This window comes from Geotrypetes seraphini, chromosome 14, assembly GCF_902459505.1.
Source record: "Geotrypetes seraphini chromosome 14, aGeoSer1.1, whole genome shotgun sequence".
NCBI classification, from domain to species: Eukaryota; Metazoa; Chordata; class Amphibia; order Gymnophiona; family Dermophiidae; genus Geotrypetes; species Geotrypetes seraphini.
This window is the reverse complement of record NC_047097.1, coordinates 61,806,323-61,878,239: the sequence shown is the minus strand read 5'-3', so window position 1 is coordinate 61,878,239 and position 71,917 is coordinate 61,806,323. Positions and strand designations below refer to the sequence as shown.

Genomic DNA, 71,917 nt, shown 5'->3' with positions numbered 1-71,917 from the left:
GTATGAGAACTGTAATAGGACATTCCCTCCTATCCCGTGATTTTCTAATTTCCACAGGATTCTTTCATGAGGTACTTCTCAAACGTCTTTTGAAAATCCACCTAAAGTAAAGAGATTTTTATTAAGCTGCGTTGGGGTTTTTTTTATCGTTGGCCGCTGCGATAAAAGATCAGACACTCATAGAATTCCTTTGAGCATCAGAGCTTTTACTGCTGCTGCCAGAAGTATAAAACCCTAACACAGCTTGATAAAAGGGGGCCTAAGTCTCCTCTGAGAAGTACTTGGTGCCTGTTACTGAGAGGAGGGTTTATTTTTGCACTTTTGGTGTCCTACGTTATATTTTCTCCTTTACTCTTTTTGCCGCCACTTTTTGTGTTACTTTGGCAACAGACCTAGAAATTTTCACATCAACACAATGTCCTCAAAATGAACCAATGTGTATATAATTTTGTTATCTGCTGTGAATTTTTTGGTTACAGAGGGCTATAAATACTCCAAACTTCAGAAATAAACTGAATCTGAGAGAGAGTGCTGAAGGGAAATTTTAATTGACTTCTTTAAAGAAACTCAGGCCTTATGGCCTCTGCACTTCCTTGTCTCGACTGTCTCTCTCTCTTCACACTTCCCCTCAGCTGGGTGCTCTGCAGTGTCTCCAGTGGCTTCAAAAGCCCACAAATAATCTACGAAAGAGATCAGGAGGAAACAGGAGAGAGTGTGACAAGTGCTAACAGAAGCGCCGTTTATGCGCAGGCAGGGAGAGGAGCCACATCCTGTTCAAAGCAAGGAAAGAGGCCGAGAAATTTCAGGAAAGGATAGGAGAAGGACATCCATTTGAGTTTCACAGAGGAAAGGACGGCTTAAAAAAACCCCAAAAACCCAAACAAACACTCATGCAGTCGCAGAAGCTCCAGGACTTCGTCTCTGGATCATTCTCATGCCAACCCATGACAAGACTTCACTGCCTACAGAAAATCCGTGGTTTTCCAGAACCAGTACAGCTGCTAGAGCTCTGCAGAACACAGAAATAGATGACAGCAGTGGGTCTGCCATGTTAGTCCACTTGAATGCACAGACAAAAAGGTTAATCAATAAAAACAAACACTATAACGCCATTTTAGAGGTACAGTGGAACCTTGGTTTGCGAGCATAATTCATTCCAGAAGCATGCTCGTATATCAAAGCGAGTTTCCCCATAGAAAGTAAGGGAAACTCACTTGATTCGTCCCACTTCCCAATAAGAACACCCCCCCCCTCCTTGGGGCGCTTCCACCCCAACCCCTGGGAACCGGCTTCGCCCACCCCTCCCCCGAGAACCGGCATCGCCTCCCTGCCCGCCTGTGTGGCACAGTGGTTGGATCTACAGCCTCAACACCCTGGGGTTGTGGGTTCAAACCCCACACTTCTCCGGCTGTACATCCAACCACTGCGCCACATGCTCCAGCATCTCCTAATGCATCATTTGGGACATTCCCATTTCAACTGTTGTGGTAAAGGAGAGAAACACAAGTGTCTGTGCTGAGTGATTATTCTGGACATCCTAGGAGGGATAGAGGACCCTCAGAGTGTGGTGCAGTGGTTAAAGGCTACAGCCTCAGCACCCTTAGGTTTTGGGTTCAGGCCCACACTGCTCCTCATAACCCTGGGCAAGTCATTTAACCCATCTCCCATTGCCCCAGGTACATTAGATAGATTGTGAGTCCTCCAGGACAGACAGGGAAAACTGCTTGAGTACCATGCCATTGTGACATCACCAATGAGGCTGGCTCTTAGGCACTGGTGGAATGAGGCATTATGACATCACAATAGGAGAGGCCACTGAAAAGTTCTCAGCCCAAACAAGCAGAGAATGGGGAGAGTGTGGCACAGTGGTTAGCACTTTAAAATATGAGTATAGCTCGAAGCTCGATGAAAGATACCATATTCCTGCGATAACTGATTTTAAAAATCTGATTAATCAGTGCAGGCGTCAGAGAGCTTAAGAGCCCATATATTTACTTATATTGATGACATTTAGGTAAAAAAAAAGTCCTGTTGGTACGCTTGGCTTTTGAGGACATGTCCGAGGGTCCAGACGGATTTTCAAAACCCGGCACTTTGTCTAGGTTTTGAAAAGCCTCCTCATATCGCGTCAGGCAGAAAGGAAGTCCGCACATGCCACGCGATGTGCGGGTGCGCATGATATAATCACGTGGCATCCACATATACGCGGACTTCCTCCCTGCCCTACAGCAGTAGGCAGTGGGGGCAGGGCTAGTGCGGGACTGGGGGGGCGGGTCTATGGGGGTCCAGATTTTCCGATTGGAAAATCTGTCAACACTTCAATTCGGGATCAGGGTCAGTTAAACTCACTACACTACTCAATATCAAAACCCCATATGGAAACAGATACCCCCTCTGCAACACTAAAAGGCCTTACTCACACAAAAATCTCCAATCACACAACATATACAGATGTTAAATAGGATCGAGCCCTGCGGCACTCCGATACGACGGAGGTGATCAGCGGAGTGCCGCAGGGCTCGGTCTTGGGTCCGATCCTATTTAACATCTTCGTAAGAGACTTGGCTGAGGGGCTTCGAGGTAAAATTACATTATTCGCCGATGACGCCAAACTATGCAACATGGTAGGCAACCGCACAACAGATGAAAGCACAGTGCCTGACATAAGCTCAATGCCCGACAGTATGACGCAGGACCTACTCCTGCTGGAGCATTGGTCAAAGACTTGGCAACTAAGTTTCAATGCCAAAAAATGCAAGGTCATGCACTTTGGCGGCAAAAATCCATGCAGGACTTACACCCTAAATGGTGAGATCCTAGCAAGGACTGTAGCAGAACGTGACTTGGGGGTGATCATTAGCGAAGACATGAAGACTGCTAATCAAGTGGAGAAAGCTTCATCCAGGGCTAGACAAATCATGGGCTGTATCTGTAGAAGTTTCATCAGCCGTAAGCCCGAGGTCATAAAGCCGTTGTACAGATCCATAGTGAGACCCCATCTGGAATACTGTGTACAACTCTGGAGGCCGCATTATCAAAAAGATGTGCAGAGAGTTGAGTCGGTTCAGCGAATGGCCACCAGGATGGTCTCAGGACTCAAGGATCTCCCATATGAGGAACGACTGGGTAAGTTGCAGCTGTACTCACTCGAGGAACGCAGAGAGAGGGGAGACATGATCGAGACGTTCAAATATGTCACAGGCCGTATCGAGGTGGAAGAGGATCTCTTTTTCCTTAAAGGACCCACGGCAACAAGAGGGCGTCCGTTACCCACGGCAACAAGAGGGCATCCGTTACCCACGGCAACAAGAGGGCATCCGTTGAAAATCAGGGGTGGGAAATTTCATGGCGACACCAGAAAATATTTCTTCACCGAAAGGGTGGTTGATCGCTGGAATAATCTTCCACAACAGGTCATTGAGGCCAGCAGCGTGCCAGATTTTAAGAAAAGATGGGATTGGCATGTGGGATCTCTTCATGGAGGTAGTTAGGGGGTGGCCCATTAGTGTGGGCAGACTGGATGGGCCGTGGCCCTTTTCTGCCATCACGTTCTATGTTTCTATGTTTCTATAACCGCAGGAAAGAAAAAGAAGGAGAAAAAGCCTCAGTTCTGCTTCATCTGGCAAAAAAAACTCCACTTCTTCAGAAAAAACACTCCTGCACACCCAACAAAATGTAGAAAAAAGCACTATGATAGCCTGCAGAGTGATATCAAACAGCACGCCAAGCCTCAGAGCCCAAAATTGTGATCAAGTGAACAAATGAGCACTACAGCATTACAGTCCAGGATCTTGCATAAAAGACAGATAGAGAAACAACTTAGCTGCTATTGGCTTCCAGGATGTTCTCAGTCCAAAGCTTCGCCTCCTGGGCCTTGCAGCCACAAAACCCAATGGGGAACCCTCCGTTTCGCTTCATTCGCTGCGTCAGGGGTATCAGTTTCCAGACCAGCCATGCTCCTCAGGCTCTCGTTCCACTTCACAAGTCACTACTGGCGCACTACTGGCAACCCTATTTGAACCTAATGTGTCTTTTCACCAGTTTTTCATCCATACCAAATTTGGTCCCTTTTAATTACATTTGAGAGAGTTATTTTGTGCCCAGAAAGACAGATGGACAGACTTTTCGACCTTGTTTATTTCCAACATATCGCTAAGAGATAAAGAACAAAAGTTGGCATACAGCATGGATGCCAATTAAAAAAAAAACACCATCTGGGAAGCTCAAACTAGATGCATCCCGTGTATTAGGAAAGATAGAAAGAAGATCAAAAGATAGCTGGCATTATTAAATGGTGAGATGAAACGTGTATTCAGGCTTAAAGGAATGTCTTTTTTTAAAAAATATCTTTATTCATTTTGAAGCCAAAAATAAGTGCAACATATTATACAATCATATTACACTATAATAGCACCTAAATTCAATCAAAATTGTAATTTATGTCAAAATACATATATCACTCCCCCTATCTTCATGTTCAAAAATTGCACTGAAATAATCAGTTCCAGTCACCAATTTCTTCAGATCTAGAAAAGCCCTTAATTGCTTCGGTAAACAGAATATATACTTCACACCAAGATATTTAATCAAACATTTACAAGAGTAAGCCAGAAGAAATGCGCAGATGTCCTCCCAACCAATGAGAACAGGCTGAGGGGGCGGGTCTATAGAAACATAGAAAGATGACGGCAGATAAGGGCTATAGCCCATCGTCTACCCACTCTATTGACCCACCCCTTTAAGTCTACTGACCCCCTTAATCATACAGCCACTCTACTGACCTGCTCCTTCAAGTCTATACCCTAGCGACCCTATTCCTTGACTTGACCCTTGTAGGGAACCCACATAGGTATCCCATTTATTCTTAAAGTCTGGGATGCTGCTGGCCTCAATCACCTGCACTGGAAGCTTGTTCCAATGCTCAATCACTCTTTCCGTGAAGAAGTACTTCCTGGCGTCTCCACGAAACTTCCCTCCCCTGAATTTGAGCGGATGTCCCCTTGTGGTCGAGGGTCCTTTGAGAAGAAAGATATCATCTTCCACCTCGACACATCCCGTGATGTACTTAAATGTCTCAATCATGTCTCCCCTTTCCCTACGCTCTTCGAGAGTGTAGAGTTGCAGTTTGTTCAGTCTTTCTTCGTATGTGAGACCCTTGAGCCCAGAGACCATCCTGGTGGTATCCGCTGAACCGATTTAATTCTGAGCACATCTATGGTTACAGATTTTACGCAAGTAAAATCTGGTAACCCTAAACCAAGCTATCCCCACAGTCCTGAGCTGGGGCCCTCATTTCTACCCCTTATAGATCCCAGGACAATTGACGCCTGGATGTTTTGCCCTCAAGGACCCTCACTTCCCTGTGATGGGACATATGCCCCATCAGAGGCCGTTCCATGCATCCCCATCCTTTTTGTGGAGAAGTATTTCCTCAGTCTCTCCCCTCACTCCAGAGCTTCCTTTCAAATGAAAGAGACTCATCTCCTGCATATTTAGACCACAGGGGTATTTAAACATCTCTATCATATCTCCCTTTTCCTGCCTTTGAAGAAATTAACTGATGAGGAGAAAGGTGAGTGCATCTGAATTTCCAAAAGGTGATCGACAAGCTCTGTCGTGAAAGACTCATTAGGAAATTAATAAGTCATGAGATAAGAGGCAAGCTTCTACTGCGGATCAGTAGGAGGCTATGAAAGCAGACAGCAGAACTAAATGATCTTTTTTTTCAGCGGAGATAAGTAAACAGCGAAGCGCTTTTTAACATATTTATAAATGAACTGGAAAGAAGCGGTGAGTGAAGTGATCACATTTACTAATGATGCAGATTTATTTAAAGCAGATAAAATCATGGGCTGATTGTGAGTCTTTGCAGGATGACCTGGTGAAACTTGGAGTCTTGGCATCCAAATGGCAGTTGACATGTATAGGGAAAACCAATCCCAACTAATTCTTTTTTTATTATTATTAATGAATTTATTCAGGTACATCAAGCATTTTCCCTGTCCCTGTCTGACCTGGTGGCCTCATAATCTAGCTAATGTACCTGGGGCAATGGGGGGATTAAGTGACTTGCCCAGGGTCACAAGGAGCAACTTGGGTTTGAACCCACAAGCTCAGAATACTGAGGCTGTAGCTTTAACCACTGCCCCACTCTAGCAATCAAAATGTAGTAAAAGTGAGTCAAGTACAGGACAATCAAGCCATTGTGACATCACTGATGAGGTTGGCTCTTAGGCATTGGTGGAATGAGGCATTTTGATGTGTTGAGAGTGGTTGATCCTTGGAACGAGCTCCCGATGCAGGTGATCGAGGCAAACAGCGTGCAAGAATTTAAGAACAAATGGGATGCCCATATGGGATCCCTTAGAGGGTTAAGCCAAGGGAACCTGTCACCAGGAGTGAGATCCCTAGGACAGTAGACTTGGGGGTGGGTCAGTAGAGTGGGCAGACCTGATGGGCTATGGCCCTTATCTGCCGTCATCTTCTATGTTTCTATGTTTCTACAGTACCAGCTCTGGTTATCAGAGGCTGAAACTCTTCACACTATTTATTTACTCAATTTTCTATACTGTTTTCCCAGATGGGCTCAGAACGGTTATTCCCGATGCTCTGGGAAAACAAAGAAGACATTGTAGGTCCTCAAGTTGTTTAAGATTGGGAAATCAATCCTACCTTGGTTGCCTTTCTGGTTGGGGTGGGGGGAGCAGACCACTCAAAAATCTCCCAAAAGATCCTAGAAAGTTGGGCTGTCTGCCTATCCCCTATCCTCTATCCTCCTCCTCCAAGTCTCCAGTTTTCTCCTCCCTTACCCTCTGATTCTTACTCTTCCTTTCTACCCAATGTTTGGTCCTCTTCCCCCCCCTCCCAGCACATTCTTCCCCAGATCCACTAATCCTCTAGGTCCTCTACTCTTCACACTTCCAGGCCTTGGCTTCCCTTTTCCCTTTGTCCCACCTGCTCTGTGACATTGCACCCATATGCCGCCCTGACCCAGTACCCCTGGGCCCTGACTTCCTGGTACTGCTGGTTTCTGGCTGTGGAAACATTTCCTCTCCTGCAGATTCCAAGGAACAAACTCCAGTAAAGCTCAGGAATGTGACCCCCATTCCTGCTGGGTTTAGGAAGCGCCGATGTCTCTAATCCTCGCTAAGAGCTTTAGGTTTGTAATTCCCAGCTGCAGGGAGCCAGGCATTCCTCCAAATAACCAAGAGAAAGGCAAACAGCAGTGAGTCGCCCGTTTCGGAAGAGCTCAGACCATTCCTTGCAGCCTCATTCAGAGTCCAGGCTAAGCCAAGGGCATTAAAATTGGGATATCCTCTCCTTCAGCTTCTGGGCCTGCGACCTAGGGATGGACTGTTTGAGATGAAGTGCCGTTCACTTCTTAAAGAGCGCATGCTTTTTCCCAATGGTTTGCGCATCCAAAACACAGTGTGAATTGGGTCAACCTGAATGGTTAGTTGGAGGATTGTGTACCATCATTATACAGATCCCAGATTCTTACTATATATGGCATCAAAATTTGCATGTGCATCGAAGTTACGCACAGTGGTGTAGCGAGGGTAGGAAGCCCTGGCTGGTGGCACCCCCCATAACCCCCCCCCCCCACACCCTTCTCTCTCGCTCATTCCGCACCAACCCCACCTGCACCCGCCTCTCCACCTCCCTCATGCCACATTTGTGCTCTCCCTTCCCATCCCCATACCTCTTTAAGTCTTCGCAGCCTCTCCGGCCTGCTGCTCGCCCTCTGATGTCACTTCCTGGCCCCGTGACCTGGAAGGAGGGAGCCAGGCCAGCGCGAGCAACAGGCTAGAGTAGTTTCTTGCATTGGCGAAGATTTTAAAGAGGTACCGGGGAGTGGGGAAGGGAGCCCATGCCAAAATGCCAGGAGTTGGGCCCTGGCATTGACGCCAAGTTTCAGCAACCCAAATTTAGGCACAGGAATGGACTTTACGCACTTTCTGTACTCAGGCATCATTTACTGAATCCGGTCCAGACTGTGCACTCTTTGGCAAAGAGTGTGCTCTCTTCATGGCATTCATAGTGGAATGAACTCCCCTCCCCCCCAAAATGATATGGACGTTGTTTTATTCCCTACTTTGAACACCACCTCCACAACAATACCAGCCTTGTCCAAAGCAGGGAATGGAAACCCTGATTAGGAACGGAAATTTCACTCTTATTACCATACCAAACATTGTATCTTCAAGGGCCTAGTAATAACATACAAAACTCTACACAACATATCAACCAAACTTCCTCCATACGTCCCAAACAGACCACTCTGCTCCCAGGAGGAAACACATCTGCAAATACTTCCTGGTCGCGCCCTCCAGCTCCAGATTGGCAGACATCGTTACTAACGGTTTTCTTTATTTTCTGTAAGTACTTGACGTTTTGTTTTCGTGCTACATGCATATATACCCATATCGTAGTAAAAAATTGTATCTCAAACCCTCTTCTCTATCCATTGTGCCTCTTTGTAAATTTTGGATCAAAAATTTTACGATAAAACAGCTCTTTGCTTTAAAAAGGTTGCAGACCCCTATTATAGGGTTACACAAAAGGATAATTGGCTTGAGCCTAAATAGGCAAGTGTTTGTTTTAAAATGGAATTTATTTTAACAAAGTATACAAGTGTGCAAAAAAAATAATACCGAAAACAAACTGCATTTACAAGTTTAGCAAACACGGAATCCCTTGAGCCTTAAGGGGTTTTAATATTGGATACAAAGAAAATACAAACATGAGAAAACCAAGCTCAAATCAAAGAAATCCACTCCAGGGAAAACCAGAACCCTGGGGTGTGAGCCAGGATCAAGACAAAGAGACCCCACCAGCAGGAAAGAACCTGGCTCAAATTGGAACGTCAGGCTGATCATGTCAGAGACCTTAACACAAGGGGGACCTGACTCTTCAGAGAGAGAAACTGTCAGATCAGATCCCCCTAAACCCAAGCCCCCCTCCCAGAGAGAAGCATATTAGATCCCCCTAAACCCAAGCACCCCTCCCCCCCACCCCGAAAGAGAAGTAGAATCAAATCAGAGAGAATCTGTCATATCAGATCCCCCTAAACCCAAGCCCCCTCCCCCCCCAGAGAGAAGCATATGAAAGCAATGGAAGTAAAACCTGGATGTCTCAATCCGTCCTCCTTTTTCTGGAGCCAAATGTTAACCCTATCTAAAGCTCTCCTTGCTAATCTGTCATTGATTGTTCAACATGTGTGCTGTGATGGTTATAACTTTTTTTTTAAAAACCCAAACCTTTATCTGATGTCATTCCTAATCCTACTAAATTCCTGCATTGTTCCACATTTTTTCAGTGTTTCCCAAGTCATTCCTGGAGTACCCCTCTGCCAGTCTGGTTTTCAGGATATCTGCAATGAATCTATGCATGCAGAGATTTGTGAACCGTGGAGGCAGTGTATGCAAATCAACCTCATGAATATTCATTGTGAATAACGTGAAAACCTGTTGTGAATAGCTTGAAAACCTGACTGGCAAGAGAGTAATCCAGGACCAACTGGGGATATAATAGACCAGAGGTTTTCAATCCAGTTCTCAGGGCACATCTAGCCAGTCAGGTTTTAAGGACATCTACGATGAAAATGTATGAGATCATTTGCATACAATGGAGGTAGTACAGGCAAATCGCTCTAATGCATTTTCATGCTGGATGCTCTGAGATCCAGACCAGCTGAATGTGTTCCAAGGACTGAGTTCAGAGCCCTGTATTACAGAGAGAGAGAGAGAGACATATTGAGGCATCATGTGACCTGATCCTTGGGTTCTGTTTGTTGATATGTCCTCTAGAGACCAGTGGTTCCCAACCCTGTCCTGGAGGACCACCAGCCCAATCGGGTTTTCAGGCTAGCCCTAATGAATATGCATGGAGCAGATTTGCATGCCTGTCACTTCCATTATATGCAAATCTCTCTCATGCATATTCATTAGGGCTAGCCTGAAAACCCGATTGGGCTGGTGGTCCTCCAGGACAGGGTTGGGAACCACTGCTCTAGACTCAAGCTCATGTCCAAATAGAGCAGTGGTTCCCAAACCTGTCCTGGAGGACCCCCAGGCCAGTCGGGTTTTCAGGTTAGCTCTAATGAATATGCATGGAGCAGATTTGCATGCCTGGCACCTCCATTATATGCACATCTCTCTCATGCATATTCATTAGGACTATCCTGAAAACCCGACTGGCCTGGGGGTCCTCCAGGACAGGTTTGGGAATCATTGAAATAGAGGAAGTCAAACTACAGATCCCATAATGCACTGGGACATAAGTTAAACACATAGGACTGGTCAAAAATCTACTTCCAAGAACGGGGTCATTGTGAAACTCTACATCAGGGCTGCCCAAGTCCGGTCCTCGAGATCTACTGGCAGGCCAGGTTTTCAGGATATCCACAATGAATATGCATGAGAGAGATTTGCCTGCACTGACTTCATGGTATGCAAATCTCTCTCATGCATGTTCATTGTGGATATCCTGAAAACCTGGCCTGCCAGTAGATCTCGAGGACCGGACTTGGGCAGCCCTGCTCTACATAGTATATATATAGCATGGTAACTGTATGCCAAAAAAAAAAAAGAAGAGGAATTTTAACCACTACCATTATGCCCCCTTCCTCTAGGTAAACAATAATAAGATACACAATTTTTATTCCCCTCTCCATGCCCTCAAAATTTAAAAGGTAAGAGATAATATATATATTAACCCCCTTTTATCAAGCTGTGCTAGTTTTTTTAATGTGAGCTGGCGAGGTAAATGAGAATTCTATGAGCGTTGGAGCATTTACTGCACCGGCTTGATAAAAGGGGGGTAAGTCAGAAATAAAAGCAAAGAGATTGGAGGAAAACCCCCCAAAAGGATAAGTAATTAGCAGAGCTGTTAAGCTGCTGAGTTCTGAGAGGGACATTTTGTCTGATCAGATTGAGACATCCGGGTTTTACTTCTATTGAAAGCAAGGGAAGTGAAACCCGGATGTCTCAATCCGTCCTCCCTTTTCTGGAGCCATAAGGTCAACTCGCAGTAGTGTGATATTTGTTCTCCCTGAATCTACCCACTGAAATGAGTGCTGCAGAGTTGTTAAGACTGAGGACCCTCTACGCATATTTAGGATTACGTTGTTATGCCTAAAACAATTTTGGGGATGATTGAAGTTTTCCGTCGCCTCGTATTTTGAAAGATTTTCCTACATTATCTCTCCAAAATTAATCAGGAATGCCAAAACTCCAGCACCAGTTCTGTTTTCTAGTAGAGATCCAAGGTCTAGGGCAGTGAGTCGGTTCTGCTCCACAGTGGAAAGTCTTGCAGCCACAGATGTTCCACTGAGGAACAGCAGAGCTTGATCTAGAACTGCAATGACAGAAACACAGAAAGGCCTAAGATAAAACCAGACTGGGAAGAGTCTAAATAAACAGTAATTAATTAGTTGACACTCACAGTCCCAAAGAGCTGTATACTAGGAGGGCAAATAGAACAGCCACTCAGTTACATGATCCGCTCTTCATTGTAGGGGCTTCTTTTATAGGGACACAACTCTTACAGAAGAAATGCATGACACTGGTTTTCAAAGACTCCAAACAGACCTGGCTAAAGAATCCTTTATTATAGAGATGTCTCTGGTTATAAGCAGTCCCTGACTATAGGAACAGTTTGCATTTGATGCCCAGAAGCATGCAGAGTTGAAGCCCTACGGTTGAATTGTCCCTAGATGGTTTTCAGTGGCATGCCTTCCTGTCTTGCTTTCGACCTGGAGTCGGGCATGTGTTTAACTGTCACACCAGACATATGGTACAAAGCAACAAATTTGCCATGTAAGCTGCTGGATAGAAGATAGTCACCGACAGGGGAGGAGAGTCCATTTCAAAGCTTCATACAAGTTGCACGTGAAAAGCCTCAACGTAAGAGTCCAAAGGATAAAAATTCTTCCATCAGTGAAAGTTCCTGTAGGAAACAGAAAAATTAATCTTTCTTACCAGCAGATGGCACCATTTCACAACTATAAAAATTAGTTTTCTCATACTTTAACAAATTTGGTTGGCGTATTAAAAAAAACACAACCCAATCACTTCAAATAGTGGGTTTCATTTTTTTTGTGTATGTGTAAAGTGGACATGAACACAGAGTGGTGTGGGGGGACTAACCCCCTTTTAAGTATAAAATATTTAAATACCTAACATCCCTACTAGGGTTGAAGGATGGGCCTAGATAGGGACACACAGACAGAGCTGGGGGGGCAAGGGGGGGTCTAAGCTCCTATCTCACATAGCTGGGGTTTATCAGACTGTACCAATACAAGCTAATAACCCACTGTAAATGTCTAGATGGGGGTTTATGATTGCAAACCTCCAGATCCCGTGGTGCTAATGTAATGCAGATAAGGACACTCCATAGCCATCCATCCTTTCACTGGCCCTTCTCCTGGGAGCAGCCTGTGACAAGAGCGGTTGTTAATGTAGTTGGTTAAAAAAAAAAAAGTTTTGGAAAAGTCCATAAACTGCTGTTGAAACAGACATGGGAGAAGCCACAGCTTGCCCTGGATCGGTGGCATGGAATGCTGCTACTATTTGGGTTTTTGCCAGGTACTTGTGACTTGGATTGGCTTCCGTGAAGACGGGATACTGAGCTAGATGGACCATTGGTCTGATCCAGCAAGGCTATTCTTCCATTCTTATTTGATTGGTGCACACACGGCGTGATGTCATAGTTAGGTGCAGGGAGTGAAGACGTGATCTAATGGTTATAGATAGTGGTAGGCTGAGAACCAGCAAAGCCTGGTTCAGATCTCACAATCTTCATTTTCTATTGCCTAAGGTATAAATTTAGACTGTGAGCTCTGCAGGGGCAGAAAAATTCCTGCTGCAGCTAAATGTAACTCACCTTGAACTACAGCTGAAAAAGGAGTGAGAAATCTAAACTCTCTTCCCAAAGAGGAGTCAGCGTTAGAGCTGGGGTTTCGGTGCCCCTTTGCAATGACTTTCTAATGGGGTGGCTGTAATCTTTCCTTATTAGGCCCAGAACTCATTAGCACAGGGCTTCTCAAACCTGCCCTGGGGATTTCACAGCCACCTGAAGTTTCAGGATATCAGTGAATTTACATAATATCAATTTAACATAGACTCACGTGTTCAGGGCATGCAAAATAATCTCATACATACTTATGGGTATCTAGAAATCAGAAGCTGTGAGATCCCTAGGACAGGGGTGAATGTGCAATATAGAGGGAATAGGACAATTTTTGCAAACCTCTCAAGAAGTCCCTGAAATCAAGAGGTAATAAGCATATCTGGAAGAGACCAGATACAGGGGATAGGGGAAGACCCCCCCTTCCGCATCTGTAGAGATGAACAGAGGTTGGCGATGGGGGCTTAACGTCAGACAAAAAGGACCCCCCTCCTTCCTTGTAGGCATGTTTAAGTCCAAGAACTTATTAAGGATCTAATTCATTGAGAGAAAAGCCTAATAAATGAAGCCCTATATGTAGCTCTTGGGAATTTTTAATAAACAGGATTTGGAGAGGGTTTTCTTCTTTTTTGTTACCCTAATAAACCAGTTTATCTCCCCTGCAGGAAGATGTCTGGTGAAATTTGGGGCTGGATGCACTAAGAAAATCGGTAAGACCATGTGGGTCTGCACCGATCTGATTTTTGGCCCGATTCAGAAAGAGCTATTGATGCACTAAAAAGTCTGCATGCAAATTATTCACGCGGATCTTAATCGTAATCCCCGACTCTGCTGTCCGTTGATCGCTGTGAGAGCAACTCTCACACATGCGCAGAGCCGGCAGGGGAAGCCCCCAGAAACAGCCTCCTGCCACTCAACCGCGCTAGCGAAAAATGGCAGGAGCGATGGCCATTCCCTCCTGCCTTTCACACATATACACACCCATCGCATTTTTGGATCACAAAAAGCAATCACTCCTTTTTTTTAGTGCATCAGGAAGCCATGGTAAAGCATCAATCGCTCCACTAGTTGACATGGCATTTTAATAGTAATCAGCTTATTTGCATGGTCGCATCGGGGAATCGTGCAGAAAACAAGGTGGTGAGCCGTTTTCTGCATCAGGTCAGCAAATGCGATCGTCACTACAGCTGATAAAAAACAGGTTTAGCGACGATCGCTGGCTTTAATAATAATAATTTATTTCTATGCCACCAAACCGGGGAGGTTCTAAGCGGCTCACAACAAGGAGAACAATAGAATGCATCAAAAGTAAAACGTGCAGACCATGTAGATAAAAATGCAAGGTGATAAAATGAACATAATTAAAAATTAAGAGCAAGCGTTAAGATACCAACCTATTGAATAAATGAGTCTTTAGCAATTTCTTAAAATCTAAATAAGAAGAAGCTTCTAACATCATTTTTCTGAGCCATGTATTCAATTTGGCAGCCTGATACGAAAAAGTTCTCTCTTTAGTGCATCGGGGCCTTGGTCCCTTCAGGTGATGTTAGACCTCCAGCTCAGGCTGCAGTGTAGGAGCTGTGTCCTTTCACTTACTGCAGAGAGACAATGGACTACAAAGCTCTGCATGTGTGTGTGTTTGTTTCCTGTAACTCCCCAACCCTGAGATGTCCTGTCTGTCTATCCAAATTAGATTGATTGATTTATCTATTTATTTGTTTCGATTTCTAGCCCGTCCTCCCCCGAAGCTCAGAATGGGTTACAATGCAGACATTTTTCAAAAGTGAAGGTCGTGACTGGTCATAGGGTAGTGGGTACAAAGGGGTTGTAAAAAAAAATGCAGTCTACAAGTCCCAATCCCTTTCTCATCTCCCCTCCGCTATCCTGGAACTTTTCTCCCAGATAACTGTGTACAAAGATTTTTACATATACTGTAGTGGAAACAAGGGATAGACAAACAGTGCATCAATTACCTCTCATTTCCCTTCCCTTTGCTCTAAGGCTTTGCCAACTGTGTGTTATGAGGCAGGGGTCAGCTGTGGCCAGGGATCAGTGTCTCTCCCGTGGGCGTCCCTGGCAGTTTGGGCTCCCCATGCTTGCTGGCAGAGGAGAAGCTGGCAGATTTGTCCTGGGGCTCCGGCTCGCGTAGGTGACCGCAAGAGAGTACAGCCAGACACTGGTCACGGAAGCGCCGGTCAAAGAAGGCGTAGAGGAAGGGGTTCAGGCAGCTGTTGACATACGCCACGCAAGTGGAGTATGGGTGAATGTTGTTGAGGAAGGTGTGGACGTCGCAAGAGAAGGGGATGACGTCCAAGTCCATCAGCACATAGACGGTCTTCACCAGGTGGAACGGCAGCCAGCAGAGGGCAAAGACCACCACCAGGGTTACGATGATGGTTAGCAGCCTCCTCTTCCTCAGCTCCTCGTTGCGCTGCTTCTTGAAGTGGCTGGAGATGGTGCGGGCGATGAAGAAGTAGCAGGTCAACATAACAGCAAAGGGGCCCACGAAGCCCAGGAGGGTGGAGGAGATGCTGAGCCCCGCGATCCACACGTTCTCCGTGTAGTTCTGGGCCACGCTGGAATAGTCCATGAAGCAGATGGTCTTGTTGACCTCGTGCTCCTGGCGTGTGCTGCGAAAAATCAGGGCCGGCAGCGCCAGCACGACGGCCAGTGCCCAAAGGACGGTGGTGACCAGCAGGTTGCTGAGCCGGGACCGGAGACTGCCATTCGTTAAAGAGTGGACAATGGCCAAGTACCGGTCAAAGCTCAGGCAGGTGAGGCAGAAGACACTGGCATACATGTTCACAAAGACCAGGTAGCTGCTTACCTTGCAGGCAAACTTGCCAAAGGGCCAGTGGTAGCCCAGCAAGGTGTATGCTGCCCAGAGCGGCAAGGTCACTACAAAGGTGAGGTCTGCCAATGCCAAGTTGGCGATGAAGGTGTCCGCAGACCGCTGTTTCTCCTTGCTTTTGTAGATGGTCCAAAGCACCAGTCCGTTCCCGGAGATGCCCAGGAGAAACACCAGCAGGTGAATCGTGGGCAGCAGAATGAGGGACGGCTCCCATTCATCATAATTGCAATCGAATTCCATCTGGCCATCCCCAGAGCTCTCATTCATGTCAGCAGCAGAACTCTCCATATGGCCCAGCCTCCCGTTCCCCATGCCTGGCTCCTGAAATCTGAGCGCCCTGGTCTCTCACGCCTTCATGTCCCTCAGCTGCTCAGATCTACCTGTTGAACCTGGACCCCTGAGCTGTCTCTTCTCGGTCTCTCAGCGCAGAAGATCAGGGGGCTGCAGTATGTTCCCTTACAAATGTGTGGCTCTTCTCTTAATTGATTAAGAAGTCTCAGACCTTCCCCTCAAGACACACCCCTTGATACCCCTGTTGTCTCCTTGGGCGGTGTTTAACCTCTACAGTGCCGGAATTTCTCAAGATGTAGATTCAGGCAAAGTACAGTGCAAGAAGGGTCTTGACGTCTCAGAGAGTGGGGGTGGGGAGAAAGAGAAATAATTTGATTATTATTATCTGCCTGCTGTTTTGGGAGTCTGGTGGAAGTTTTTCCACATACTTGCAGAACCATCTTCCTTGATGCTAGAGGACTCTGCTGGGGGAAGAACAAGAAGAGAGTGAGAGCTAAGGACAGAATCCAGTCTTAAGCAGGATCCACAAATCCCAGGCACCAGACCACACTAGAAATTTTGCTGTTCTGTCTGGGATTTTGTGCCCCCCTCCCCCAACTCCCTTTTCAGGTGTGTTTGACCCAAGCATAGTGCCTTATAGGGAGACTCCATCCTTCTCTCTATCTAGTAATAAAGACACAAACTCAAATGCAAAGACACAGAGGTTACACACAGACATACACAAAGATACACAAGTTAGATGCCATTGACTCGTGCTCAAGTCCTAGATGCATTACAGATGTAAAAAGAAATTGCTTTTGTGCTAGTCCGGTAATGTCCTCCACACTTACAAACACATTTAGACACACAAAAAGACAACCCACACGCAAATACGAGGGGGGTGCTGAAAAGTTCTCAGCCCAACCCAGAAGAGAATGGCGTGGATATGGTTCAATCAATGATCTGAAGCAATGTCAAAAGGTGGAATTTCGTATCTGCAAATTGGCACTTAACGAAATAAGATAACATTTTTTTCAGCTACCATGGCAAAATAAGGCTCAGGATTTAGGAAGTTGGTTGGTTGGGCTGAGAACTTTTCAGCAGCCCCTTGTCTGTAATAAAAGTAAGCCAAGTCTGTTACTATAGGACAATCAAGCCATTGTGACATCATTGATGAGGTTGGCTCTTAAGCATTGGTGGAATGAGGCATTATGACATCACAATCTAAGTTCTGGAATGTTGCTACTATTTGGGTTTCTGCCAGGTACTTATGACCTGGATTGGCCATGGATGGAAACAGGGTACTGGGCTTATATTCTTGTGTGAGCCAAGTATAGGACAATCAAGCCATTGTGACATCATTGATGAGGTTGGCTCTTAGGCATTGGTGGAATGAGGCATTATGACATCACAATCTCAGCTCTGGAATGTTGCTACTATTTGGGTTTCTGCCAGGTACTTATGACCTGGATTGGCCATGAATGGAAACAGGGTACTGGGCTTATATTCTTGTGTGAGCCAAGTATAGGACAATCAAGCCATTGTGACATCATTGATGAGGTTGGCTCTTAGGCATTGGTGGAATGAGGCATTATGACATCACAATCTCAGCTCTGGAATGTTGCTACTATTTGGGTTTCTGCCAGGATTGGCCACTCTTAGAAACAGGATACTGGGCTGAAAGGACCACTTTTATGTTCTTATGTAAATGGGAACTACGAGCAAGAAGGAAAAGTGTTAGGATTTCATAACAGTTTCATTACATATGAACGTAGCAGATGATGGGTAATAAAAACTTCAATGGCCCATCCCGTCTGTCTGTTTCCTAATCCGTGTAAGTTACCCCTCTCCCGTGCCTTTGTGTAGTGCTGTATGCATCAGGACACGTAGTCTGCCCTCTCCACCTTCACTTTAGGTTGTTACTCATTACGAGTTCAGAAAGACTAGATGAAGCATTTGCTGAAGTGAGGTAGAAAATGCATACAAAGTGAAATACAGAAACGAGGTGCCTTCCCAGGGTGGTCAGCAAGAGGCTGAGAGGGAGTCAAATCCCCCCCCCCCCCCCAATCCTGGGAGAATGAGCAGAAAGGTGTACCACCTCCAAGAACAGAACTCATGCTGCTGTCATTTCAAGCACCCTGAGGTTGTGGGTTCAAACCTTATGCTGCTCCCTGTGACCCTGAGCAAATCACTTAATCCTCCCACTGCCCCAGGTACATTAGATAGAGTGTGAGCCCACTGGGACAGACAGGAAGTACCTGATTTGCAACCTGTTCTGAGCTCCTTTGGGAGGATGGGCTCAAACAATTGAATGAGTGAATAAGAGATCCTGAGGCTAACTCAGGTGTGGGCAAACTTTATGTCTCGTGGGCCACAATGGGCTCTTAAATTTGACAGAGGGGCCGGACCAAGAGCATCTTTCTATCCCTCCATCCCCCTGTGTAGTAGAACCCTTGCCCAGCTTCCATCCTTCCTTCCCTCCCTCCCATCCCTCGTGCAGCAGAACCCTTGCCCAGCTTCCATCCTTCCTTCCCTCCCTCCCATCCCTCGTGCAGCAGAATCCTTGCCCAGCTTCCATCCTTCCTTCCCTCCCTCCCATCCCTCGTGCAGCAGAACCCTTGCCCAGCTTCCATCCTTCCTTCCCTCCCTCCCATCCCTCGTGCAGCAGAACCCTTGCCCAGCTTCCATCCTTCCTTCCCTCCCTCGTGCAGCAGAACCCTTGCCCAGCTTCCATCCTTCCTTCCCTCCCTCCCATCCCTCGTGCAGCAGAACCCTTGCCCAGCTTCCATCCTTCCTTCCCTCCCTCGTGCAGCAGAACCCTTGCCCAGCTTCCATCCTTCCTTCCCTCCCTCCCATCCCTCGTGCAGCAGAACCCTTGCCCAGCTTCCATCCTTCCTTCCCTCCCTCGTGCAGCAGAACCCTTGAGCACCCGCCCTCACCGCTCAGCCAAACCCCCGGTGACCCTCCATCCTTCCCTCCCATCTGAACCCCGCCGACTGTGAGCCCTACATACCTCCCTCCAGAGCAGTGTTGGGCCAGCAGCATTGTAAGGCTGCTTCACGGCCTTCTCTCGTTGGGGCCTTCCGTGTGCCGCATTACTGATATCATCATGATGCAGCAGAGGGAATTCCCCGATGAGAGAAGGCCGCGAAGCAGCCTGTTTAGAGTGCTGCCGGCCTGACGCTGCTCTGGAGGAAAGTATGTGAGGCTCACAGTCGGCAGGCCGGATTAAAAAACTACACGGGCTGGGTATGGCCCGCGGGTCATAATTTGCCCATGTCTAGGCTAACTGGACGCCAGTTTTTGTAGCTTCAGTGCTGTGTTCTGCACAAGCTGTAGTCATAACATAACTTTATTCTTCTATACCGCCAACAATCAAACAACTTCTAGGCGGTTTACACAGAAGAGAAACTGGACAATTAATGAATTTGGCAGGCTAGAAGACCTAATAGTTAAGTTAATCAATATCAGCTCATGAATAAGTTTTTTAAAGCCTTGTTTAAATAGGGTCTAAGTGATTGAATTGAAAAAAATGCAGGTTCTGAATCATGGTTTTAGCAGGCTATGTGTGCACTGGGAACCAGCAGAAGGCTTAGCGTCTATGCCAGGGGTGTCAAAGTCCCTCCTCGAGGGCCGCAATACAGTCGGGTTTTCAGGATTTCCCTAATGAATATGCATGAGATGTATTAGCATACAATGAAAGCAGTGCGTGCAAATAAATCTCATGCATATTCATTGGGGAAATCCTGAAAACCCGACTGGATTGCGGCCCTCGAGGAGGGACTTTGACACCCCTGGTCTATGCAAAACCCTTTTTCTGCATCACACACTCATAAAATTGTGCACAGACATCATGCACATCTGTCTGCACAAGCTTTTCAGCATTGGTCCCAGAGGAAAGGGGGGGTGGGGTTAACAGTCCAGGGAGATAGACATAGATAATAAAAGTAGGCTCTGGCATAACTTATTTCAAATGAACAGATAGCTGCTCTTTCTCTCTGGCAATGTGTCACTTTTCACCTCCCTCCCAGGCTCTGACAGCTGGGTCTCAATTAACAGGTCATGCAAACAACCTTTCATCTGGGACTGGGCTGTGAAAACATCTGCCCAACATCTGTACCTCTGACAGTAGGGGGCAGGGGAGTGCTTCCAGGCCTAATGAAGAGGACAAGCTGGGTAAATATTGGGACACGAGGTGTTAAGATGCTTCAGACAACCTAAATATCATCTTACATGAAAAGATAAAACCTCAGCTCGACTTTCTGTTCCCTAATATACAAGTTACACTGTATGACTTTATACTACAACTACTAATTTTTTTTATTTCTATATCACTACCAGACGCCTTGTCCATTCGGCACTTTTTCTTCGTGTTGTGATGAGGTTCCTTGGCTCCCCATAACGCAAACTGGCCCTCCTTTCGGCCCCTCTAACCAGTCGCTGTCCACAAAACATAAGATGAGAAACTTCGTTGCAGTGCTGTACATTAAACACACAAGAGACAGTCCCTGCTCGAAAGAGCTTACAGCCTAATTAAGAAAGACACACTGGACAAAAATGGTAAAAATTACATTACATTAGTGATTTCTATTCCGCCTGTGCCTTGCGGTTCTAAGCGGATTACAGTTAAAAGAGATCTGGACATTACCGAGAGAATTACATAACAACGATTCAAGTAAATTACATGTTATGGTATAGAAATACAAATTAGAAGATATCTGGATTTTTCGATAGAATAACTTAGCAGGGTTCAAGTAGTTACCGGGTACAGTGGGGAAAACAATATAGGCAACTGAAGAAAGATACCTAACATTGAAGGAATAGGTTAAATGGATACCTATGGGAGATGCTTATTTAGGAGTCTGGATATTTTTGGTATGTGAGGTTCGAGGGGTTGACTAATGTGTTATTTACTGGGGAGAGTGCATGTGCGATTGGGGAGGGGAATAGTAAGTAAGGACGTGTTTTTTGTAAAGAAATGTTTTGATTTCTTTTCGAAACACTTTGATGTCTGTTGTTTTGATCATCAGTTTGGTGTTCATGTGGGAAAATACAAGGGGAGATGAGGTAGGGAATGACAGAGGGAATGACAAACAAATATGGTGCTTTACAAATTGGTAGGGTTAAGACTTAAACGTAGTTTCAAAAAAGTGTACCTTCAGCCTGGACTTGAACACTGCCAGAGAAGGAGCTCGTCGTTCCGATTCAGGCCGGTTGTTCCGGGCGAACAGTGCAGCAAGGAAAAAAGCGACGGAGTTGGAAGTTGGCTGTAGAGGAGAAGCGTGCAGACAAGAGAAACTTACCCTACGAACGGAGTTCCCAGGGCAGAGTATAGGGAGAGATACGAGAGGAGAAATATTGAGGAGTTGTAGGTCGGTAAAAAGAGTTTGAACTGTATGTGGAAGCAAAGAAAGTCAATGAAGCGACTTGGGGAGGGAGTGTAACGTGAGCATAACGACCTTGGCGGAATACGAGGTGTGCAGCAGAATTCTGAACAAACTGAAGGGGGAGCTGGCTTAGCGGAAGACCCGCGAGAAACACGTTACAGTAATCTAGGTGAGAGATGACAAGAGCGCGGATTAGGGTCTTGGCAGCGTGCTCAGAAAAGAAGGTCCAGATTTTGGCGATGTTGCACAGAAAGAAGTTACAAGTTTTGATGGTCTGTTGGATATGCAAAGAGGAGAGAGATGAGTCGAAGATGACCCAGAGGTTGCCAGCCGACGAGACACGGAGGATGAGAGCGTTATCTACTGAAATAGAGAATGGTGGAAGGGGAGAGGCAGGTTTATATTATGGATAAAACATTTTTTTTTTCCCTTTCAAAGTCTGGGATACACAAGTTGCGCTGTTTGGGCCCAATTTTCAGTTGGCAGTGATCACCATTTGGCTGACTGCAACTGGCTTTGTACCTGGAAATTCAATGTCGGGCTATGCCTGGGCTCTGGCATTGAATTTCCAGGTATACAGAGCCGGCCAAAATATAAAAGATTAAGCCCCCCCCCCCTTTTATGAAGCCACGTTAGGCCTTTTTATTGCCGGCTGCGGCTTTATTAGCTCCGATGCTTATAGGAATTCTATGAGTGTTGGAGCTTTTACCGCCGCGGCAGGCGATAAAAACATGGCTTCATAAAGGGGGGGGAGGTAGACGTCATGTTCAGCACTTAATCAGCTATAAAGAACAGCATTAAGAAAGGCCTGCCTTTTATGTGGTCCTATTTATGTGGGTAATGTTAACCATTTAAGTGCCAACTTCACTCCCAGAATGTCCCCATAATAGCTGGTTTTGGTTTGTGCTAACCAGACATTTCCAACGGCACTAGCTGGTTAATTGCTCCTGGGACAGTGAGAGAGGAGAAATACAAACTTGAGAACAGAACCATTTAAATTTCACAGCCACGAGTGAGTCAGTGACTGTAGTCTAGTCAGTTAAAAAGTTCACCCTTTAAAGGGCTGACAGAAAAGCCAAGCTTGCCAGTCTTGAGTTATGTGAAGCTCTTCTGGGCTGGAGAAAGCAGATATGCCAGGACTGTGGCTGTTTTCCGAGTTTCACAAAAGTTTCAGCCATCATGCTGTGGCTTTCTTTTTTTTTTTTATCAATAAATGTTTATTGAAAAGTTTTGAAAATATACAAACATACCATGAATATCATGGACAACAGAACATACAGCCATCAATCAGAGAGCACCACAATAAACGTACAAATCACAGAAGTACCCCCACCTATACAGTCAAGCCCCTGATACCCAGCAACAACCAGAACTCCACAAATCCCTCCCCCCCACCCCCAAGCTTCATCGCCAGCAAAGAGGGCCCCCAGTTGGTTCTTCAGGAGAGCCCCCTCAATTCATGATCAACAGACCTCCCTGTTCTCAATCAGGTCAGTCCACCCACTATATTTATAGACAAATTGCAGACCTCACAGCAAACCCTGGAGAAAGTCACAGCATGGCATGGCTGAAATGTCGGTTCTACCTATACAGACGCGGTGAGACCCAGAAAACAGGCCCATGGGAGGGGCTTTAAACAACTTGGGCCAATCGGAGCCTCAGGCCCCTTCCCGGTGCATCCCAAGTTGCACCGGGGAGGGGAAGGCCCATTTTGGAAGACATGGGACAGTTGGATGGAGGGAATCCGCGTCCGTCAGATCACGCATCTACATGGAGGTAAAGGGGATGCGTTGGAGGTGGGGAGAGGGGTGCTGTATGGCAGCAGGGGAGAGTGGGCTATCACCAGCGATGGGAACATGCAAATTTAGTGAGTCTTCGCTGCTGTCCACCGACCTCATTTGCATGCACGATTTCTTGAGAATGTCTCGCTTTTTTTTTTTTTAATTTCTTTATTCTTTTTCAAACTTACATCAAGTGCACAAAAAAGAACAATATGAAATACTATCATATAACACTTGAACATCATACATTATATTTTTAATATGTAAATTAATTAAAAACCCTCCCCCCTCCCATCTTTCTATACAATCATTAAAACTATCATATTCCTTCAAAATTTCAATTTCGCTACATCTTATCTTCCAATCTCCCCACCCCCCTATGTATATTATCAAAGAAAAATGATGCCTATTCACTACAAAAATCAACCATCGGTCTCCATATCTTAAAAAAATTTTATAACTTCCTTTCTGTATTGCAATTGCTCTTTCCATCTTGTAAATATGACACAGGGAATTCCACCAAAACGTATAATTGAGATTACTATAATTTTTCCAGTTGTTAGTAATATGTCTCGCTTTTTAAAATTCGCTATCAAAACGGCTGCACTGGCAGACCGTCGCCTTTTAACACCGTTTTTTGAGAATCCTAGCCTCAGTACAGACTGTAAAACCATCTCCCTGCATCTAAACCCAGGTTCAGGCCCTTAACCTCCAAAACAAATTGGCAAATCCACAAAACATAAGATGAGAAACTTCCTTGGGGGCTGCCTCAGGCACTGAGATTAGCATCTTCTGGGAAGGCTAATGACATTAGGGAGTTGTGAGCTACAGCTGAGTAAAAGAGGAGTAATGATTTCCAGATGAAGATCTAATGGCAGAGGAATCTCTCACCTCTCTGTCCAGGTCACTGCCTTACTGGGAAAGCAGTTTGGATCTTTAATGAGAGAGAAATGACAACTCCCAGGACTGAAAGGTGGAGAAAAACAGATTTGTTAGGGAGAAGAGAGGAGAAAAATCTGAGAAAGAGGTAGGAGATTGTCTGGGAGTGTTTCGTCAGTCATATAATCTTGTATATCAGAAACAGTGAGGAAAACAGTTCTTTATCCTTAATATACAGATATATATACACTTAGACAGGTGTATAGGAAACAGTGAAATAAGTATTTTATCCTTAAATGCAAATGCAAGCAGTGTCTCACTTCTGGCTCACCCCACAATTGTTTCCCACGTATTCACCTTTAAAGGACCCCTGAAGAAGACTTTTAGTCGAAACGCAGACCGTGTTGGGTCCTGTATCCCTAGCGGACTAGGTCCTTTAAGGCTCTTATGTGGATGATTTACTTTTATGTGGATGGAATTATTTTATGTGGATGATTTCAGTGGACCTTTGGAACTTTGACTCGTTCAATAAAGTCCATTTAGGAACATCGTCACTCCACAGAGTTTTTTTTGGTTTTCTCTGGATTTTCTTCTTTGTGGATATTTTGGGGTCAGTTCCTTTTGTTTTTTGCTACTTAGGATTGAAAGTGTTTGAGGCTTGCGCAGATGAAGATGAAGCTTAGGCATTGGTGGAATGAGGCATTATGACATCACAATCTGAGCTCTAGAATGTTGCAAACACAAGCAGTGTCTCACTTCCGGCTCACCACACAATTGTTTCCCACGTATTCACCTTTATAGGACCCCCAGGGACCCCCGAAGACTTTTTGTCGAAACGCAGACCGTGTTGGGTCCTGTATCCCTAGCAGACTAGGTCCTTTAAGGCTCTTATGTGGATGATTTACTTTTATGTGGATGGAATTATTTTATGTGGATGATTCCAGTATATCTTTGGAACTTTGACACTTTCAAATAAAGTCCATTTAGGAACATCGTCACTCCACAGAGTTTTTTTGGTTTTCTCTGGATTTTCTTCTTTGTGGATTTCCTTTTGTTTTATCCTTAAAGTTATGACATAACTTGTGTATCGAGGAAAGTTAGGGGGACCTTGTGTTTTATCCTTAATATAAATTATACAGATTGGCTTGTAGATCTGAGATGAGGGAAGATTCTATAGATGGTGTCTCAAGTTGCGTGTTCAACTTAACAAGCCATTCGTCAACAATAATTGGCCTCTAACAAGCAATTATCAACACTAATTTGTACTAATTAGAATTTAGGCATGAAATTTCTAAGTGTATTCTATAAAGTGGTATGCATAAATTATAGTGTGTAGAGCTAAGCCATGGACGGGTCACGGGTGCTCCTAAAAATTACGCTTACTGCTACAGAACACACCCAATCGGTGAGAATTTTGGCGCAGGCATTTACACCAGGGTTTAGGTGGCTAATAAGAGGGTGATCTAGCAAAGACTTCCACACAGGTGCGAAGGAAACAAGGGTTCTATTCTTGAGAGCAGCCGCTCTTTCAAATCTAGCTGTGGTTGAAGAAACCAGGAAAAAGTCTATTCTTGAAAACGAAGAGTGTGGGGCAGAAAAAAAAGTATATTTATGGGTTTTGTAATGTAGAATCCTCCAGGGGTCGCAGAGGTTCAGTTGTTGAATTATGTCTTTTAGTGCCAGCCAAGCTTTGGTAGGTTTATGGGTTGCTGATGACTTGCGATCTAAGTCTAGATCCAAAACAAGATTGAAATCGCCCCCAAGTATAGCAGGTGTGGTGCCCTCAAGAGCTATAGAATTAGCCAGATTATGAAAAAACTCAGGGCAATCGTTATTTGGAGCATAAATATTAAATACAGTCAGTTTAGTTTTGTTGTTGGAAATAGCAGTTCTCACCCATCTACCCTCAATATTGCATGAGTGATCAAGTACAATAAGGTCTGGATGTTTCCTGATGAGAGTAATAACATCATTTTTCCTATCTTTTGTTGGGGAGAAAAAGAGAAGTAGCGCCCATGAGCAAGTAAATTTGGAGGCCTCAGACACATTAAGATGAGTTTCCTGCAGTAGTGCTATATCAGGTTGAAATTGATTAAGGTATTAAAAATTTTAGCTTGTTTTAAGGGGTTGTTCAATCCTTTCACATTAAGTGAAATACAATTTAAAGGCATATCAGTAGTAAATCACTCTAAAGACATGCACTGTACTGTAGATATGTGAAAAGCATACACTTCCCTATAACAAGAGCTCTCCATGCATCAAAAAAGGAACATTGTGCATGAAGAGAAGACCAACGGGTCAGTGAGGTAAAAGAAACAACAAGAATTAATGAACACCAGCAAAACACAGCTAGTTGAGGATGCAATTATTATGAACACGCAGAATATAAAGTCATAGAATCTTCCAACAATGAGATAAAACAGCAAGAAAAACACCATCAGATTAGATTATAGGTGCACAAGTAGTAAGGCAGATAAAGAAGAGAGTAAATGAGGATGCAGCAAGATAAAGTATGAGGAGAAAGAAATAATAATTAGCAAAACCAACGGGTACAGCAGTGTGAGCAAATAGCTGAGGTACATGAAAAAATAAAGACAGGAAGCAAGGCTTGAGATAGTTTACATCCGTCAGAGTTAACCATAATAGTAATCAGCAAGCAATATGTTTAAATGAGAAAAAGGAAATCAAAAAAATCTGATCTAGACCCCATTATCCCCTCACATTATCGACCAATTGCTAATATACCATTGTTGACAAAGTTGAACCAATTGTAGCGGGTCAACTTACTAATTATCTGGAGAAATTTTCATTACTTCAACCTTTTCAATATGGGTTTCATTCTAATTTTAGTACCGAAACTTTATTGATCTCTCTTCTTTCTAAAATCCAACAAAATAAATGTTCAATTTTGCTTCAGTTTGATTTGTCCACAGCGTTTGATGTAGTACATCATGATATTTTGCTCCAATTACTTTCAGATATCGGTCTTAATCAGGTTGTTCTTGTTTGGTTTTCTAAATTTTTATTGTCCCGATCTTATTCAATTAATATTGATGGTAATATTTCTAATTCCTGGCAACCTCCTTGCAGAGTTCCCCAGGGCTCTCCGCTTTCCCCAATTTTGTTCAATCTTTATATGACAACTTTGAATATTTATAAGCTGTCAGCAAGGGAAACGCTTTTTACTTATGTGAATGACGTTTTTATACTGATTGAGATTGACCCAAATATTACCAATTTAACTTTTAAAATAAATCACTGTATCTCTAAACTTCAAACTTGGGCTATGATGAAGCCAAATGCAGCTAAAACTAAACTTCAAAATTGGATCATCTTCCTTCCACTGTACTTTTGGATTCTGGAGCCTCCCTACAAATTGAGTTCTCCTCTAAGATTTTGGGAATACTTTTTGATTCTTCTCTTACTTTTAAGGATCAAATAAACTCTCTGATTAAGAAATGTTTTTTCAGCTTACGAATGTTGAGGAAGGTCAAATCTCTTTTCCATCAACGCCATTTTTCTGTTTTGGTCCAATCTGTTATATTATCCCGATTAGATTATTGTAACGCCATTTATCTTGGTATCACTATGAACTGCCTTCAAAGACTACAACTGATTCAGAATACCGCTGCAAAGTTGATCTATGGAAAGAGCAAATTCGACCATGTGACTCCTTTGCTTTTTTTTCTCTCCATTGCCTCCCGGTTTATTTTAGAATTCAGTTTAAGTGTTTATGTGTTGTTTTTAAGATTTTACATGGTATCTTTGCTCCTCTTGTTCCTCTGCTATGGAATGTTTATAGATTTTCTTATGCGAGAGGCATCCATCGATTTGAACTTTCTCTTCCTTCTAGGAAAGGAATTCAAGGAGTTAAGAATTTTAGCAGCTCTCTGGTGTTTAAATTTCCCTAATTATGGAATGAACTTCCCCTAATTCCAACTCTTCCGCAAACTTCTAAAAACTTTTTTATTCGCTAATCATTTTGAAAACTAACTCTCTTGTATTTCAGTTTACTTTATTTTTTAAATTTATTGTTAACCACGTCGAGCTTCCTTTGGTTGAAAACCTGGTATATAAGGTTAAGTTTTAGTTTAGTTTAGTTTTGAATGAGAACGTGGTATAAACATAGACGTATTAGTGGTCTGGATGATCAAACGGCTGGACAAAGTAGACGATTTTCAGAAAAAAAAAAAATTTTGGACGTACTTTTCGAGAATGGACATTCCGCCGCTGCCAACTTTGGGCGACTAGCACCCTACGTCTAAATTGGACTTAGACGTTTCTTTTGATTATGGCCTTCCACGTGTAGAGTTAGCAGTGTAAGGGCCTACCAAAACCGATAGTAAAAAGTTGCAAAGTGCCTGCTACAAGCAGTATACTGTATCTTTCTTTTCACTCACCTCTCTGGCCTTTCTATCTCCTCAAAGTTCAGTAGATCAACAGGCATTTCAAGAACCAGAGACAGCAGCCCCCCCCCCAACCCCCCTCCTGCCCACTCTCCAGAGACAGGAGTGGGATGGACCCCTGCTGCTCTACCAGAGGCATTGCTGACACAGTCCTGCTGTTGCTCATCTTCTGGTTGCTGACAGGGCTGGCCCAACCACAAGGCAAGACCAGGTGGTTGCCTAAGGCAGCACCTTCATGGAAGCAGCAAAGAACAGCTGGAGTCATGGCAAAACAGGCCCCAACAGCTGCACACATGGAAGAACCATCAGCGCATACTTTAACTTGCATTTTCATAGGATTTGTGTGATGATCATGATTGCTATGATCAATTATGAAACACAGCGAGGCAGTGACTCCAAAGTTGTGTGACCAGAACCGATTTACTATAGCCAGCAATTGGTGACACAAGTGACTGGACCCACTCAAACTGATGGATTCAAGCGGTACAAATCGCTGTCACAATCAATAATCCAAACGAAAGGTGCAGCACTGAGTGATGCAGCTGCTAGTGTTTTAAAAAAGGCGCCAACCTCGTTCTGTGTCTCCTTACGTCTTCCAGCATGAGGCTGTTCCACCCTTATTTGCACCTCTGTTATGTTTAATTATCAAAATCTTGAGAGACTGCAGTCCAGGGATCTGAAAGTTAATTGAGGGGAGGGGCTCAAGGCTGAGGTTCACTACAGCACCCACTACCCTTACACGGGTTCTGGCTGCCTTGGTCCGAAGAATGAAAATGGGAGAAAAGCAGGACCCCAAAATTATATACAGGATGAGAAAGAACATATATTCATTTCAAAAAATACCCTTCTCAAATGTCATTTCAATTTTCTTAGTCCAATTTGAAATGACATTTGAGAAAAGCAGGATCCCCCAGAAGCTTGTGTGGCAGAACCTGGAGAAGGGAGGACAGTCTGCTCCACCACTAGCTTTACTAAGGGCTAGATCAGGGCTGCCCAAGTCCGGTCCTCGAGATCTACTGGCAGGCCAGGATTTCAGGATATCCACAATGAATATGCATGAGAGAGATTTGCCTTCTTGGTATGCAAATCTCTCTCATGCATGTTCATTGTGCATATCCTGAAAACCTGGCCTGCCAGTAGATCTCGAGGACCGGACTTGGGCAGCCCTGGGCTAGATTCACAAAGGGCACGGATCCGATCCATGAGGGATCCGATCCGTATCGGGGGGTGGAGGGGCTGATGAATTGGGGGGGGGGGGGGGGCGGCAAGGCACAACGATGAAGGAGGCCATCGCCCTGGTCACCTCCCTCCCCTGCTATGCCACTGGCTTAGTGGTTAGAGCAATACACTAAAAACTAAGGGGCAGATTCTCAAAACTAAAATCAGCCTTTAATGTGCTCGCTAAGCCAGTTCCAGCTGGCCCAGATGCCTAAGGCAACAGTCTGGGCCAATCAGAGCTTTAGGCCCCTCCCTGGGAGTAAATTGAACCTGAATCCTTAGAGATCAATATTGAGCTGGCCAGCTGCAAATCTTCAGCAGCACTTACTGGCTAGTGCCGCTGAATATCTCCGCTAACTTAAAATGAACTAAAAATAAAGTTTAAGAAAAATAATAAACAGACCTTCTCTAACCAGTTAGGTTGGGAGGCAGTCTCAGGGTGGAGTTTGGGCAGAGCCACTACGTAGCCAGTTAGCTGCAATATTCAGTTCATTAACCGGCTAAGCGCATTTACCCCCCCCCCCCCCACACACACACACACTCACACACTTTTACTAAGTCGTGGTAGAGATCTCTACTGCAACCTGGAGCGCTCAATGCTCCAATGCTACTAAGATGTTCATAGACTTCCTAACTTTAAATGCTGAGTTAACCAGGCATGGGTCTGAATATTAGCTGATACCCAGTTAAATTTCAGGTCAGTAGATATACTGGCTGATAAGTATTAGGGTTCAGCAGACTTGAATGTTTCCATTGCAGTGTGAATCAGTGTAATGTACTTTCAAGCCCTCTTCAGTCAAACTGGATTGCTTGGTTACAGTGCAGAGAATTGGGATAGGTGTGATCCAGGTGTGGAGTACTGGTTCTTATTTCTACGGATAGCATTACCAATGGTTACATCATTTTAACAAATGGCTGCAGTTCAGTCCTGGATGTTTACCCAGAGGCAGAGCGGCTGTTAAAGAACTATGGCAGTGTATTAGCTATAAAACCACACGACTTGTGTCCCTTCCTGCAGGTATAGCTGTTGTGAATTTTCATCATTTGAACAGTTCCAGTTCTGAGGGCACAGAGATCGGATTTATTGAATATAAAACAATAATCCAGTTGCATAACATGACTACCTGTCATCTTGCCAGCAACTCCCGACTGACAGAAAAAAATTGCTGTACGAGTACAGTGAGTGCAATCAAGAAGAAAATTGCCGGTTGGCAGCAGCACCCCGACAGCGACAGCATCTGGTAATTTGGAACTAACTAGCTAGGCATGTTTCCACAGATTTTATCTCCAGAAGCTTTCCAGGTTTGCAGGCTGAGTTCATGAACTGCAGGTTGCAGATTTAAGCTATACTGCAGTCACGGGAACATGCAAAGATTATCGGTTTCAAACCAGATTGAGGAACACATACTTCCAAAGCTTGACTTTGCTAGCACTGCCACATTCAACTGCTGTTAATCTAATGAAAACAAGCATGGGAACCAAACTGTCCACACTAATGCTAGAAAAAGCTTATTGACTGTCAAAAGTGGGTCTGGAGGCTCTAACGAAGAAAAGAATGTAGATGGATTTTCACTCTTGATACACTAAAACCGACAGGCTTAAACAGTTCCATTGACTGGCATGCTTTCTTTTGAAAATCTGTTAGAGTAATGTTGCCAGTCAATTATAATTTTATGTTATTGTATGACATCCCAGTAATTCTGCCCTTTGGGTCATTATGACATCAATGCGACTTAATGATGTCATCGCATTTCAAAATATAACACATGCATACAGTCGGTAGTTTGCCGACGCCATTTTCAGTTCTGCAAAGGCAGATCACGCTATACCCGGTGAGTACCATTATTCAGTAAGGACACTTGGTTTTAACTTTTGTATTAATTATTCACAATATTTAAGATACTTTCTCTTTTATTATGACAGCTTGATGAAATAGACCCCTGAAGAAGCCGTAATCGGTGAAACAGGTCCCGTTGGGCCACTTTTTCAAGCTCAGCAAACAAGCGATTCACTTAAAAGATAAGTGGCACTGTTTATCACAACTCTTTGTTTGCTGTTTTTTTTCACTAAAATAAGCATAACTAAAAAGCTAAAAATAACATGTACGCCCGATGAAAGACAACGTGCAAACCTGTATATTGCTATTTCAGTGTGACTATTCTGATCACTGTGCAGCACAGGTATCTGAGGGCTACATTTATCTTACCAAGTGCTAACAAGTCCGCTTTTCGGTTATATCATAGCATTTTTCTGGGACTTGACACCATTACTTTTGGAGTACAGAGTAATGTTAAGCATTGCAGTTGTTCCGTTGCCATCTACTGGTTGTATTAAATAACGCACTTGAAAGTTTAATTTCTATGAGGCAGATAAAACTGAGCTGCAAATAAATTTATAGCTTAGCAAGCACTTTTTGAGAAATGTTGCCATAGGGTGCAAATGAGCTCCTGGCTCACATTGCATTGCAAAATTTTGTGAGACATTTCTCATGTGTAACTAGTTGTGGCATCTTCTGAGAAATAATTTTTTAAAAGTGTTCTCTTTTGCATAGTGTTCATGCCTTGAGGGACTGCTAGCCTAGTATTCTGGGTTTCTTCTCCCTTTCCTAGCAACAACCATGAGGGACTGGAGGCCTAGTGGCATGAGCTAAAAACCACTTGTGCAGTTTTGTAAAACGGGGGGTGGGGAGGGTGGGGGGTGTATTTGGCCATTTTTATCATATACTGATCTGAGAAAGTTATAGATCAGAGAAAGTTATAATACCGCTCTAGGGAGCCATGGTCAGACCGCACCTGGAATACTGCATCCAGCATTGGACTCCCTACCTAAAAAGGATATAAAACGCTAGAGAGGGTGCAGAGATGAGCAACGAAGCTAGTGAAAGGTATGGAGAACCTAGACTACGAGGAACGACTTAGGAGATGGGTTGTTCTCCCTTGAGAAGAGGAAACTGCGAGAGGATCTGATCAAGACTTTCAAAATACTGAAAGGATTCGGCAAAATGGAGCAGGGAAAGCAGTTATTTACAATGTCCGATGTGACACGGACAAGAGGACATAGACTGAAGCTGAGGGGGGATAGGTCCAGGACGAATATCAGGAAGTTCTGTTTCATGCAGTGAGTGGTGGACACCTGGAATGCTCTCCAAGAGGAAGTAATTGCAGACTCCATCGTTCTAGGATTTAAGGGTAAACTAGATGCACATCTCCCTTAAGAGTGGCATTGAGTGATACGGGTAAGGGTAAGTTAAATGCACATCTCCCTTGAGAAGCATGGGGACTATGATATGGGGACTAAAACTAGGCCAGGGTACACCTGGTGGGGCCTCCGCATGTGCGGATCACCGGACTTGATGGACCCAGGGTCTGATCCAAAGATGGCAATTCTTATGTTCTTATGATCTTTTAAGATGTGTTTTTATCTTTATTTTAATACAGTTTTATGTTTCTGGATTGCACCTGATCTAGTCACATTGCCAGTATTCCTGGTATTTCTTTTATTTTTTTATTTCTCTTGCGGTATATTGCCTAAAGTTTTTCTTCTTATGTACTTTCACTGGTAATTCTCAGTTTGATTTTTTTTAATCCCCACTACAGCTCCTTCTGCTCTGGGCAGATCACTTAACTATCCATTGACCCAGGTACAAAAATAGATTGTGAACCCAATAGGAACAGAGAAAATAGCTGCATGGCATATTTAAGAATCACTTTGGCGGTATATTAAGCCCTTGACTTTCCATTATGGTACCAAAACTACCACAGAGACGTCAGCGCACTTGCTCCGTACCAGGGGGGTCGACGATGCACGTGCAAGGCGCCACACGCATGCGCCAGTGGTTGAGGTGACCTCTGCTGCTGGCCCGCGCGTGCGTCAGTGAGCAAAGGCGGCTGCGCTGAATTATGGCGGGAGAGGGTGGGGGAGGAGGAGGAGGCGTTCCTCGGCCGTCTCGGAGAACCTTGGACGGGGGGAAGGGATTAATTCGCTCGTACGGGAGCCCCGCAGGCACTGCTTCCGTCCTCCCCCCCCCCTCAAACCCCGTTCCCGAGCAGTTCTCTTCGAACTCGCCCGCTGCGACGCACCCCCACCGCTCTCCCTCTCGACGTCCCGCGCCCCCCCCTCTGACGTAAATTTTCCAACGCGTCGTTGCCGTCTGACGCAACTTCCTGTTTCCGGCAAAGCGGGACGCATAAGCGGCTAGTGTCACAGGGGTCGGGACACCGGAGCAGGAAAGCTGCGGGGGTCGGTGTCGGGCGACCTCGGGTATGAGTTTGACAGTAGGATGGCGGGGGGGGGCGGGGGGTTGAGTTTGAGTGAGAGAGATTAGGGCCGGTGTCCCGCTCCCCGAATGCGTGGGCAAGAGCAGCCGAATAAGGGCGACTTGGCCTCTGTCGCTGTGATCGTAATAAAACCATGTTTGTGCCAGATATGAGCGTGGATCGCTTCGCTTGTCATGCCCTGCTCTAGAGAGACCGTCCAGATGTAGGTATTCTCGTGGTACGACCTGAGGCTTTGCAGCGCAATTTGAGACCTCGTTAGTTGGGAAAGCCTAAAACAAACGAAAAGATGGTCCTTAATAGAGGTCTGCACGAGAGCGGGAGTCCCGCGGGAATCCCCCTAACCCACGGGACTCCCACGGGGACCCCCCTCTGGACCTCGGGAATCCCACGGGGACCCCCCCCCCCAAAGCCAACGAGACTCCCACGGGGATGGAAGGCTTTGGAAGCAGGGTTCGTCCATATCATATAATGGGCACGTCGGCCTTAGTAAAAGAGGGGGGTTTATAAGTTAATTACCTGAACAGAAAACAAAAAAAGGGTTCCACCAAAGAGATTCCACAAGGAAAACAGCAAAAGAAACTGTGGAATTGATGATCCTGTCAGAAGTAATTGCTACTTTTTATAGGGACGGGCAGGGTGGAGGTAATTCCTTGCGGGGACGGAGAGAATCCTGGTGGGGACAGGTGGGATTTCTGTCCCCGTGCAACTCTCTAGTCCTTAAACTTGAGAAGTGGCTGTGGATAGTTATTCCTGCAAAGTTCTAGACTGTATTAATAACCCTTGGTATTATAAGAAACGCTGTAGTAATGTATTGTTTATTGAAAGCTATATGGCTATTAATGACTGGGGAGTCAATTCAGAGAGGTTTACATGAGCTTCTGTAATGGTGTTGCAATACAGAGTTCTGAGATGGTTTTCAGTACCCTTCTCCCTCCGTGTTCGCGGTTTCAGCATTCACGGTTTCGATTATTTGCGAGTTTTAGCTGACTGGCTCCTCACCCCCCCCCCCCCCTCAATTACGTCGGTTTGCATAGAGAAATCACTGATTCCAAGCATTTACAGAGAAGATCGCCGATTCCCGGCACTTTCTTCACCGTGTTTTGCCTCTCCTTCAGGAACAGGCCAGGTCTCCCACCATGTTGTTTGAGGTTTCACCATATTCACGATGGTTTTTAATAGAAAATAGCGAATAACACATGAAAAAGTTTTTGCGGTTTTTCGGTATTTGCGGTTCTGTTAATTCCCTATCACAGCGAATACGGAGGGAGAAGTGTATAGGCACATTTATATCATAATCAATCATCCTATGCATATATACATATATTACTAGTATAGTGTACTATGTTCATACTAAATCCTACTTATTTGCGCAAATAATACCTATATCATAGTCTGTGTTCATCTTAGATTTACATGCATCCTGATAATTCCAATTATCTGTACTTTATCATATCCTCAGCAATTCTGGGTATCTCTACTATGTTCACTCTATCGTGTTCCTAGTGGAGACTAGCCAGTTATCTCCTCTATGTTGCATTATTAATTAAAGTAGTCTGTGAATTGGATGCTCTTTATCCCTTTCTTGACTTTTCTGGTGTCCTTTTCTAGTTGTAGTCAAACTAATGATGCATCTAGCTGGGTACTTGGTTTCTGACACTTACCAATCCAGGTGGCTTGCAAACCTCAGAAAACACACATTCAGTCCTCAAAGGCTATGACAGGTCAGGTTTTCAGAATGTCCTAAAGAATGTGCATGCATGCTACTTTCATTGTATGCAGAACTATCTCTTGTACGTTCATTAGAAATGTTCTGAAAACCTGACATGTCTGTGACCCTCAAGAACTAACCCCCTCTTTTATTAAAGCACGCTAGCCAATTTAGCGCACGCTAAATCGGCTAGTGCGCCTTAGTAAAAGACCCCTTAAATTTCTGCACTCCTAATTTTATTGGAAGGTCTTTTTCCTGTTTCACATTCCCAGACTGTAAGATAACAATCACCATTTTTTTCTAGATATGGGAATTTGGGTTGAGCTCATGTATGTATGCATTTATTGTGATTTATTAAGCACCTTTATGAAGAGATTCATCCAAAGCAGTGAGCAGTAGGTATAGTTTAATATACAATAGTAGCTCAAAGTGCATTACATTCAGTTGCAGTAGTTATTTCTCTGTTCCTGAGGTGTCTTTTTAGTAAAAAGGGGTGTTAAGCACTTAACTTCACCTGCAATACTATCTACTCCTTAGCAAATTAGAAAATGTTCAGACTATTCCTTATGTACTTTATTTTTTAACTTTGACAGTGCAATACAAATAATTGAACATAAAATAATGCATAAAACGCACTATTAATTACACAAGTAATACATAAAACAATCATTTTCTCCCACCCTCCTCCCAATTATTAATACAATAAAACATATGTGACTATAATATTATAATTAAGTAATTTTAATCCTCAAAATACACTTCCCTCCCTCCACCCACCCACTCTGGATGTGTAAGGAAATCTCAGAAAAGAAGAAATACATGGGCTCCACACTTTATTAAATAAATTACTTATGTACTTTTCAATATCATAACAATTCTCACTCCTTAGCAAATTAGAAAATGTTCAGACTATTCCTTATGTACTTCTTAATATCCTAACAATTCTTATGTAATCCGCCTTGAACTGCAAGGTAATGGCGGAATAGAAATCACTAATGTAATGTAAAACAAGCTACTGCGTGACCATGTTAAGGGATTTAGTGGTAGTTTGCCTGTTTCCATGTGTTAAACCGAGCATTACTGAATTTTTCTTTCAGGGAGCATGTAAGAGTGAAGAACTTGTGTGTGGTAATTGTAATGCTCAGTTAATGTAGGAACACTTAGCACCTCCTAAATAAGAGGTGGGGGTGGTAAATGCTCTTGCGGTAACAGTGGGCAGCTACCACATATTAATTGCATTCTGGTATGCCATAATTTCTTTTTAGTTTCCTTATCCCTTCCACCCTATTGTGCATTTTTTTGTTCTGCCCATCAACACTATTGGTTGTCCCTCCTATCTTGCAAATCCGCTCACATTCTGCTCATTTCTCTTGCTTTCATGTAGTTGCAGCCTCATTATGGAATTTCTTCCTTTAGATCTGTTCTGAATTAGAGAATGACACGGTGAAAAAATTGGTCCCCGTCACCGCCCCGTCCCCGTCTCACCATCCTCTGCACCGCCCCGTCACCGCCATTCCCTTCACCGCCCCGTCACCGCCACTGCCACCCCATTCACCGCCCCATCACCGTCACCGCTGCATATATAAAAGCCTCAAACGGGTACGATTTTAAATACTTTTCTTTATTTACGTATAAAGGAAACATTCTTTAAAACTTTAAAACTTAGTTAAATATTTGTTAATAACTATACAAAAACAAACACGACATGTACTTTTAATGCTTACAATGTTAGCCTACATGGTAAGTAGACGCGGCCGCTGTACCTAATCGTGGCAAATCGTGTACCTAATCGTGTACCTAATTGCGGTCACTATGCTAATCGTGATTAGCATAGTGACCGCGGCTACGGCTGCAAGTCTCCCCTCCCCCCAGCGATCACGGCAGGAGGGCACCCAACCCCTCCTGTAGACCCCCCCAACGGCCCTCCCGACAATCGCAGCAGAAGGGTACCCAACCCCTCCTGCCGGTCCTCCCAATGGCCTCCCCTAAGATCGCCGGCAGGCCAGACGAGCGAGGAGCTGTCCGGTCCAACTTGGAAAGTAAGACTAAGGGTGGTGTTTCGGGATGGCGGGGTTTGTTGGGGGAGGGTCCAGCAGGAGGGGTTGGGCACCCTCCTATTGGCGATATAGGGGGCCATTGGGGGGGCCGGCAGGAGGGGTTGGGCACCCTCCTACCAGTGATCATAGGGGGGCTGTTGGGGAGCTGGCAGGAGGGGTTGGATATCCTCCTGCTGCGATCGTCGGGAGGGCCGTTGGGGGGGGGTTGGGGTAGGCAGGAGGGGATGGGTACCCTCCTGCCGCGATCGTTGGGGAGGGCTGGTTCTGTCGGCATGAAGGGCTGAGCACCTTCCTGCCGGCGATCGTCGGGGGGGGGGGGGTGGCGGGTTCTATTGGCAGGAAGGGTTGATCTGACAAATGAGGAGCCAGTATATTGGGGGGCGGAGTCAATGCGGCAACGTGCAGGTGAAACACAGGTAAATAGCGGTTCCTAGAAGGGGGGACATTGGCCTGCGGGGACAAATCTATTCACCGTTTTTGCGGGCGGTGAAAGGATTTGTCCCCGCATCTGCGGCGATTTGCTAATGAGGTCACCATAACCCGCAGCCAAACCGCAGCCACGCAGCGGTTCGCTGCGGGGATCGCTCCCCGTGTCATTCTCTATTCTGAATTATCATTAAAAAAATTCTTAAGGCTTTATTAAATACACATGATTTCATTGTAGCTTATTCATTACCATCACAAGTTGTCCAGGAACTGTCTCCTTCGTGACTCTGTACAGCGCTGTGTATGTCTGGTAGCACTATAGAAACAATAATAGTAGTAGTCCCCGTTAATACTTCGGGGCACTACTTATTTGTTTTGTCTCTTTTCAATCAATCCCTCCCTTCATTTTGCATCTTAATATGACTACTAACTTGACTCCTCAAAATTCTTCCCTTCTATTAATTAAATCATTGTAATCTAAGCTTCCCTTTTGTTTTGTGGTTTCATTTTCTTCCTTTTTTAAATAAATCTTTAATTTAAACCACTTATATCTTGTATTATTTGTGGTATAGTAAATAAAAGTGAACTATGAAAAAAAACATGTAGTGTACCTATCAGAGAAGAACAAAGACGGGCTAACAACCAAAACTGTCCACGAGGCTGCACGGTTCCTGTTTGAGGCTGCCTGTCCCACCCACCTCTGACATTACTTCTTCTGGGGCAGAGCTGACAGCTATGAGTGGGAACTGTGTGGCCCTGCGGTCTCTCTTTGTTTCTGGGATGAGATATATGGTAGGACCATTTTGCTTTAAATGGAACTGCAACTAAAGTCAACCCCACAAATAGACTGCTGGACATGCAAGCCTTTGGATTTCTGATTTATAGTCTAGAACAGTTTCTGAACACAGAGACCTTTTCCGCTGCAGTAAAAAAATATAGTGATAGTTTTGAGGTTGATTCATCATTTTTTGGTTGAAAAGGAAGCTGAGAAGATCATTTTTTATCCAAAGCTAGAGCAAAAGCTATATACGAGGTCTGTTTAAAAAGTTCCAGGACTAATTTTATAAAGATTTATTAAACAATCTTACAACTTATTTCATTGGCTCCCCTTCCCTACGTATACACTTTTCCCAAAATCGTTTCCACTTCTGGAAACAGTCCTTAAATTCATCTTAAGGAATCGCCAAAAGTTGCTGCATCAAATTTTACTTTATGTCTTCAATGGTGTTGAATTGCTTTCCTTTCAGTGTGGATTTAAGTTTAGGAAACAAGTCAGCAGGGGCCAAGTCAGGAGGTGGCTGGGGAATAACTGTCATCACGTTTTTTGCGCAAAATTTGTGAATTTTGATGGCGGTGTGAGCGGTCACGTTGTTGTGATGCAGGAACCACGACTGCTTCCTCCAAAGTTCAGACCACTTCCTCCTAATTCCTAAATGTTCTAGAAAATGATTTTCTCACTATAGTGATAACACTGGCTTTACATTAAACAGTTGAGATAAAGAAGACCAGCTACTTGGATATGGATATTTTTCATCCTATAGATGAATGTAGGTTAATAGTCAATAATCTTGCTATCGGGCTGGTTGGAGAATCGGATCATTTTGCAGTCATCTTGTTAACTAGCAGACTAGAAATGAAAGGTACTATAGCTTACTATCAAGTCCAAAAATCTGGATTGCCTAAGAATCTAGACCATTTAAAATTATTTCAATGATTCACAGCAAACTTAACACCGGCAGATTTCTTCAATTCCTCTCTCATATACTGGTAGATGTAAAGATAAGAACATAAGAATAGCTTTACTGAGTCAGACCAAGTATCCCATCTTCTCGGAGGACAATCCAAGTCACAAGTACCTGGCAAAAACCAAAATGGTAGCAGCATTCCATGCTACCTTCCCATATCTGTCTCAACAGCAGACTATGGACTTTTCCTCCAGGAATTTGTCCAAACTTTTTCTAGAACCAGCTACATTAATTGCTCTTACCACATCTTCTGGCAATGCAATCCAGAGCTTAACTCTTCTCTGAGTGAAAAAATATTTCTTCCTATTGGTTTTAAAAGTATTACTCTGTAACTTCATAAGAGTGTCCTGTAGTCTTTGTAAATCTTGATGCAGTAAAAAATCGTTCCACTTGTACTCATTCTACACCACTCAGAATTTTGTGGACTTGATCTTATCTCCCTTTAGCCATCTCTTTTCCAAGCTGAAGAGCCCTAACCTTTTTAGTCTATCCTTATACAAGAGGAGTTCCATCCCCTTTATCATCTTGGTCACTCTTTGAACTTTTTCTAGTCCTGCTAAATCTTTTTTGAGATAAGTAGATCAGAACTTGTCATTTTGGCTTAGTGCATCTTCCAGGTTCACCAAGATTTCTTTCTATTCCTCCGCCTCATCACCCTTAAAAACCATTTCCGGTTCAGGTAGATTTCTTACATCTTCTGTGAAGACCGAAGCAAAGAATTCATTCAGTCTCTCCGCTATGGCTTTATCCTCCCTGAGTGCCTCTTTTGCTCCTTTATCATCCAAAGGTCCCACAGATTCCCTCACAAGTTTTCTGCTTTTGATGTATCTAAAAAAATTGTTACTATGAGTTTTTGCCTCTTTGGTAAATTGTTCTTCATATTCTTGTTTAGCTTTGCCTCTAACTTACCAGTGCTTTTGTTTCTTCTTATTTTCTTCATTGGGCTCCTTTTTCCATTCTTATTTTATTTTATTTATCATATTTCAAATATATATCAAGCATTTAACAGATTGTATAGAAAAGGAAAAATCCTTCCTTTAAAAAATACTAAGGCAATATTTAACTTAAATCAATCTCAAGTCCACAAATTAGGATCCAAGATTTACACTAGGACGTTATAAGGAACCTCTAGAAAAATGAGGTAAACTGATCATCCAAGAAGCTGAACCAGGATGTCAAAGTTCTTTCATTAGAGCTCAAAGTTCCTTTTCCTTTGAGGCGTTTCAAAGATAGAAAAGTAGTTAATTGGCAAGGTTAAAAAAACACACACATTATATTGAACGATATTTAACTATGCATTTACAAGGATATCCCAGAAAGAAGATTCCTCCAATCAATGTGACTCCTGTTTTCAAAAGCAGATATCGACGCCTCCTTTTTTGAGTTTCACGCGATACATCAGGAAATATTTGAATTTTAAGTCCAGAAAATCTTTGTTTCTATTTTTTAAAGAACAATTTCATAATCCAAATCTTATCTGGCAATAATGCCACCATAAACAATAAGGTTGTAGGTTTGGCTAGGTCTTTATCGGAGGATTCCAAAATAACTGATAAATCTAATTGTTGATTTTGTTGACCTTGATCTAAAATCTGCTAATCTTGTTCTTTTGTTGGTAAATAATAAACCTGTGTAAAAGGATGTATAATTTCTTCAGGAATATTTAAGATCAGAGTCTCCATTTGAATTTGCTTAATACCTGCCAAATCTGAAACATAAACATAGAAATAGACGGCAGATAAGGGCCCACGGCCCATCTAGTCTGCCCACCTTAATGTCCCTCCCCTACCTTTGCCCTGTGAATAGATCCCATGTGCCGATCCCATTTGGCCTTAAAATCAGGCATGCTGCTGGCCTCAATCACCTGTAGTGGAAGACTATTCCAGCGATCAACCACTCTTTCAGTGAAAAAGAATTTCCTGGTGTCACCTCGTAGTTTCCCGCCCCTGATTTTCAACGGATGCCCTCTTGTTGTCGTGGGACCCTTGAAAAAGAAGATATCTTCCTCCGCCTCGATGCGGCCCGTAAGATACTTGAACGTCTCGATCATGTCCCCCCTCTCTCTGCGCTCCTCGAGCGAGTATAGCTGTAATTTGTCAAGCCGTTTTTCGTATGGTAGATCCTTGAGTCCCGAGACCATCCGGGTGGCCATTCTTTGCACCGACTCCAATCTCAGCACATCCTTGCGATAATGCGGCCTCCAGAATTGCACACAGTATTCCAGGTGGAATTCAATTCCAATTTTAAACCTTTTAATTCCTCTTTTTGTTCATTTATTTTCCCTTCTAAAAATTGTGGGAGGTTTAATAAGAATAAAAATCTCTTTCTGCACAGCTGTAGATCGCTCACCATTTAAGTTTCCATCTTGTTGGTCTCAATCCGAATGTTGTTCACCTTCCATCGATAGAACCGCCACAGGATCACCCTTTACACTCTCCTGACTTTGAGGAGAGTCCAGTACCAAGCCTGCCAATGATATCAACCTGGTCTCCCGGGAAGGACACATGCCTTCCATTGGCGTTTCTTTGACCCGCGGCGAGCTGGTTCCCTGTGGCTGAGGAGGTGAAGCTCTGACACCGAGGCTCAGAGAGATTTCAAACCCAAGGACGTCTGCTCCAGCCCCGCTCACTGCCGGCATCTCCTGTGGGCTGGCCTCCAACAAAACTGACACTGCTTGGAGGCGCCTCAAAATTTCATCAATCCTGCCGAAGGAAGTGGCTTCTGGGTGTTGCAAGACTCCAGCAACGCTCCTGCCCCTTCTCTTTGGCATCAAGTAATTTTACCCACTGCAAAGTAAAGAAATCAAAGAGAGCAATCCGAGGCATCTCTCAGCTCTCAAACGGTCACGGCCAATTTGGATCCCTTTTTCCATTCTTTAAAGGATATTTTCTGGTTGTAATAGCCTCTTTCAATCGCCTTTATGTGCTCAGAAGTATTGGTGTGAGGCACGTCTTATGGGGTTGAACCCCATACTGATCTCAACTACTTCTCAAGCATTGCACCTTTTAATGAGCCCAAATCATACTTTTCTTCCACTTACTGCTTTAATTATAATCTTGTACTGTGCACTTATCTGTGTTTAAACTTGTATTTTGGGATTGTTGTTATTTCTATATTTCCCCATATCTCTATGGATTGGCGATATGGTAAATTTGAAATGCAATTTTAAAAAAAAAAGCATGTCTCAGCTTGTCTGCCAAGAAGCACATCTAAAAAGCCCTTACTGCCTGTCTTTTTGCAGGCAGTAAACGCTCCTGTGCTAATCCATTGGTAAGAAGCTCTGTGTACCTTTACCGCAGCACACCAGTGTATTGTGGGTACACAAACTCACAGCACACCCTTTTGTCCACTCATCTCCACCCACAGCTACTGTAAGCCTTACTGCCTGAATTGCCACATAGTAAATATTTTTACTGCAGTAAGAAGTGTGGCGTGCCTGCGGTATTGTTTGCCGTGTGGTATACCCTACTGTGCCTTAGTAAAAAGGGCCCTAAGTTTACTCAGCTTGGAATCAATCTGGAATGTTCTGCAAAAAAGGTAAATTTCAAAATATCAGTGTCCTGGTTACAAAAACAAAGTTTGAGATAAATAATCACCATTTTCTATACTTTTGTTGCATAATCTAGGAGTAGGCAATTCTGGTCCTCAAGAGCCACAGGTAGGTCAGGTTTTCAGGATATCCACAATGAATAATAATAATTTATTTTTGTATACCGCTATACCAGAAAAGGTTCAAAGTGGTTCACAACAAGATAAAATACATACAATTAATAAAATTGAAATCGCATAATAAAAACAGTCAATTAAAATTGGAATACATCAATTAAGAATCAGTTGGAATTGAAATGCATCAGTTAAGAAACAAAAGTGAATTAAACAGTTGTAATACTAGGATGTCAAATAGACGGGTCTCTAATGTTTTCCTACAATTAAAATAAGAAGTGGCCTCTAAGATAGGTTTTCCTAGCCACATATTCAGTTTGGCGGCCTGGAAGGAAAAAAATTTGTCAAAAAAACTTCTTATATTGGCAGGATTTTAAAGGGGGATAGTTGAATAGATTTATTCTGCATGCACTCTTGTTGAGATAATTCAAAGCGAAATGGGAAGCAAGATAGTCTGGTAACATCCCCAAAACTGCTTTGTAGCAAATACAAGAAAACTTAAACAGAATTCTGGACTCTACCGGCAACCAGTGAAGTTTTTGATAGAAGGGAGTATGAGATGGATTTGCATGCACTGCCTCCTTGAGATGCAAATCTATCTCTTGCCATATTTATTGTGGATATCCTGAAAACCTGACCTGCCTATGGATCTCAAGGACCGGAATTGCTTACCCCTGGCATAGGCAATTAAGAAAGAATGTTTATTACCCAGGACCAAAAAATAAATAAATAAATAAAATTTTATTACATGGTGTTTATCATTGCAGCTACAGTGGTTGATAAGGCATGAGTGTGCTATAGAGGGGCCTTCTGCTGCTTGTGCAGATACATCTAGGATTGTATCATTTCAAACCCCAGAAGTAACCTGCTCAACTATGTAACTCTTCTGGAAATGTCCAGATAACCTCTTATGTAATCCGCCTTGAACCGCAAGGTAATGGCGGACTAAAAGTCACTAATGTAATTGTTCAGGGAGCACCTCGACTTAATACCTAAGACGTCACTGGCATAATTCAGTTCTGTCTACCTCCATCTGCTGGTAGGAAGGGATAACATTCATTTGTGCAGAATGCTGTCGCTAACTAAAGATAAAAGGGCTCCTTTTAATAAGCTGCGATAGCGGTTTTAGCGACGCTAGACCTTAACGCCAGCTTTGAGCTGGTGTCAGTTCTAGTCGCGTAGCGCGGGTTTAGCGCGCTAAAATCCTGCGTGTGCTAAAAACGTTATCGCAGCTTAGTAAAAGGAGCCCAAAGAGAATTATCTGGTAAGACATACTTTCTCTATGGCTTTCACCACATCTTATGGTGACAAATTCCACAGCTTAGTTATGGAGTGAGAGGAAAAAAAAATACGCTTTCCAGTTTATTTTAAATGTGCTACCTATTAGTATTTTGGAATGATTCCTCGTCTTAGTACTGTTTGAAAAGGCAACATTAACCATTCCCTAGTTATCCATTTCATACCTCATGATTTTATAAAACATTTATCATATCTGCTCTCCATCAACTCTTCTCCAAGCAGAAGAGATAATCTCTTTAGCTTTTCTTCACGAGGAAGTCGCCTCATCCCCTTTATCATTTTGCTTCCCCTTCTATGGGGTTTTCTAGTTCCACTATATCATTGCCATGGGCAGAATTATCTGCTATCTTAAGAAGCCAAAGCAGTGCCAGCTTTATCTGGCTAAATTTAGTTGATTAGTGCTGAATATCACACTAACTAGTTAAATACCAGACCCCTCCCTAACACGCCTCCAACTCAACTCCTTTTGTCAGAGTAAATTGGACCGCACAGTGCACACTGTGAATTTGTGCAAACAAAATCTACATAGAGCAGGAGATTTTAAAATGGCAACATTTATACAGTTGAAAGCCAGCTTTAACTACATTTGTGAGGATCTGAGGAAGAAGGGATTGCAGAGCAGATCAGTTGGTACAGATAGGAAGACCGGTTGGGCCATATGGTTCCTGCCAACTGTCATTGTCTGTTTCTGTGTTCAAGAAAGCTATGGGACAAGCAGAGGTTATAAATATATTGCGAATGGATGTTCTTTCGAGGATGGATGCTCAAAACTGAGCACCACGTAGTGGAAAGATTGTCCATTTTCTGTTTCATCTTTGCCCCTCCCCAACACTAATATGCAGCACTGTTGCAAGAAGTGGATATGAAGGACAGCCACCCTGGGTGAAAGAAAAGGCCTCTTCATCACCTTTTTTAAAAAAAAAAAAAACAACTTTGGGCCCAATTCACTAACCTGCCTGATCATGTCCGATCAGGGCAGGGCTGATTGAGTCAGGAAGGAAGAATATTCAAATGGGGGAGATCGAAGGCACGCCTCCATCCGCCGACACAGATCACTAGGTAGCGATCCCGATGCATGCGCAGACCGTCTACTTTGTAGACGGTCTGTGCATGTGTTTGCTAAACCACGGGCTCGCGCTGCAGGGAAGGGAGGCAGAGCAGGAGAGTGTAGGGGCGGCATGAAGGAAGGAGAGTTGGGGCTGAGCAGGGCGGCATGAAGGAAGGAAAAGCAGAGTCGGGGCTGAGCAGGGCGGCATGAAGGAAGGAGAGTCGGGACTAAGCAGGGCAGGAGAAGTCGGCAGAGAGCAGGAAAGGTCGTGAGCGACTGGTCCCCACCAGTCGCTTCTTTTTGGATCGGCCAGCCCAGTTGGGTTTTGCTGAAAAAGTTTAGTGAATCGCGTCCTTCCTGCTTTGCATTCCACTTACCCTCATTTGCATGCGCGGATTGGAATCGGATCGGCCATGAGGTTAGCGAATCGGGTCAGGGTCGCAGTCGCAAACCGATCGGTACACAATCGGTTTGCTTAGTGAATCTAGCCCTTTATATTTATTCAAATTTTAAGTATAATAAACAAGAAACAAGTTCATCACCTTTTTGAATCGGTCTTCTATCAAATTAACCTGGAAAGAAAGAGAGAGCTAAAAGCATTCCTGGCCCTCTGACTGCCCTGTTGATAACTGCTAATGTATGCTGTGCTTTGATTGATTTGATTCTCCTGCTTGGCTTATCATAGTGCATTCTGCTGGTCTTTCTTCTCCTGTAATACTTTGGTCTCCCCATTGGTAGCAGCAGTAATCTAAGAGAGCCTTTTTTGTTAACTGGAAACATTTGCTTTTTCTTTCCTTTCCATCCCTATAGAGTGAACCTTGGGCAAAATGTTTGTAGTGAGACAGGCTCTCCGATCCCAGTATCCCTCGCAGGGAGCTGTGCTGTCGCTTGTACGTTTCACATCCTCTGCCCCACAACAGGTGAGCAAGTACGTTTATACCTAAAGGAAGTAAGTCCTATAAGAGAGCCTGTGCCCATAATATGCCTCTTATAAAATTACTTTGAGGAAAATTCTATAAATGGTGCCTAATTTAATTGGGAAATGCCATTTCAAATGGCAAGCAATGTCAAATTTAAAGTGCCTACTGGCGCCTAAATAAAAGGCGCCAGAATCGTGCCTCTGGAGGTGCCTACTGGTGTCTTAACGCCACTATAGGTATGACTAATGCCGGAAGTGGCGTTAGGCGCGATTTGTGGCAAAGATAGGTTCCAGAAATGTAGGCCTTGAAAATCCTAGCCTACATTTCCGGCACCTATCTTTCCCAGAAACACAATTCCCTAAACGGCTCTGTTGCGTGATCGACACGAGATCGGCAGCGACCGTCAATATTGGCAACATTTAGAGAATCCAGTTCTTTGTGCATAACATATATTTGTACCCAAGTGTAGTATAGGCATGTTCTAGGGCAGAGTTTGAGCTAAACATGGCGTTGCCAGAGGATGTGGTAAGAGCGGATAGCGTAGCTAGTTTTAAGAAAGGTTTGGACAAGTTCCTGGAGGAAAAGTCCATAGTCTTGTTATTAAGAAAGACACAGGGAAGTCACTGCTTGCCTTGGATCGGTAGCATGGAATGTTGCTACTCTTTGGGGTTCCAGAATCTTGCTATTCTTTGAGATGCTGGAATGTTGCTACTCTTTGGGGTTCCAGAATCTTGCTATTCTTTGAGATGCTGGAATGTTGCTTCTCTTTGGGTTTTGGCCAGGTACTAGGGACCTGGATTGGCCACAGTGAGAATGGGCTACTGGGCTTCATGGACCCAGTAAGGTTATTCTTATGTTCTTATGTACTTCTTATAAAATGATTACCTTAATGTTTATTAAAATTTGATATACTACCATAGCATATTACAGCTGATTACAATTAAAAAAATATCAGGTAAAACAATATTAAAAGGATTCCTTTAAATACAGGACAGACCTAACTAAAGAAAAAAAATTACAATTCCATCTTGCTGTGTCGGTAGATACAATCATTTTGAAGAATATGACATCCAAAGGCTAAACTAAAACAATATGTTTTCAAAAGTGTTTTTAAAGCCTTTACATTCTGTTCCAAACAAATAGGACTAGGAAGCTAGTTCCATAAACTAGGTGCTAGGTAAAGAAATGCTTTAGAACGGGTAAATTCCTACTTGGTCCTTTTGACTGATGGTGTTACTAACCTGTCATCTTGTAATGATCTTAATGTTCACAGTGGAGAACAAGGAATAGTTAAAGAATCGAAATGAGTTGGTTGTTGTAAATGAAATGATTTGTGTGTCAAGATTAAAATTTTGAATTGAAACCTGAATACTATAGGTAACTCATTATAATGTAAAAACAATGGAGTGACATGATCAAATACACTTTTATGACCCAAAAGTTTTATTGCTGTATTTCAGTAACTTTAGTAGCTCTAACGGTTAGTACAGTAGACGAGAGGTGCTGGGGAACTGGGTTCAAGTTCCACTGCATCTCCTTGTGACCCTGGGTGGATCACTTAACCCTCCATTGCCCCAAGTACGAAACTTAGATTGTGAGCCCACTAGGGGCAGAAAGCACAGTAATATGTACAGCACTGTGTATATTTGGTAGCCCTATGAAAATGATTAATAGTAGTATAAGCATTATTGTTAATATGTTGCATTGTCATCATATATACATAAAATAAATGTTAAAAAATAGTTTGTTTAGGTAGTTTAATTCTCTCATTTTATTTTTCTTTGGTATTTTCTAGGCTCCTCCAAAGAAAACAAAATTTGGACCTTTGAATGACGAGGATCGGATATTCACAAATCTCTATGGGCGCCATGACTGGAGGTAGCGCTGCCTGACTTTATTTAACCTTCAGTTCTTACCAGGGTCTGTTTTCCTCCAGATCTGAATATCACTGTACTCATGTGCTGATCCCCTTACCATCTAGTCTAGATGTGCCATTAATCCATAATCCCATACCAGTCCATTGAGTCATTCAGAATTAATAAGTCCAAGGGTAATTATACATCGGACCGTGTTGATATTCTCATATTAATGTAGTAGAGGATTGAAACAAAAAAGAAAGATCAACTGGCTCATTCTGTCCTCCTAGACATTTCTACCCACAATGCCAAAGATGTATTATAGCTGCCAGCCTGATTGTCTGTAGAATATCACTGTCTTCCATCTTTACATAAGGATAGCTTTACTGGGTCAGACCAATGGTCCATCCAATCCAGGTCACTAGTACCTGGCAAAAACCCAAAGAGTAGCAACATTCCATGCCACTATCTTTGTGCATCACCCTTTCGGGTAGCTGAAGATTCAAGATTTCTTCACACCCATTGTTCCTCTTTTCTTAGCCCTAACCACTCACTCTTTTAACATCCCCCTCCATATTCGCAGGTTCAGAACTCGTGGCTTTGGGGCTATTTGCAGTTTTCATCTGGGTGACCCACTCCCGCCTCATGGACCTCTCCTTTTACTTACTTTTTAAAACTTGGTGGTCTAGCAGTGAAGCAGTGCAGGAGCGATCTTCCTACCCTCCTGCCCTGTGCAGAACTGGGAACTCGTGGCAGCCATTTTTGTTCCCGACTCTGCATGTGGCAGGAGCGTAAGATGATCACTCCTGCCCTGCTTCACCACTAGACCACCAGGCTTTAAAAAGTAAGTACAGTGGAGAGGTCCAGGAGGCAGGGGTGGTGCAGTGGTTATAGCTATAGCCCCATCACCCTGGGGTTGTGGGTTCAAATCTTACACTGCTCCTTGTGATCCTGAGCAAGTCACTTAATCCCCAGTATTCCAGGTACATTAGATAGTGTGAGCCCACCAGGACAGATAGGGAAAAGTACTTGAGTACCTGAATAATTTGTAATCCGCATAGAATAATAAAATAAATAAACCACTTTCTCTACAGCCTACAGAGATGCCTCTTTTTGTTTTGGACCGCTACAATTAATAGAACTTGTGACTAGATTGATTTTTATTTATTTAATTCCCCCCCCTCGCCTTGCTGTTTCCTCTCTAGGTTGAAGGGAGCACAAAGTCGTGGTGACTGGTATAAAACTAAAGAAATCCTACTGAAAGGAATTGACTGGACCTTGAATGAAATAAAAATATCAGGCTTACGGGGGAGAGGTGGCGCCGGCTTTCCCACTGGCCTCAAGTGGAGTTTCATGAACAAACCATCCGATGGCAGGTAATTGTCTGTGCTTCTATTTGACTTATTGTTGCTTTACACTGTCTATAGTGAATTTCTTCAAAAGGCAGTAAATAAATCCAAACAAACAGTGTAGAGTACAAGTTTTCATTTCATTAGTAAATTACCATTACAGCAGTAGAAATATTCAAATAACAATACAAAGTACAGTATAGTGTGCTACATTGCAATGCACAATAAAGTTTCAAGTTTATTTAAAAATTTCATTTGATCGCAATATCATATTCCAATGCGATTTACAAATAATAATAAAAACAGGGTTAAATAAAAAAAAAAACACACATTTTAAAACTATGACATTACAAGACACAAGAAAGACACTGGTTTAACTACAATTCATAAAAAAAATAAAATGAATATAGAGGTTAAGGCAATAGGATAGAGAATTGCTACCCACTCAATTTTCATTTAGAGGATTTTAGTCTACTATAGAATGTTTGTGTTTTATTAGACAGCCTGGGGTTATAAGCAAAGGTAGAATGTTTAGATAGATAAGAGAAAGTAACAGGAGTAAGGAAATAAGGGGATTAAGTAAAAAAAAATAGCACATGAAGGCAGAATATTATCTAGTTTCAAGTTTTTTGCATTTGATATACCGCCTAAAAAATCCTTATGTATGGTGTTTGAAATTTCAAAATACAGTCAAATCTCGGTTTGCGAGTAATGCAGTTTGCGAGTGTTTTGCAAGACAAGCAAAACATTTTCACAAATTGTGACTCACAAACCGTGCGTTGACTTGAGTCCTCCTGCCCGCGAACCAGCATCGCCCCCCCCCTCCCGCAAACACTGCCTCCCCCTGACGCTTGCACTCTCTTCCCTCATGGATTCTGTAGTGCAGTCTGCAGAGGACAGGGCTTTCTTCTCACAGTAAAGCCCATATACATTTCCACGCCTTCAGAGTCAATCCCCAGGGTGCGATGTACACCACCTACCACCAACAACCAAAATGAAAAAAGGAGGACCTGTGTTCCACAGATGTACTGGTAATCCAAAAACAACAAAGAGTGGAACAGGAAAAATAGGTTGATTTTAAAAATGTATTGGAATTACTGTATTTTTCACGCTATAAAACGCACCTATCTGTAGAGGAAGAAAAAAAAAATTCTGAACCAATGGTGTATCCTGTCTCCCCTCTGGTGGCCTAGTGGCAGACACCCCTCCCCCCAGTACCTTTTTTTAATTCCAGTGCTGTATCAGCAGGCAGGGCTGCCGCCTCCCCCCCCCCCCCCCCGTAAACTTTTTTTTAATTCCAGCTCTGTATCGGTAGGAGCTTTCCGCGCTCCTGCCCTTCTGTTTGCTGGACAGCTGCTTCCTGATCTCTTGCGGTAGAGCAGCACACCAGGCAGGCGCGAGCTTTTCCCGTGCTTGCCTGGTCCCGCACGCTCCCTGAATGGTTGTCATCAGTTCTCGCAGGGTATTCGCTCCATAAGACCCACCCTTATTTCCATCCACTTTTGGGGAGGAAAAAGTGTGTCTTATGGAGCAAAAAATACGGTAAATGTCCAAATATAAAAACATATACGACCATCAAAATTGATAATCCATGTGTGCAGCAAAATAATACATAGCCACAGAAATACCACAGACAACTAGAGATGGTAACATATATTGGACCCGACATGGTCTGTGTTTCGGAGAACCTTAGCCTTTGTCAAAGTCCTTAAGGAGAAAAAAGTAATGAAAATAATAAAGAACAAGAAACAGTGTAAACATCAGATAATCCTCAGTATCACATATCACTGTGAAAGGGCTCATAGATGAAAGAAGGCTGTTAAACTAATTTGAGGCTGTAGCATTTTAACGTAAATATCTTGTTATGTGTGTTTTCAACAAACCCCAACATATTTGTGTTTTTCTCTTTGTCCCCAGGCCCAAGTACCTGGTGGTGAATGCTGATGAAGGGGAACCGGGGACCTGTAAGGATCGTGAGATCTTGCGCCATGATCCCCACAAGCTTGTGGAGGGCTGCTTGGTTGCGGGGCACAGTATGGGTGCCCGCGCTGCTTACATCTACGTTCGGGGAGAATTCTATAATGAGGCTTCCAACTTGCAGGTGAGGGAGGGGCTTTTATTTATTTAATTCATTTTCTATCCCGTTGTCCCCAACGAGATCAGAACGGGTTACAGGTTAGGCATACATATTTGGACTGGATTTGCCTTCATTTCAGTATATCTGTAAAAAGCTTCGGGCCTGCAAGGGAAGTGGCTCTGGAAATGGCTGGAGGAGGAGAGTGATGCTCTCGTACTGTATTGCACTCTGCTATGCGTAAAAATAGTCTGATGCTAGATCGAGCAGGTCTCTATAGACAATTGTTGTGGAGAATATGGATCTCAAGTGCCTGCGGTTTACTCCGTTAGAACCAGTCTTGGCTAATAACCTAAATGCAGGCTATCATCGGTCCAAAATGCCTCTTTTTAATTTTTAAGTTTTAAATTTTATTTTATGTATTGACTTTTAATATTTGTCTCTAAATACTATTGCCTCTATGGGCTCCTATAAAGATAGCATTGTATAATTTATGCATATATATGTACTTGTATCCCTGCCGGGGACTCTTGTTTATAATATAGTATAATACTTAGCTCGGGTGTGATTTTCAACCCGGCCACCCGGAAGCCAAGACTGGTTCTAATGGCGAAAACCACGGGCACTTGAGATCCATAGTCTCCACAAAAATTGTCTATAGAGACCTACTCGATCTAACATCAGCCTATTTTTAGGAGTTTAGTGTGTTACACTCTGAAAACGGATTGAGATAACTCTACTATGCATGACACTCCCGCTTTCTACCAACAGATGGCAATCCAGGAAGCATACCACGCAGGTCTCATTGGAAAGAATGCATGCAATTCTGGCTATGACTTTGATGTTTTTGTGATGCGAGGTGCAGGCGCATATATCTGTGGCGAGGAGACGGCACTGATTGAGTCCATTGAAGGGAAGCAGGGCAAGCCACGTCTGAAGCCACCCTTCCCTGCAGATGTTGGTATGAATTCCTCTTTTGTTGCACCAAGATGACCTCTGCAGAAACTGTCCATGTGACAACCTTTAAGCAGTGCTTTTGGGAGTAACCAGATTGTTAGAATGCCACAAAAAAGCGTCTCTGTACTATTGGCCAACATAGGGGCTATTTAAAAAAAAAAAAAAAAAAATCCAATCAAACAAGGTGGGTCAGAGTAGTAACTTTAATATCTATCAATGCCATCCGCGTTTTGCAGTGGTTAGGCTTGTTTTCAGTGGAGTAGCTTTTGTGGTACAGGCTTGGGCTGGCTTGGCTCGATTGGGGACATGGAATTAGAAGTGGACTGAGACAGGGTAGTGAGAATGACTGGGGTTATTTTTATTTTATTTTTAGATTTCTTTTTTTATAAATCTTTATTTTTAAAACTCACAATAAGTGTAACATAAAATATTTTTAGATTTCTTATTGCTTTATTTTTGTTGGGCTTTTTTATTTTGCTATTTTGTTCCTGCTTTTTAGTTTTAGGATTTTTCTTTGGGGTTCTTTGATATTGAAGTTTTCCCTTTGGTTGTGCCTTTTACGTACCTATAGTATTGAATTTATTATATTATCTTTTCCCTCTTCCTTCTCTTTATACAGATAAGTGTAAGTAATTATTTCTTTCATAGGTGCTCTAGTTAGATTGTGAGCCCATTGGGACAGAGAGGGAAATTCAAAGTACCTGATTAGATTTTGGGCCATTACTTAAGTCAGTTTAATTGTTTTGTAAACTGCTTTGAATCCTTTGGGAGATTTAGTGGTATATAAGACACCGCATTAAATTAAATGTATTAGCAATCTGAATATGCGATCCCCTGAAGATTGAAAGTTATTACAACCCCGGAAGTAGGCACACCAGTGCTGCCAAAACGCCATCTCACAACCATCTTTTTGTGTGGGTATCATGTGTTTTTCTGTGTTCCCAGTGCTAGACTTCTGAAGCAAATAAGTGATTTTTGATGTTGTGACACACAGAATTTTATGTAAATTTAGTCACTGAGGTGGATGATAATAGACACTTTTAAGTATGATATTCTTTAATGGAGGTACATATGATTGAAGCAACAAGTGTGGTCTTGATCTGGAATAGCTTGCTGTATAAGAGGTTTTTTAACCTGTTTAATAAAGTTATAATATTTACCATGTCCTTCATTTATTACTATATGCATTGATTGGTCATAATGATAACTCTAATATCTATCTTGTTTGATTGGATTGCAGATATTTAGGTGGGTTTATTTTTTAATATTTAAAAAAATACTTTAGGAGAAAACTCGTATACAGTATACTCGAATATAAGTTGATCTGAGTATAAGAAGAGGTACCCTTCCCTCCCCCCCAAAAAAGAAAAAAGGTTGACTCGAATATAAGATGGCGAGGGGGTGTGCCCTGCTCCCCTCCCTCGCTCCTTTCCCTTCCAGGCTCTACACTCATCTCCCCTTCTTGCCAGGTTCTGTACCAAGCCCCCTCCTCTCTACCCCGCCAGGCTTTCCCCCCTCCCTCCCTGCCAGGTTCTGTACCCAGCCCCCCTCCCTCCCTGCCCTACCAGGCTCTCCACCCTTTCCCCCTGGCCCTCCCTGCCAGGCTCTGCACCCAGCTCCCCTCCCTGTCCTGTTTCCTCTCCCACCTCTCTCCTGATGGCCTGCTGTATAACCTAGTGGGCTGGAACCAGAGGGATACCTCCTATCCCGGCCAACTCTGTCAATATTTTTTACCTCCCTTCTGCCTCCCCCCACGTACCTTTTTGAATCCCTGGTGGTCCAGCGGTGTACTGGGCAGGAGCGAACTTTCTGCACTTCTGCCCCGCGCTGAGCCCCTCCCTGAATGGTGGACTCGAGTTCTCATGGCCCAATGGTGTACTGAGCATGAGCAACCTTTCCTCACTCCTGCCAGGCACTGAGCCTCTCGCTGAATGGCTACCCCGAGTTCTCATGAGTCATGCGAAAACTTGGAGCAGACATTCAGCGAGCAGCTCAAAGTCAAAAATGACTAAGCAATGTTAGGTTTCTCTGCTTTAGGATGACCTTAGAGCTGCTAATTTGGGGGCTGTTTCTCATGTATAAAAGAGTGGGTGTTTCTACTCATTCTTGCGAGTTCATTATGCATTGTATGCAGAGGGTTCAAGTTGTGTTGAAATTGCCTGCGTATTGCAATTTTGGGCCATAATCTGGAGCCCTGCATCAAAAGCTTCTGGTTTGGAAAATGTAAGGACGGCAGCAGATGTTCTGTTCTGCTTTAGCATTCTATTAGATGTTACGTGGTCTGTTTCCTCTGCTTACCCCTCTTTTTCCTCAGCAGTTTCTGCAGCCCGCTTTCTTTTGGCTGACGGCTTTCTCTTGTTTCTGCTGCGCTAGCTGGGCAGGGATATCATTAAAAATCCTGCATATTTTTTTTTTTTTAATTCCAGGTGTTTTTGGCTGTCCCACAACTGTGGCAAATGTTGAGACGGTGGCCGTGGCTCCCACAATCTGCCGGCGAGGGGGCACCTGGTTTGCTGGGTTTGGCCGGGAAAGGAACTCTGGAACGAAACTATTCAACATCTCGGGTCACGTTAACCATCCGTGCACGGTGGAGGAGGAGATGTCCATCCCACTGAAGGAGCTGATAGAAAGACATGCCGGTGAGCCCCCCATCTCCTGCATGACACCCTAAACACAGAGCACTTATCTCCCAACAGTTATCCTGAATTTATTATTAGGGAAATGAGCTAGGCTGACAGTTACAGCAGGTGCAGCGTGGGCGACGGCAGTGGAACCATCTTTTGTACGCTCTGCCCCACTACGGTGCGAGTACAGCCCAGGCAGCAACAGTACAAGCTTTTCTCACACACAAACACTGCATGAGTTTAGCAAGGAAAGGCTTGTTCTTTTTGAACAGCAAACCCAAAAACAAAATTCACAACCAACAGTTTACAAAAATCAAAACACAAATACTATTCAAAATGTAAGACTGGGCATGTTCCATAAAAGGTTAGATAATCTGTGGCAATTAGGAAAGGCCTCAGACCATTTTTTGTTTTCGAAAATCGTCCAAGTATACGTCCAGCCGTTTGATCGGCCAGACCGCTAAGTCGTCTGTCGTTATAACCCCATTTTCATCCAAAAATTCATCCAAGTCAAAAACGCACAGAACAAGACCTATTGGACGTGGGAGGGGCCAGCAAAGTAATGGACTGGACATCCAGACATGCCAACACAGTAGTATCATAGCCGCGGCTAGACGTCCAACTAGCTTATAATCACAATTGGTATCAAACTTTCAATACCTTGTGGATCTTCATTATAATTATTACAATTATTTGTATGGACCTTCAGAAAGCATTCAGACCAACACAGCTGATTGCTTATAATCTTCGTCGGTCCAGCCTTTATTAATGCTTAATATAATTTTCTTATGTGTATTTCTCTTTAAATTTGTAATAAAATATAGCTTAAGGAACCTCACTTAACTTATAGTGAATTCTTCCTATCTAAGTTAAGTGAGGTTCCTTAAGCTATATTTTATTACAAATTTAAAGAGAAATACACATAAGAAAATTATATTAAGCATTAATAAAGGCTGGACCGACGAAGATTATAAGCAATCAGCTGTGTTGGTCTGAATGCTTTCTGAAGGTCCATACAAATAATTGTAATAATTATAATGAAGATCCACAAGGTATTGAAAGTTTGATACCAATTGTGATTATAAGCTAGTTGGACGTCTAGCCGCGGCTATGATACTACTATAATTTAGACAACAGATTATATATGATTTAATTGATGATACAACAGATATATTTTTTCAGTTTTTTACACAGTAGTGGGACACCTAGGGCACTGCTGCGAACTTCGCAAAAAGGGTGCCATATAAACATTACATTACATTACATTACATTACATTAGGGATTTCTATTCCGCCATTACCTTGCGGTTCAAGGCGGATTACAAAAGGTTAATTTAGAAATACAGAGTTACATTGATTGTAGATTTTATAAACATAAACGGGTTGTTGAGGGTGAGGTGGTTTGTAAGAGAATTAATAGTTGGTCATAGTGGAGGTTCTTTTGTTGTTGTTAGAGCAGTAATGGGTAGATCAGATGTCGGTTTTAGAGTTACTAAGAGGTCGTGATGTTATTGCTGTTTCAGGAATTTCTTGAAAAGTGTGGTTTTTATTTCTTTTCTGAACGTCCTATAGTCTGGAGTGGTCATCAGAAGGTTGGAGATCTGGTTATCCAGCCTTGCGGCTTGGGTGGCTAGGAGGCCGTCGTGTAGTTTTTTTCTTTTTACTTCTTTGATTGGGGGGGGTATGAATGGGGAGTGTGTTTTTCTGTGTCTGGTAGTGGGTGCTTGGATGAGGCGATTGTTCAGGTATGATGGGCTGTCTCCGTGTAGGGTTTTAAATAGTAAGCAGTAGAATTTGAATTGGATTCTTTCTTGGATTGGAAGCCAATGTGAGTTGATGAAGGCTTCAGTGATGTGGTCGTGTTTTCTCAATGAGTAGATGAGTCTCACAGCTGTATTTTGGATTGTTTGGAGTTGTTTAATCGTGGTTACAGGGCAGGGAAGGAAGAGGATGTTGCAGTAGTCCAATATACCTAGTATTAGTGATTGTACTATAAGTTGGAATTGTGTTCTTTCAAAGAATTTTCGGACTTGTCTCAGATTTCTCATGACAGCGAATGATTTCTGAATTGTTTTGTTTATCTGCGGTTGCATAGTGCAGCATCTGTCTATGGTCATGCCAAGTAGTTTAATGGTGGTTTGGATTGGGTATTTGATTGCGTTTATTTCTAAATTGGTTGTGGTTTGGACCTTGTCATTTTCGAGAAGGATGAATTTGGTTTTGTCTTGGTTGAGTTTAAGTTTGTGTTTTTCCATCCAGGTTGTGACTGTTTCAAGTGTTTGGTGAAGTTTGTCTGTCATGGTCGGTTTAGAGTGGTCAAATGGGATGAGGATGGTGATGTCATCAGCATAACTATAGGTGGTTATGCCCAAATTGTCCAGATGCGTTCCTAGGGAAGCGGTGTAGAGATTGAAGAGGGTAGGGGATAGTGGAGATCCTTGTGGTACGCCGCAGGGGTTTGACCAGGATTCTGACTTTTCTTTGTTTGATTTTACACTGTAAGTTCTGAGTTTTAGGAATCCTTCAAACCATGAGTATACTTTATCTGAGATGCCTATTGCGTCTAAGATCTGTAGAAGGATGTTGTGATCCACTAAGTCGAATGCTGCAGTAAGGTCCAGTTGTATGAGAAGCATTTTTTTCCCTGTACTAAGGTGTTGTCTGACGGTATCCATAAGGGAGCCTAGTAGTGTCTCTGTACTGAAGTTTGTTCTGAAGCCAGATTGCGTGGGGTGGAGTAGGTTGTGGTCATCTATGTAATTGGAGAGGAGTTTGGCTACTAGGCCTTCTATAATTTTGACATATAGCGGAATTGAGGCTATAGGTCTAAAGTTGGATGGGTGGTTTTGTGGTGCTTTTGGGTCTTTTTGGATTGGGGTGATGATGATTTCGCTGAGGTCAGCAGGGAATGTGCCTTCTGTGAGCGTGAATTGAATCCATTGTAGAATTATGGTGCGGAATTTTACACTAGAGGTGGTAAGGAGATATGAGGGGCAATGGTTGAGGTCACAGGAGGCATGGCTGTATTTTTTGTAGAATTTGTTGAATTCTGACCATTGTATGTTGGGGAATTGAGTCCAAATTCTGTCTGCTGCGGTTGCCTCTTTTCCTGTAGAGTGGATTGTGATTGCGTTTTGATGGGATGGGTTGAGGATGAGAGTGGCTCTGGTGTTGGTAATTTTGTTCTTGAAGTGTTCTGCTAAGAGGGTGGGTGATGGTGGAGGGGTGTTCGTGGTGGTAGTATATGGTTTGGTGTCTGTTAATTCTTTCAGGATTTGGAATATTTTTTTGGAGTCTTGGGTTTCCGTGCCTATGAGATTAGTGTAGTGGTTTTTCCTCTTTTCCCTTAGTAGATTTTTGTATTGTTTGTTGATTTTTTTCCAGTCGGTTTTTGTTTGATCTTGGTTCTTTTTCCTCCATTTTCTTTCTAATCTTCTACATTGTCTTTTGAGTTGGAGTAGTTCATTATCGAACCATTGGTCTGATTTCCTGCTGGTTCTGGTTTTGGTTTGTAGGGGGGCCAGGTCATCAAGGATGTTAGTGGATATCTTTTTCCAGTGGGAGATGAAGTTTTTTGGGTCGCAGTTTTGGATGGTTTCATCTACATTTGACCAAAAAATGGTTGGATCGATATGTTTGCGTGTGGTATATGTGGTTTTTTTTGATTGAGGTGTGTGTTCGGTCTTAGACCAACTGATGTTGAAGTTGTATGTGTAGTGGTCTGACCATATGGATGGGGACCATGTTCCGTTAGTAGTTTGGATTGCTGGATTAGATGGTTGGAGAGACATGAATGCAGCAATGTCTAGTTGATGACCTTTTTCATGGGTGGTTTGTGGGTTTAGGATCTGGAAGGATAAGGCTTTGAGGAAGGATAGGCAGTTATTTGCTGGTGTGGAAGTTGTGTCTTCTAGGTGTAGGTTTAGGTCTCCTAGGATGAGGTTATATTCTGCTGTTAATGAGTTTTGGTAGATGAAGTTTTCAAATTCAGGTCTCACTGTGGTCCAGTTTCCTGGTGTTATGTAGCAGAGTAAGCAGTTTAGTGAGTTTTGTAGTGTTGGGTTTGTGAGTTGACACGCTAGGAAATCCATTTGCGGAGTGGATGTTTTTTCAAGTACGTTTAGAGTTAGGGAGTTCTTGATTATTATTGCTAGTCCTCCTCCTCTTTTTTTTTCTCTGCAGGTTACTGTTATTTTGTATCCTGGCGGACATACTTCTTTTATTCTAGGGTCTGTGTCTGAGGTTAACCAGGTTTCAGTGAGGAATAGGCAGTCAAGTTTTTCTGTTTTTATCCAATTTTTTATGTTTTCTGTTTTGGGTCCTAGTGCTCTGATGTTGACATAGGCACATGTAAGGGAGGTTGTGTCGGTCTGGGGAATGTAAGTTGTTTCCGGGTATATGAGTGTTGAGGGAGTTGGATGTGATTTTGTTTTCGGGAGTGTTGATCTTCTTCTCCAGGTAACAGTAATGGATTGTTGAGTGCTGGTGTGGTGGTTCGAGTTTCTTGATGTGATTATTCTTCTGTTGGGAAGTTGGAAGTTGGTTGTACTGGAGGATGCGGTTGTGGTGGGTAAGTTGTTTGCTGCTGCTTTCCAACTAGAAATGAGGAGGATTATCAAAAGGGTGGCTAGTGTGTGTGTATGCAGGGAGAGCTTCATTTTTGATGTCTGGTTCGGAGTGTTTGAATTAGTGGAGGTGTCCTGTGGTTACGGGGGGCAGAGCAGGGCTCCCACGCGGCCCGAGGTCGCCTGTGTTGCTGAAGCAGTGGTGCTGCTTTTGAATTAGAAGAGGTGTCGCTGTGGTTTCGGGGGGCGGAGCAGGGCTCCCACGCGGCCCGGGTCGTCTGTGTGTCAGAGCAGCTCCTGGTGGCAGAGGAGCTGCTTTTGAGTTAGAAGAGGTGTCGCTGTGGTTTCGGGGGGCCCGAGGTCGGCTGTGTTGCTGAAGCAGCTCCCGGTGGCAGAGGAGCTGCTTTTAAGTTAGAAGAGGTGTCGCTGTGGTTTCGGGGGGCGGAGCAAGGGCTCCCACGCGGCCCGAGGTCGGCTGTGTTGCTGAAGCAGCTCCCGGTGGCAGAGGAGCTGCTTTTAAGTTAGAAGAGGTGTCGCTGTGTTTTCGGGGGCGGAGCAGGGCTCCCACGCGGCCCGAGGTCGGCTGTGTTGCTGAAGCAGCTCCCGGTGGCAGAGGAGCTGCTTTTAAGTTAGAAGAGGTGTCGCTGTGGTTTCGGGGGGCGGAGCAAGGGCTCCCACGCGGCCCGAGGTCGGCTGTGTTGCTGAAGCAGCTCCCGGTGGCAGAGGAGCTGCTTTTAAGTTAGAAGAGGTGTCGCTGTGTTTTCGGGGGCGGAGCAGGGCTCCCACGCGGCCCGAGGTCGGCTGTGTTGCTGAAGCAGCTCCCGGTGGCAGAGGAGCTGCTTTTAAGTTAGAAGAGGTGTCGCTGTGTTTTCGGGGGCGGAGCAGGGCTCCCACGCGGCCCGAGGTCGGCTGTGTTGCTGAAGCATCTCACCACAACTCCCTTATAGGTCATGGTGAGCCCCCCAAAACCTACTAGACTCACCCGTCTACAACCCCAATAGCCCCAGACTACTTAAGCCACCTCTGTGCTCCTTTACTAGGCTTTCCTATGCCAGGTGCTGATGTTCTGGAGGCAGGCATGTAAGTTTTTATTCAGATTTTTATGATGTTGTGTGTGGGGGGGTCAGTGATCACTGGGGCAGTGTGTGGGGGTCTGTACTTTGTGGCTGCAGTGGTTATCTAGTCACTTTGGATACTTTCTTGGCACTTAGACCTATTTTTACATCACCTAAGTCACAACGTACAAGTTCCGTCTAGGCAGCCTCGTTAAACTTGTGGTTGTACTTGCAGTTGGCCCATGTCCCACCTACATCCCGCCCTCACCACTCCTCTTAACATGTCCCTTTTAGCTCTGGGCGTATTGCAGCACTGAAAAGGCTTAAGTCATTTTTAGATACATCTAAAACCCATTTTTGATTATTGGCACTTGGACAACGTGTGATCGTCCAAGTGCCAATTTAGGCCAATTTTTAGATGTATTTCCGTTTCGATTATGAGCCCCTTAGTGTATCCAAAATGAGGAGTAATGGATTCGATCAGTGGCCTCTCCTACAGATTAATGCGAACCGGCTGACGACATTGTACCTCTGATTGCTGTCTTTGATATATATGCTACTTCTGTATTCTTATTTTTGTTTGGACTAAATAATGAAAAATTTCCTTTAGTTAGGTGATTTGTTTGGTTTTTTTCACCATACCTTTTATTGTGAATTTATGAATCTGTATTCAAGTAGAGTATTCTTATCTTTAAGAATGTAAATTAATAAATTTTTCAAAAATGTTTGAGTTAAAAATACAGTAAAATGTCATTCAAACAATGTGTCAGAATTTTGTAGAGCCTCTTTGATTGATACGGCCCCCCCTCAAATCCAGAACCAGTACAATTAAGGGGGAAAAAATCCTTGATAGATTCAAAGGAAAATTAAAAGGATTTCTGTTTAGACACATTTGAATCTTAAAACTTCATACGAGGCCTCTCTCTTTAAAAAAAAAAAAATTCCCAACTTTGTCATTCCCTTTTATGTTCTTTTTTTCTATATTTGTTTATTCAATTTTCTATACTGTTCTCCCAGGGGAGCTCAGAACAGTATACATGAATTTATTCAGGTACTCAAGCATTTTCCCTGTCTGTTACAATGGACTCACATACCTGGGGCAATGGGGGGATTAAGTGACTTGCCCAGGGTTTGAACCCACATCCTCAGGGTGCTGAGGCTGTAGCTTTAACATTTGCGTTACACTCTCCCCGCTTCCCTTTTGTTTGGGTATATCTCTGTCTGCGCCTTTAGCCGCTAAAATGTTGTTTCTTCTTCCCTTTTTTAAAAATTGTACATCGCTTAGAAACTTGAATAATGCGATTTCATCACATTTTTGTATTAAACTTGACCCATTAAGCTTCCAGTTCTTGAGGTAAGCAGCCACTATTGCCTTTGCTCCAAAACCTTGTTCATGCAGTATCTGGATTCTCATTTTGTCTGCTGCTGACACCTTGTCCATGATTGCCACTCTGAGCTGAAATGCTTTAAAAAAATATATATATATATATATATCTGTACTTATGATGATATCAAATTCAACCGAAGCAAGAGCCCAGATGTTCCACAGTCAAAGAAGAGGTCCAAAACAAAAGAAAAACAGACTGTGACTGTTTTTCTTTTCTTTTTTACTCCTGCTTCACAGAAGTGCTTTAATTTATTCCAGCGTCTCCACGGACAAGGTTTTATTTATTTATTTATTTATTTTTATACCAATGAGTGAATACTGATCTGTACCCCTGAAGAAGGCTTTTTTGCCGAAACACAGACCATGGGTCTGCATCACACCACACGTCAGTTGTTTATTTAGTGCATTTTGGGACTTGTACCTTTATTTTGTCATAATAAACACTTCATCAAGATCAGTCTGTTTTTCTTTTGTTTTTTGATGATATCAAATTCAAATTGTCGTTTACAGAAGTCTGCCTCACTGTGACATCAAAAACAGTAAGCTCTTTATTTTTTCCCAAATATTGGTAATTTTACACTGCAAACATTTTTGAACACATGAAAATCGCTGGGTGGTCAACGCTTAAAGTTTTTAACTTTACCGTGTTTAAAGAAAATCTCATTCCATTCGGCACTTAAAATTGTAAAATTTCATGCTGAAATCTAATCTAGTTTTCAATCTAATCTAGTCTTCAATTTATATACCGGGTCATCTCCCAACGGAGCTAGACTCGGTTCACATGTAATTAAGACTAGAATACATAAGAAAGAGAGTATAGAAGAAAAAAAGCTGGATTATCGTCAGTTCTTTGATACTACAGTTAAGCCATTTCAGTTTTGTGTAAACAGCAGAGTTTTCAGGGCTTTACGAAATTGTAGTAGTTGGCCTATCAGTCTAATGGAGTCAGGAAGTCCATTCCACATCTCTACCAGCTTGAAGGCAAAAGATTAATTAAGCTTTCCAAGTGGTTGCTGAGAAAACAGCAAAAAGCTCTAGGTTGTTACTTTTTTTTTTTTGGCCTTGCCCTGTACATGGAATGGTAGGGCCAATCATATTGGAGGTTTCAAAATTCCAGTCTTACGCAGCTGATCGGATCAGCCATTCACGATCTTTAGGAAAGTAAGAGTCAATAAAGAGAAGTGCGATCCCTGAAACACGTTGCTGTGTCTCTGTAGGGGGTGTAACTGGTGGCTGGGATAACCTCTTGGCTGTGATTCCTGGTGGCTCCTCCACACCTCTCATCCCCAAGTCAGTGTGTGAGACAGTGATGATGGATTTTGATGCACTGGTGCAGGCACAGACGGGGCTGGGAACTGCCGCCATCATTGTCATGGATAAATCGGTGAGTGTGGACCTGTTTGTTATATACTCCTCCATACCAAGTGTGCTCAAATCATATCATACTATATAGTAACAGTAAATGGCAGCAGATAAAGACCTGAATGGTCCATCCAGCCTATGCTTATTAAAAATACATGATTAAATGAACTTGTCTCTTCTTTGATATTTCTGGGCCATAGACTAAAGTCCACCCGGTATTGTCCTAGGTTCCAACTGCTGAAGTTGCCATCTGAGCTCACTCCAGCCTATCCAACCATCCCGTTGTTTGCAGGATATCTACTGTAAAGTCTGGCCAGTAATGTCCTCATGTTCCAAGTTAGTGGAGTTCACATTGATGCCCTCTCCAGCCCTACACCAATTCACCGTATATGGGACACAAGGGAGGGTGCAGGACGTGGCAGTGTTGAGTACCCTGAGAGCTTCAGCATAGGAAGAAGTAGGGTAGCAAGAAGAAGATGGGGAGGATACTGGACACAGAACAGGGGTAGGGCAGGGAGGGAGAGAGAAGAATGCTTGCATGCCCTGCTACCATCCCCCAAATATTGCTACCCTAAGCCAGCTCTGGGTGTAACAGATATGTTGAACGCAGTGTGTCTGCCTTGCTGGAATGGCCATGCTGTCTAGTTGTCTTAGTTATGGAAGAAATTAAAGGACTTGAGAGAAACACCCCCCCCCCCCCTCAAAAGAATATGATGGTGACCTGTCTCTTTAAATATGATGCTCTTTTCTGATCTCCAGTGACATGTTGCTTGGTGTGAAAATTCACAAGTTCTGCAAGCTGAGATTAGATAATTGTACTTCGGAGCAGGTGATATTTCTCTGACAGAGTAAGAGTCAGCTGAGCAGTGAGTGTCAGTGCCTAAGGCTTAAGTTCAGCTCACTGTGTGTGTTTTGGGCAGAGGGAAGGGTAAGTGTATGAGCCGTTTCGCTTATGTTTTAGGTGTGTAAATGGCCCCTTATAAAATTAGGTTAACCTGAAAGTATGTGCAGGGCAAGCTGGTATGTACTTTATAGTAGGTATGCAGAGGCAGAGTTACAATACACTCACATAAAGTAGGTTAGATTTATTTCGTATTTTATAAAGTACCTGCTAACGTTTACACTTGCTTTGAAGAAGGTTTACTATCTTCTCCTTGTATGTAGGTTTCTAAAGCTGCTGGATTTTTACTAATATTTTATACAGTCATGTTGACATTCTGTGTTATAAAATTACTTCCTGGATGTCGTTCCTTTATAAGCACAAAGCTACAGAACCAGACAATTATCAAATGAGTGTGGGTTTAGGGGCTCCAGCTGCATAAATTTCCAGAGCTTATTTGCTGAGCAAGAAAAAAAATTCTCAGATTGTTTTCTGTGATTTCTGGATGACAATTGTCTCTTTTGGGTTTAATTTATTGTTCCCATAAGCTTCCATAGATATTGGTCAGTGTCTCTCAAACTTTCTTGAGCCGGGGCTCACTAAATGTAGTGGTCACGGCTTGAGTCAACCAGAAGTGTGCGGACGTTGCTGTGATGACATCATCACGTCGATGTCTGCACATGTGTAGGGGCCTTGAGATGCCAGTAGGGGGTACCAGCAGGGAAGAGGGCTGGAGAGGAGGAGAGGCACTGGTGCCAGCTGATTGCCTACAGCAGTGTTTCTCAACTACTTCAAGCTAAGTACCCCCTAAGTCTAACAAATATCAACTGAATACCCCAGCCCCAGATCCCATCCCCTTTACTAATTGTAATGCAATTTTTTCCTTTCATTTTTCATATACACCCAATTTACACAGCAGATATAAATTCTCAAAACTGACACATTTTCAATCATTATATTGAAAATAAAATCATTTTACCTACCGGCGATCCTCTGCAAGCTGCTGTAATTAGCTTTAAAGGTGAGACCAGGAGGCTGGGGGGGAAGCCGGAGGACGTTAGAGAGAAGGGGGAAACGTGCAGGCCTTTGGCGAATACTGCGTAGGGAAGTTAGCTTGCAGACGCCTCTCTTCCTCCTCAGTGTGCCACGGCACACTTGGAATCTCAGGAGTCACATAGTGTGAGATACACTGATATAGGTGATAAAATCCAAATGAGCCTAATACCTAAACTAAACTAAATCTTAAGTTTATATACCGCATCATCTCCACAGATGTTATGGAGCTCGGCACGGTTTACACGAACTTAAAATATAGGAAGAGAAGGAAAAAAAAAGGTTTACATGAACTTATATATAGAAGAGAAGGTAACTCGATCAACTCCCCCCTTTTCCTAAACATGCCAACCCAGATTCCAACTGGCATAATTGGTTAACCCTTTCCAGGACTACCTACCGTGCTCTTGCCCCTTTGTCTACTAAACCTATCTCCCACTCCCGCAAGGCTCCCTGGTATCTTCCATACCACAGGGAATTAAAGCAGAAATGTCGAGCCCTGAAACATAAATGAAAAAAATCGAAATCCCCTTCAGACAGACAATCCTGGAGAGACAACATCAAGTTCTATAACACAGTACTAAAAAAAAAGCAAGGAAGAATTTCTATGGAGATAAAATCACCAGATCAAAAAACCAAAATAGTACAAGTGTTCAATAAACTCTGTCTGTGTTCATTCCAGCAACCGTACAAGGTGCTTGCTGTTGGGCAAGGGGGAAGCCATTTTGAGGAGGCAAAATAATTGCTTGAAATGCAAGTGTGGGCCGTTAGCAGATGAAAAGCCAGGAAGTGTGCTGCTGTTCTCATACCGCCCAATTGGAGGGGAAGAGGAAAGCGTGAAAAGGGCTGGAGATTAGTGGAGGCCAGGAGGCACAGATAGTCTTGCCTGCACCAGGAACTAAGGGCTCCTTTTACAAAGGCGCGTTAGCGGTTTAACGCGCGTAATAGAAGACGGTAGTTTTTCGGCTAGCGTGGGGGTTAGTGCGTGATGAAAAGTCGCACATGCTGAAGCCGCTAACACGGTTTCGTAAAAAGAGCCCTAAAATGTAGAGATACAACTCTGCTGGTGGGAGACTGCGAAACGACACCCTTTGGAGTGGTGACTGTGTAAAAGAGTCAAACCCAGCTCTTCCACAAAAAGGGAATGGCAACCAAAAGCAAAGGAAAACGTCGGAGATAATGTTCGTGGTGCAGGATTTTATTCCAACATTAGAGAGCTCGTCACCAGTGATTTCTAGCAGCCCATTTTATATCCACATTCATTTTTATCATTGTATCCCCAAATTTTAGGACCCCTGAGGAAGACGGTTTAGTCAAAGCACGGACCGTGTTGGGTTTCCTCCTTTCAACATATTTGTGGATATATTTGATGTGATTCTCTCTACTGTTGGAATAAAATCCTGCATCACGAACATTATCTCCGCAGTTTTCCTTTGCTTTTGACTGTGTTAAAGAAACAACAAGAGGAGCAAGAGGCTACAGCCCTGATGGTATTGTGTGTGATTGGGAGGGGGGGATGTAATTCTACTCATTAGTTTCCAGCCTATTTGTGAAAGGTACAGTTTAGGGGGTGAAGAACTTTTGTGCACGAAAGAGGAGTGGGGTTTAGGCGTGATTGTATGTGATGATTTTAAGGTGGCCAAACAGGTTGAAAAGGCGATGGCGAAAGCTAGAAGGGTGCTAGGGTGCAGAGGGAGGGGATTGGCCAGTAGGAAAAAGTAGGTATTGATGCCCTTGTATAAGACTCTGGTGAAACCTCATTTAGAATATTGTGTACAATTCTGGAGACCAGAACTTCAAAAAGGTATAAAAAGGATGGAGTTGGTCCAGAGGAAGGCTAATAAAATGGTCAGTAGCCTTTATCATAAGGCATATAGGGACAGACTTAAAGATCTCAATATTGTATACTTTGGAGGAAATGTGAGATAGGGGAGATTTGATAGAAATGTTTAAATACCTACGTGGCATAAATGCGCATGAGGTGAGTCTCTTTCTCTTGAAAGGAAGCTCTAGAATGAGAGGGCACAGGATGAAGTTGAGGAGAAAGGCTCAGGAGTCATCTAAGAAAATACTTTTTTTACAGAAAGGGTGGTAGATGTGTGGAACAGTGTCTGAATTCAAGAAAGCATAGGACAGGCACATGGGATTTCTTAGGGAGAGGAGGAGATATAGTGGATGCTGCGGATGGGCCATTTGACCTTTATCTGCCATCATGTTTCTGTGAATTTTTCTTTTCTCAGTTCTTAGACTTGTGTTTTGTAACCTCATGTGATTGTCCCCTTGTTTTGTCCACAGACAGACATTGTACGAGCCATTGCACGCCTTATTGAATTCTACAAACATGAGAGCTGTGGACAGTGCACGCCATGTCGGGAGGGTGAGCAGACCATATACAATCACCATTATGCCTCCAGTGCAAAAGTGTTTTTTTTATTAGAATGGAATGGGGTTTTTTTTAAGTATAATTGATGTAACACAATGTTTGTAAGGGAGAGACGAGGAGGTATTCCGCTTGTCACAAGTTTATATGTAGTGATTTAATGTCTGTTTTTATTGTAATCCGCTTAGGCTTTAAGCAGAATAGACATTTTAAAATAAATAAAAGTAATAAATACTAGATCCACATCTCTATCACAATGCATCGGGCAAGTGAATACACCATTCATTACCCGTTTGTCATACACCGCTGGTACATGCCATGCCTAGAGTATCAGTATACCAGAGCATGACGCACTGACACACACACACACGCTCTCTTTCTCATTGTTATTATTATTATTATTTTTTGTTAAATTGCTTTTAACATAATGCACAAGAATTATCTTGCTCCGGAAATACAGAAAGAAAAAATAATCCACCAATTAGAAAAAATAGCGTTCTAATACAAAACACTTGAAACGCAATTTTCTTCCTCAGACCACAAAAGAATGTGGAGGTTCCATAAATAAGAGAGGAGCTTCTATTTTAGCATGAAATTATTAAATGAAAATCTATATAGCTTAACGAAGGATCCCACTATTTTAATGACTGATTAATACTAATCACCTACAATCTCCAATTTCTTCAAATCTAAGGGAGATCTTTCTCATTAGTCTTCATGTGGGAAATTCATTCCAAGCTATGTGTAACATATCATCATGTAGAGGGATTATCTTCCCTTTTGCTTTTTCTCCAGCCTCAGATCCTTGTTCCTGATTTGTCTTGCTTGCCTCTGATGCAGCAATTTTTAGATGCAGGATTTCCCTTTGAAAATGTGGACTGGCAGGGAATGAGGCTGCATTCTGTGTATTTAGGAAGGAATAAAGCAGGTTGAGGGGAGGTAGTTTTCAGTGGGGCTTTTCCTGTGAGTAAGCAAAAGCAGCTGTTTAAATCATGGGTAAAGTTTAAAAATTACCCTCTTAAGATTTGTAAAGGCTTATGATGACATCACCTGTATCTCATTGGCTGCCATGTTCCTCTCTTTTAGGTGTTGATTGGATGAATAAGGTCATGTGGCGCTTTGTCAAGGGAGATGCTCGTGTGGCTGAGATTGACATGTTGTGGGAGATTAGCAAACAGATCGAAGGACACACCATCTGTGCTCTGGGAGATGGAGCTGCATGGCCTGTGCAGGTACCAGGGGAGGGACAGAGAGAGGGAAATGGAGAAAGATGCTGCAGCAGCTTGACACTAGAGAATGACATGGGAACTCAATTTTCCTGTCCTCATGAGTTTTGTTGCTGCCCCATTCCTGTAAACTCTGCCTTAACCGCACAAGCCTCGAACACTTACGATTTTAAAGTGTTTGAGGCTCGTGCAGATGAGGATGGAGCTTGCAGGAATGGGACAGGAAAAGAACTCATGGAGACGGGACAGGGAAAAATTTGTCCCCGTGTCATTCTCTACTTGGATCCCAATATAAACAACTGGGTGTATTTCAAAAAGAGTGTTCCTAAAGGGCCGTTAACGATAAGTAACATATAAAGGAACAAAACCTACTTCAAACGTCTTTTATCAGACAGTGGTGCTCAGATTCCAAGATGGAAGGTTAAAGAACTCAGAAAGGACAACAGCCTTAAAGAGACTCAAATGGTATCAATCATTGCACCGAGTTGTAAAAGATGTTATGAAGTACTGAATGAATGGTTTATAAAGTTCATAAATGCAAAAATTGCAAAAAGGTTTTCAGTCCAATTTTTAAACAACTTGAAATGATTGAAGCTTGAATGAAGTAAATAACTTAGCTGAGAAATAGAGAATGCATAGGTGTAAACTGGGTCCTGACGCGTTTCGCCGCTATGGCTTCTTCAGAGAACCCACTCGCAATCAATATGTTCACTGCTTGTTACGCTTAGTTTCAATGTTAAGTTTGTTAATTCCGTAATCTTTCAGTTTCCTGTGACAGGAACATTGAAACTAAGCGTAACAAGCAGTGAACATATTGATTGCGAGTGGGTTCTCTGAAGAAGCCATAGCGGCGAAACGCGTCAGGACCCAGTTTACACCTATGCATTCTCTATTTCTCAGCTAAGTTATTTACTTCATTCAAGCTTCAATCATTTCAAGTTGTTTAAAAATTGGACTGAAAACCTTTTTGCAATTTTTGCATTTATGAACTTTATAAACCATTCATTCAGTACTTCATAACATCTTTTACAACTCGGTGCAATGATTGATACCATTTGAGTCTCTTTAAGGCTGTTGTCCTTTCTGAGTTCTTTAACCTTCCATCTTGGAATCTGAGCACCACTGTCTGATAAAAGACGTTTGAAGTAGGTTTTGTTCCTTTATATGTTACTTATCGTATTCTCTACTTGGAAACAGGGGACTCTGTATACTAGCATTCAGTTGAGGCACCCCCCTAAAGACAGAGCTTTGACTCCATGAGGACTCTTGAAAGCTATGTTTTTCTGCATATTACATTCTATGGAGAAAACTGCTATATTTAAGAACTGTTAGATTTAAACGTTTTCATTGATACATGATTGATTTTACTTGATTCCAAGCTTGCACTTGGCACTTTACTATTTATTGATTGTTTTATATTTGAAAGATACTTTGATAATTAAAAGGGTCATGGGGAGATTGAAGGTGTCATGAGACAGAATTTCAAGCCTGATTGATAAATAAACTAATCGCTGAGGTAACTTAGAGATTATACTGACTGACGCCTAATCTTTTCTCCAGGGTCTGATCCGACACTTTCGCCCAGAGCTGGAAGAGAGAATGAAACAACATCAGGCATCTAGGGCCCAGCAGTGAAGCGCGTGAGAGATTAGGGTGAGGGGGACTCGGGATCTTCTCGAATCACCTGAATAAGGACTGTGGGAGCACCTAGCCACCTTTTTACGGCTTTTTATTCTATTTATCGCCTCTGCACAGCGTCAGTAGGACATGCAATCTTGGAAACTTAAGCCCAGAGATAACATAACTTCTTTGTGTACTGCGTCCCTGAATGAGAGGCGGCCCCTTAGGTATGAGGAAACGGTCTGTGTGTTTGAAAATAAATTTTGGCTTTGAACATTGTCGGTCTGTCTTACCTGTGTCTTTTATTGAAAGGAGTGCAGGAGAATCCTAATACTTAGAGCAGTGGGCTGAGAATTAGCGAAGCCAGATTCATTTCCCACTGTGGCTCACGGTGACCTTGAACAAAGCACTTAACCATCCATTGCCTCAGGGACAAACTAGATAGTAAACTCTCCAGAGAAGGGAAATTACCTACTGTACCTTTAATGTACCTCGACTTGAGCTACAGACAAAAAAAGGCATGAGTTAAATACAAATCCCTTCCCTTAATATAGAGGTCAAAAAACAGGTCAGTCTAAGTTTGTGTATGTTAGGTGCCATTGACTCAGGTTTGAGTCCTAGCAACTTGATAAAGATCTAAAAAGTGGTCTGTTTACGCTAATAATAATTTATTTCTTCTATACTGC

At 43.2% G+C, this 71,917-nt stretch overlaps 2 protein-coding genes across 3 annotated transcripts; one reads left to right on the top strand and one right to left on the bottom strand.

Annotated features, from left to right (window-relative positions):
• Positions 1-10,579: 10,579 nt before the first annotated feature.
• On the bottom strand, positions 10,580-16,202 carry LOC117347993 (apelin receptor A-like). Its single transcript, XM_033919541.1, has 2 exons — positions 14,883-16,202; positions 10,580-11,949 (listed from the first exon to the last, which is right to left on the bottom strand). Exon 1 carries the CDS (start codon positions 16,070-16,072, stop codon positions 14,942-14,944), a length of 1,131 nt encoding a protein of 376 aa, XP_033775432.1. The 5' UTR covers positions 16,073-16,202; the 3' UTR covers positions 10,580-11,949; positions 14,883-14,941.
• A 17,603-nt stretch (positions 16,203-33,805) lies between these two features.
• NDUFV1 (NADH:ubiquinone oxidoreductase core subunit V1) lies at positions 33,806-71,512 on the top strand. 2 transcript variants are annotated; one of them, XM_033920458.1, is made up of 11 exons: positions 33,806-33,961; positions 46,735-46,844; positions 48,640-48,722; positions 49,906-50,076; positions 51,967-52,150; positions 52,895-53,084; positions 55,507-55,719; positions 63,928-64,094; positions 68,301-68,382; positions 69,472-69,617; positions 71,172-71,512. In XM_033920458.1, the coding sequence occupies exons 2-11, from the start codon at positions 46,752-46,754 to the stop codon at positions 71,244-71,246; spliced, it is 1,404 nt and encodes a 467-aa protein (XP_033776349.1). In that variant the 5' UTR covers positions 33,806-33,961; positions 46,735-46,751; the 3' UTR covers positions 71,247-71,512. The 2 variants fall into 2 exon arrangements, with proteins under 2 accessions (XP_033776349.1, XP_033776350.1); XM_033920459.1 differs by lacking the exon at positions 33,806-33,961 and adding an exon at positions 33,970-34,180.
• Positions 71,513-71,917: the final 405 nt, after the last annotated feature.

Coding starts and splice junctions, on each gene's coding strand:
- LOC117347993 (XM_033919541.1), bottom strand. CDS start 16,072: ATGGGGAACGGGAGGCTGGGCCATATGGAGAGTTCTGCTGCTGACATG.
- NDUFV1 (XM_033920458.1), top strand. CDS start 46,752: ATGTTTGTAGTGAGACAGGCTCTCCGATCCCAGTATCCCTCGCAGGGA. Junction 53,085..55,506: donor ACCCTTCCCTGCAGATGTTG/GTATGAATTCCT, acceptor TTTTAATTCCAG/GTGTTTTTGGCTGTCCCACA. Junction 64,095..68,300: donor TCATTGTCATGGATAAATCG/GTGAGTGTGGAC, acceptor TTTTGTCCACAG/ACAGACATTGTACGAGCCAT.